Source organism: Hirundo rustica, chromosome Z, assembly GCF_015227805.2.
Source record: "Hirundo rustica isolate bHirRus1 chromosome Z, bHirRus1.pri.v3, whole genome shotgun sequence".
NCBI classification, from domain to species: domain Eukaryota; kingdom Metazoa; phylum Chordata; class Aves; order Passeriformes; family Hirundinidae; genus Hirundo; species Hirundo rustica.
The window spans coordinates 74,733,505-74,805,593 of NC_053488.1; the positions used below are offsets into that span (position 1 = coordinate 74,733,505).

The window sequence follows — 72,089 nt, forward strand, 5'->3', positions numbered from 1 at the left end:
CTCCGGCGCTGATGGCTGGAAGCCGGGCGCGGTGGACTGTCCTCCGCAGGCAGGGGGTGTCCTCGGCAGGCAGAGTTGGCAATGCCGGAGAAGCCGCAGTGGCTGGACCCCGTCTCACCCAAAATCCAGCAGGACAGCGAAGAAACTCCGAATTCCTGGGCACTCCAACAGATGGTAGAATTCCCAGGGCCAGACTCCTCCGTTACCCGTGGACTCCAGCAGCCAGCAGTCGCCCGATCCGTGCTCCCCGGAAGACTGAGAGCTGTGAGCCCCCCACCCTCAGCTCTCCCCGGAGCTTTCTCCCTCCCCCAAACTAAGTGATCAGCTTCTTTTGTCCAGGTTAAGCACTTTCTAACTACCAGTATTTAGTATCCTAGCAACTTGTGGGTGGGGGGGGGTGGAATTCTACAGGAAACTTAACCCTTAACAATCCTCCTCATAGGAATTAAAAAGAATTTCCACAAAACTTTTTCCTGAAAGCAACACTGTCATCAAGGTTAGAAAGTCTTCCAAAAGTACTAATTTTTTTCATTTTTTTTCCTTGACCATTATAAAAATAACAATTGCCATATGACGTTTTGGGCCCATTTCATAACAGATACTGATTTTGTCTTTGATATTTTCTGTACCTTGGAGCTCACACATTTCTGCATATGGTGACAGTTGTAACTCTTGAAATAAAAGTGCTGAAGAAATGTAGATTATGTTCTAAAACAATCTCCAGTAGACTACTACTTCCTTTAAGGCACATAATATCCTACAGTCCTGACTTTAAATTAGAAACAGAATTGCAAGGATTTGCAAGCAGAAAACTTTGTACACTGACAAAAACTACTCTTATTTACTTGTACAAAACAGATTATATAAAATTCTCGCTCTGTGTAGAAGCTTATTTTCTATACACTTTTTACTTCCTGTGAGTTGGACAGCTGCATTGCCATGTAGATATGAACAATACATATGCATATTATGTAGATTACAGAAAAGAGAATCCTTATCAAAAAACTTCAGTGCTTTTACCTCTGGACATAAAGAAAAAGAAAGCCAAAACCATAGCATGAATCTACTTATCTGAACAAGAAAATCAGGAAAATAAGAAAATAATAATGAGGAAAACCACCAATATCAATATCCACAAACTAGGAATCTCGCCACATTGAGCCAAAAATTTTAAGTATGGTATATATATATAGTATATATAATTTAAGTAAGTATGGTATAGACAAGGACACAATAAAAATGAACAGTTAAATAATCTTATCACAAGTACCACTTCCATTTCAAAACCCCCTACTCATTTTATGGTTTGCCCTGAAGTCTGAGGTATTTTTCAGATGGAAGAGCAACAACACTATGGTGAAGAGGTTAAGGGCTTTCAGAGACAGATATACACAGCCTTACTGTGGGATTTGTGAGAAACATGTCAGGGATGATTATACGTGGCTTACTCTGCTTCTGAATGTTAGAGACAGTAAATTAACATTTGGAGTCTGAGTGTTGGGAGGAGGAAGGGAAAATAATTTTATTTAGCAATAAGCCTGTATCATCTTCTGCCAGACCTCTTCTACACCCGCAGCAGTATTTAGCAATTTCAACTGACAATACCGTAAAATTATGCTCCATATAGAAAACAGTTCTAAAATGACTGAACTGTTCATTGTGGAACCCTTAGTAGAGAAGAATGTTAAATGGCTTATCCTTTACCTAGATTATATTTAGAGATGTCTTGCATATAATTTTTCTGGTTTTGAAACTTCAAGGAGATGATTCTGGAATTTTTACTAAAATTTCGTATGGAAACCTTCTTCAAAATACTTCACTAGCCACTAGTTTATGAATATGGTATTTGCAAAGTGCACAAATGAAATAGTTTTTGTTTTAAATAAACACAAAGATGGAATAACCAAATTGTGAGTACACTCAAAACTCCTTTAGAAAAGGATTTTTAAAACTTCCAACCACAACTTTTTCACATTCCAAGGCAAGAGCCCAAAATGAATAATAAGGCATTAAAGCCCTCCAGAAAAATTGATGTAAACAAATACTTTATTTCTGAAGTATATAGACATAGTAAAGACTTCTGAACTTTAATTTCAGGCAAAAAAGTAATCAGTATGGAAGCTGGAATAACTCTCAGGCTGTATGATGTAACCATGGCCTATTGTCCTTGCCACCATTGCCCTTGCCACCACTGCCCTTCCTTGAGTTTTCACAATGCAAAGAGCCTATACCTAACCTTTGGAAAGCAATGTAATGGTGAGGGGAAGACCACAGGAAAGGAGACAGGATGTGCAGTGCATCATCAGCCTCTCTGTCCTTCCTCCTGCACCTTTGCCCTTTATCTTCCTTCTTTCTTGCTCCTATTGTCAGAAGATGTCTAAAAAAGAAAAAAAGAAAAAAATAAAAAAAAAAAAAAGGAAGAAAAATAAGAAGGAAAAAAGAAAAAAGAAAAACAAAAAAAAGAGAAAAAGGAAAAAAGAAAAAAGAAAAGAAAAAGAAAAAAAGAGAACAGAGAAAAAAAGGGGAAAAAAAGTTAACCTCCCTCCAGTTTTTGCTGTTTTAACAGGCGAGAGGTCTTCACTGAGCTACTTACAGAAAAGAGTGCATAACAGAAGAGACATATTGCCACACCTGAGGCTGTGCTGTCTAGGCAGAATGCTGTCATCACTGCCATCACAAAAGTGAAACTCTTCTGCAGTTTGTCTGTTCTCTTGTTCCAGCTAGGCATTTGTCTGCTTTGATTATTACACAAGCTAGTCAGGAAAAAACTTTCCTGCCTTGGCATAATATTGCAATTGCAAAAGTAAATTGTGTGTGAGATGATTTCTCCAGGCTGTTAGTTTTCAGTTATCATGGTTTGCAGACAAATGAAAATGTAGGAAGATACATTCACAGGAAATTATTCCAGTGAGACCATTTTGGCTGGTCATTTTTGTACATAGTTCCATGATCAGCTGACCTTGAGAAATCTTCCAGAATTCCTTTTTTTTTTAAGTGGACAGCTTAACTACCTTAGTTAAAGCCATTTTCAATGCTGTTGACACAGGTATCTTGTCGGGTCTCGTTCCCCGAGATTCAGGTGGTTTTAGAGTCCTTTGCCCCCTTGCACAGCTCTGTGCCAAACCGATGAAAGAGACGGAGTCTTCACGTTTAGATTTTTCAAGGTTGCACACTTTGTTTATTGTTCTTATCTTACAATTTTCTCAGTCCAACAAGATGTTTGCAGCTGCTTGGACTTCTGACGACTCCTTCCACCCAGGGCTGTCCCTTATCTTTTATACTAATTGCTACGTGTTCTTTATTTACTATTAATTGCCAATGCCTATCACTATTACTAAAAAGGTCATCTCTACTCTGACCCAATCCTCACAAATTACCTTGTGCCAACATCACTGCTGAAATTGAGTGAGGGAAGAAGAAAGAAGAAGAAGGAGACAACGCCCCAAATTCTTCATCTTGCCCCCATTCACTTCAATGCTAGAAACCTAAATATACTGTTTTTTCACCCTGTGATAAGCTAAACTACTATTTTTCACACTCTTGTGCCTGTAAACCTTCTCACAGTGAAGGAAGTTTTTCCCATGGACTGAGATAAAAGCCAGTGTCTCTCTGAGCTCTGGGCTGGGGTCCCAGACCCCCCTGTCCAGGTTTCTGACCCTCCAGGGCAACCAAAGGAATGCCCTGGACTCCAACAGTATCTGAGAAAACAGTGATCTAAGTAAAGAGAAGACAAAATTGGATTATCTTGACATTTATTAGTAACTCACTGTCCACTAACGCTCATGCTGCAGGTGGTCTGTTAACACCATTGAGACAAGACTGTGAAGCTGCAAATAACCAATAGGCCAATTGTTATTAGGTGGTTAAGGAACTAGTGTACAACACAGGCTACTAATGCAGATTTCAGCAAGTCATTTATTAAAAAAAAAAAAAAAAAAAATGGCCCTTGCACACAGACATATCCTTAAAATTTTCTTTTTCAACACAATTTCTTTCTCTTGGCACAAAATCATTTTGCAACAAGATAATTCATATAGATCTAAGAAGTTATTCAGCTCCATCCAGATGAAGTCTCTGGCAAGAAAATCCTTTCCAGAAATAAAAGCATAGTTATTTACTCACATAATGCTGACTTTAAAAGTGCCTATACTTGTCTTGTGGTTACCATGTTCTTTTTTCTTTAATTACCAGACTAGTATTTGAAGATACCTACATACTTACCTCCTCATTTTTAAGATAACCACTTAATAACACAGACACACCCCAGGCAGTTAAAAACTAAGAAAATGGCCAATTTGTCTGAAATGTTCATGGCTTGAATCTTACAAACACCATAAAATTACACATACTAAAGATATTTTCTTTGCATGTAGTAGAGACTGTATCACTAAATGTAAAGTTAATGATATTGAATTATGTGATTGAGTCACCTTATTTGTTCCTCATTAACTTTTTTCCTACATTTGTTTCCCATTAGCCTTATGAGGTTTATCAGTCAAGGTGACTGAATATGACGGATTTCATCTGCAGTTCATATGACAAGTTACCTGAATGAACATAAAAGTATGGGTTTGGGGTTTTTTGGGGGTTTTTTTGGTTTGTTTTTTTCAGAAACACTTCTTAGAAAAATGCTAAAGATATGAGGCTCCACCAACTTCTTAGAACCTGCAAGAATCAACAGGTAACGACATAAATTTGCTCTAATGGCCCTTACCAGCAATCACTTGGGATGTTCTCCCCTCTACCCGAAGGCTCCAAAGGATCTAGTTTCAGGTCTGGGCAGCCACACTAACCTGAACAGAGCGGTCCTGCCCTGTGGATGGAAATTGTCATACCATTCTCTCTAGCCCTACCTCTGGCTACATCCCCTACCCTGGACCTGATCCATTACCGTGCCATCCTTGTCTGAGACTGCTGGCAGCTCCTATATTGAAGTAGACCCCAGTGTGTTTAGGTGCAGCCAGACTGCACTCTGGTCAGGAAGGTGCTTTTGCCTATGTTTAGGGGCATCCTCAGCACCTGTTTTGTTCCTCAGGCTGTTGAGTAGCTCTGCAGTTGTTTCTTGGTGACACTGTCTATGTATAATTGAGCCACAGGAATAGGAAAAGGGGGTTTTCTCCATCATGTCTCAAAGCCAGCTGCCTTATGAAGGGGGAAAGGGGAATACCAGGAAAAAAGAAAAGTATAAAGAGCATGTCAAACATTGCTTCAAGCAAGCAAAATTCATATGTGCCTGAAACGGTTATTAGCTGTGTTATTAGCACAACAACATACCAACTCAATCCAGCAAACTTAATATAGGATCACTTTGATTTACAATCACATTGAACAGGATCTACGTAGGAGATGCTTGAGGAATGAGTCTCTCGCACCACAAAATGACTGTGGTTTCAGGATTCAGTAGCGCTGAAACATGCACAGAGAAGTACAAGTACCTTTAACTCTTAGGTACTTTACATTCTTTTTTTCCCCTCTCCTGTTGTAAGTTGCTTCTTGGGAATTCAAGAGAGTAATTTTTCCTCTTCATTTCCATGCCACAGAAAAGGAACGTGTGAGAAGAAAGCTAAGAAAATTAGTGAAGGTTTTTGCTACTGAATTTAAAGAAGCCAGTATTTTAGCATATAGCTCAGTTAGACCAGATGGCAAAGTATTTCTGAAAATGTTCCATATAGAAGACCTAAATTCTTGAGAACTTAGAGACAGTATCAGAAACAGTAGTATGAGTACAGGGAAGTACCTCTAGCAAGAGGAGGTCACAGAAATGAACTGTTATACCAGCTAACATTGATAATACTATTGTCATGGTCATCAGATCAAATTTCAAATGCAATCGAAGCACAAAACAATGAAAGCACTAATTAGGGGCAGATGTTCTCTGGCATACTGTTTAACTGTGTTGCAAACATGAAAGCTCAGAAAGCAGAGGCATGTTGAAAACTATCTTATGCATGCCTGAAGGCACAGAAAGCAAACACTCTGTTCTAATCCTTTGAAAGATGAGTACAGGAGCCCTTTCACCTAGAAATTCAGAATGAACATGAAACCTCTACTACTTCCAACTGGTATTTACTGAAAACATCCCAATCTGAAAGGTGCTTATTTAAAAAAACCTTTTAAATTAAAATTTCTCTCCCTAGCACATACCCACAAAGCAGAAGCAAACAGTGGATGTGGCTCTTAGAGGATTTCTTAGAGACTGTTACATGTTTTTGAAGTTGTGCTCATGATTTTTGTGCCTCATCTGCTCCATGCTGTTTCAACACAGACCAACACACCAGAAAATTTCCCTGACAATCACTGGAAGGTTTCTTCTAGACTCTTAAGTCATCCTATTCCAAGCCAGACAAGATTGTGTAAAAGAATGCTTTTGTTATTTGACATGAAAAGAAAAATTAATCGGGATACTATGCTCTGCAGTGGTAGTCTAGAACAATTTTAAGAATAACAAAAAAAATTAAGATATGGAACTTTCAAAAAAATGTTAAGGTATTTTCAAATCACCCATAACAAGAGTCAAGTTAAACTTGTGGTGAACAAAGTACCTATTTAAAGAATGTGAAAATGATGGCACTTCATACTGGGGAGAAGTCTGTTTCCTTTTCTATTTCAGTTCATATCTTGTCTGTGGTTTCCTGATGTTTTCAAATTTTCTTGTTTACCTTATACCAGAGATGGCACCACAATATCCTTTATAAAGGATTTCTACTCAGATTCTACTTTACATGTGACTCATATTTCATCTTTCTGTATGAATGACCTATTCTTTAGAGCCATGTCAAATAAGCATCCTTTTGACAAGTCAGTGCCATGTTTTATACCTGATAAGCAAGGCAGGAGCTGAAATGAGTAAAATCAATACCATGGGTTTGAGGCTATCATACGACAATGTGAAATCTTTCCAGGACCAAAAGACTCTTTGTTGCGAACTCATTCCATCAGCAGTCCATGAAGCTGTTCTAGGAGTGAGAAAATTTGAATATTTCAGTATGCTTCTTTGGAAGCTCGTGGAAAAAATTTACTATGGTGCTAGTGCGTATGGCTCCTAGTACCAACACATTTTCATGAATTCAGGCAAAACTAGAAATTCACCTGTATTTATTTACCTATTCAAAGTGAAATAAAATTAAATAAAAGGGAGGATGTGAGTTTAAATTATCTAATACATTAATAGTAAAGCTTTCTGATAATAAAATTTCATCTCCCAGGGATGATATATCTCTACATCTTGAAAATGTTGCCACAAGTCTGTAGTGTTGACATGCTGTAGTGAATGACTCTGAGACAAGGCACTTTATATAAGTATTTCAAATAAATGTCCTCACACAACTACAAAATAAACCAGCATTCCAAAATATATTTAAAAAAAAAATTCTTTTCCTATGGATTTAAATCCTAAATACTTTCTGATGGAGAAAAACTTCCATAATGTCTGGTCTGTGCCATGACAACAACTTTATACTTTACCTCCTCAGGTCTCTTTAGTAACTGTAGTATGACTACACCATTCATTACACAGATTCCCAGATGATGCTATTTTATTCCTCTTCCATATTACAGCATTCTGACACTCTGAAATGCCAGGAATCTATCTTTAAGTCATAGGGTTTTGGGGGTTCTTGTGGGAATTTTTATTTAATCTCTTTCTGCTGTAAATTTCAAAACTTCTATTTCAGATGAAAAAAGTCATTACTTTAAAATTATTTTAATAATAATTTAGAAAATAGCTGACACTTCAGAATTTATGCTATTATTTCTCCCAAGGGGACCCAAAACCTCCATAAATCAAAAAAATCTTATTTAAAATAACTTCCCCCGCCCCCCTAAATTGTCATTATGTCATTAAAATAGTGAAACCAAGTTCTCACGGACATATTAGCCAGATTCAAAGTGAATAAAATGTATGTACAGCACCACATTTTGTTATATGGATATTAAAAGGCACAATGTGTAAAAATGGCAACATCAAAACTACAGGTTTGTTACGCTACAGAAGCATTTCTGTAATCAGTGCATATTTTCTTGCAATATTGAGATTTTGGTACAGGGAAATGCTTTATCTAACCACATTTATAAAAAACAAACAAAACCAAAACTTCTCACATATGAGTTCCACCAGTAGAAAATTAAACTCCTTTGTATTTCACTGTTGGGTCATAGCATACTCTCAGGCAGCAAAATGTTTTCTGTTGAAGTGAAATTGAGCGGAATAATTACAGAGAAATAAATAATTCAGGGCTCCGTGGTTTGTCTGTGGTAAAAGCTTACGTGTACCATATAATGTCAAAAGTAAATTAGATTCCAGCTCATGACATTTAACAAGAACCTGATAAACAGGTAATTTCTCACTATACTTTTGGGGTTTTATTTACTTTTAAAAAAATACCACTACATTTAAAATATGAGAACTTTCTAGAGGTTATTTCGAGTTAACTTTTGGAATAATTTTAATTAAAGTTTCTTCACAATATAGATGTACCACTAGCAAGTATGTGCTATGTTAGTAATTTTATTCTTATAATAAGATACATTTTTTCCCAGAGAACTATTTTTCCAACAACTTACTCAATGCATATCACCACGCATGTTCTCTTATTTGTTTGTATGTTACACTCAACAATCCATGCATGCAGATAATTGCATCTTCACTGTTGATATGAATTAGTTAACAAGAAAAAAATTAATTTGAACATTCAAATTCTATGCTGTTTACTTAAAAAAAAAAAAAATACAAATGTGCATGTATTTCCATTGGATTAAGAACCAAAACTATATAGAGAAAAAATACTGAAGGTGAATTTAACTAATTCCTAACCCACCTCTTAACTTTAGGTGCTAGAGCAGCTGCCATTTCACCTAGCATAGAATAGAAACGGCAGATCCTTATGTCTTAATCTAGGTGTAACCATCAAACTGAGGGACTAAGAGGGCTTCAAGGTGTAAGGTTAGGCATGTGGCCTGGCTAAATAACCCAGTTTGGGGACATTATAAGAGATTAAGCCAGTGTCCCAAAGGAATTCTGGCATGGGCAGGGTTTGAATCCAATTCTAGCATGGCTCCACCAGAGTTTTATGATTTTCCATTGCCTATGGATATTTCTTAGCTCATCATATCCAGTTTTATAACAGACCAGAAATTTACTGGAAAATAATTCATGCATTAGAGAATTGTCCTGTCTCCTTTCAAGAGGATATATGAAGTAAGTTATTGCTCATATTTACAAGAAACTTGGATACTGAGTAGAGAGGATGGATATAATTTCTATGTAGAATTAACAGGAAAAGGGGCAATCCAGAGACCATAAACCTACAATTTTGCTTTGAAACTGTGTATTTCAGAGTACCAGAGTCTTTATGTTAAGGTCTTTTTCATCATTTTGGTTCTTGAGGGTTAGCAGCACTGATAACATCTAGGCTACAAAATTCTTCCTCTCTGTTCTTGTGATACATGGTGACATACTAGCCATTAGTCACTTTAGTAAACACAATGTTGCCTGGCTGATTTTTAGCTCCCAGTGCAGAATATTTAAAATATGTCTCTCTTATCCACAGTCCATTCTGTATTTATCTTACTTTTGTGCTCTATCGATTACCTATTGCTTTTCCTCTCACTCTCATCCATATGCCCAGAGCTTTTCATTGACCTTATCTGCCTTGCCTTCCGCTTTCTTTCTGCCTTCTTCAAAGGAATCTCTGCGAACAGGAGTATCTGTCAACATCTACCTTCCTTCAAATCAACACATAAGTTTGCATCTTCCTTATGAGTCACCCCCTTTCCCTTTATACATTATTTATGCACATTTCTGTAGCAGTTAACAACAGCCAAACTCCAGTCAGTCAAATAACTACAGTGAGGGTTTTTTTAATATTTAGCACAGGTTAATGCAGCATTTAATCTACCTATTAGTTACTTCTAATAAATTTTAAATACTGGCCCTTCAAGTTATCTCCACCTAAGAAAAGTAAGCTAGAACTCTTGTATTCTCACAGAACATCTTTCTGGAAGAGGTGATTCTCATCAGCTGAAAACTTAAATATTTCTTTCTTCCTGTAAGTGTACACCTAGCTAGGATAGACATACACATCCATTGAACTTTCCAAGTATGAAACAGTACAGTATCAATAAAAACCTGTCAGTCTACAGAGAGTATTGCCTTTAAAGAGGAATGAAATCTACTCATAATCTAGTTTTGAGGTATTTAATTTGTCCGTCCACTCAGCGTTCACATACCAGACATGCGCCTAAACATTCTTAATCTAATCAGGCCTCGATCTTAGTGGTAAAAAAACAAAAACAAAAACAAAAACAAAAACAAAAACAAAAACAAACAAAACAAAAACAAACAAAACCCAACCAAACAAAAAGCCCCATAAAACAAAAAAACCCCCACCAACCAACCAAACAAACAAAAAACAAACAAAAAACCCCAACAGTACCAAGGAGAGTTGGGAATACACCTCAACTCTTCAAGTGTCTGCTCTCCCCCCCTCCTTTGGGGCCCAGCCTGAGGGCGGGGCGGGGCGGGGCGGGGCGGCCGGAGCCACCGGAGCCACCTGCTCCCAGCGCCTCCCACCGCCCTCGCTGGGACCGCACCCGGAGCTCGCTGAGCCGCTGCCCCGGCCCGGGGCGAGGCTTCCTGCGCTCGGCCGCCGCCGCCTTCCCCGGGAGCCAACGCCGGGCTGCGGCCGCCGGGCGGGGGTGAGCGGGAGATCGCGCCTTATGCAACCGGCTCAGGGAGCGGCCGCCGCCGCCTCGCTGGTAGCAGCAGCCCGGCGCTGTCCGTGAGTCCCGGGGCCGAGGGGGGAGAAGGTGTCCGGCCTCAGCCGACAGCGCAGGCACTCCCGACCCGCTCCCGCCGGGGCGTCCCGCAGGTGCGGCGAGGCTGAGGCGGGCGGGGGCTCCGTGCCGTGCCGTGCCGTGCTGAGACGGACGCCGTCGGAGCTCCCTGTCTCCCTTCCTCCTGAGCGGTGCTGTCCCGGGCGTCCCGGTGTGGAGGAGGAGAGGGCGGGAAAAGCCTCAGCCGGTGCTGGCCTTCTCCTTCGCTCCCTGCCCGGCCCTGTGCCCGGCTGCCTGGCTGCGGGGAGATGCGTGGCTTGGACCCCCTTTACCCGCTCCCAGTGCCGCCCTCTTGGGTACCGGGGGCTGCTGTCGGGATGCTTTCCTTGCACTTCATCCAGAAACTCCTCTTCCCCTACTTCTGGGCCGACCTGAGATACCTGCTCAAAGTGTTGACCTATGGGTTGAGAATGGAGATGTACCGGCTGCAAGGGAGGGTTGTCACCGTCCTGGACAAGTTTGTGAAGCTGGCGGAGAAGCAGCCCCAGAAACCATTCCTCATCTATGAAGGGACCGTTCACACCTACAGGGACGTGGACCGGAGGAGTAACAGGATAGCACAGGTCTTCCTGCAGTACGAGGCTCTGAAGAAGGGAGACACGGTGGCCTTGCTGATGGGGAACGAGCCAGACTTCATCCATGTGTGGTTCGGACTGGCCAAGTTGGGCTGTGTGGTGGCGTTCCTCAACTTCAATGTCCGCTACAGATCTCTCCTGCACTGTGTCTGTAGCTGTGAGCCCAAGATACTTGTTGTGGGAGCAGGTAGGGTATACTCCTCATTCCTACATCCAAAGCTTTTAATGTCACATCTCCCACATATCTGGCCCTCCAGATCGTTTATTGGAAACATGATTTACAGATGTTAAGAGAATGAAAGAAACACAGGGCTGGAGGGGGGCTTCAAGATGTTATAAAGCTTCAGCCTCTCAGGCAGAATCAATTATATCCATGCTTTGTGAACATCCATTTAATCTTTTCTTTAAAAATATGTACTGCAGAAGAGTTTTCAGCATCTAAGTACAGCCTGTTCCGAGTGTTTAATTGCTTCAATAGAAGCTTAAAATGTTTCTGAAAGCATTAAAATTACCTATTAAGAATGATTTTCAATTACTTCTCAAACAGTCAAATTCAGTAATTTAAGTCATGTGCTTTATTCTCTTGTACTATCTCCCCATATTTCTACTGATCAAACACACTGCAAAACTGGAAGGTCTAAGCTTGGACTATAAATCCTCTGCTGTTCAACTGTTTGCAGAGGTACGACAGCTCTCCAAGAATAAAGTTTCAGGAGCTGAGTACGTAGGAGGTTGATTCATAATAACAAACTTACTGTTGGTGTTGGATTGTAGAAGAAATTTCTGTGTTTGAATAAGGATGGTAGTGTGTGGTACAACTTTCTAGAGTATTGCATTTTTATTAAATGCTTCAAAAGAATTTAAAGTCTTGTTATAGACATCCTGAGCATTGTATATTCAAATTTGGCTTAATTAGGTAGATATATAAACTGAAAACAGATCCAAAACATAAACTTGCCATAGCATTTATGAACAAGTGAAAATGAACCTGCAAGGCTTGAAGACCCCACAGAACCTTGACACTTGATTGGAAGAAAATATATCAAAATATTGCATATTAAAATTATCCCACTTCTCTCCAGTATTGTTTCAAGTCTCCTTTGTCTTTTTTCTGTTGCACACCTTCCTACTTTACTCCTGTTACACAAGTTGTGGGGCTTTACACCCATCATACCTAAATATTAGAATTTTCTTCCATCTGTTCTCTGCTGCTACAACATTGTGGTTTCAGACATGCATTTAAGATTTTTCCCTTGCACATTTTTAAATTATAAATCTAGTAATTCTCATTCTACATGGTTTACTGGTTTAAGACTTTGGTAGTTAAAACAAGGCAATGAAACAAAAGCCCATTTCAATATAATCCAAATACGTGATAACCAGGCTTCTGAACTGACAACTTTTCATTTTGCCTTCTTACTTAAATTTAAAAACTTGTTTAGCTCCTTCTTATGAACCTGTACTTTTGAGTGTATGGATTGAGGAAGGGAATTATTGTTCAGGAATTTCCTGTTCACTCACTGTGGTGAGGGAGAAACTTTGGATTAAAACTTGTATCTGAGAGATGTTTTTATTTAAATTAGAGGTAACTAATGGATTAAAAAAGCATTTGAAGAGCAGGGCCAGTAATTGTGTTTCTCCACTCTTAATTAGCTACCAGCGGCTTGGTAGTAAGAGCATCTGGGAGTTTGCCCTGCTCACGAGGGAAGAGCTGTGTGCGGACAGCTGCTATGACAGAAATACCAACAAATTAGTCTCTCAGCTAATTTTACATTTTGGGGTCCTTAATTTATTAACGGTTCTTAGTCTCTGCTGTTAAGTCTGTCAGTCCTATGAGCCTTCTCAGTATTTTTCTTCAGGACTTAGAGGCTCTTTTTTATTTTTATCTGTGAAAGAAGTTAAAGTTGCTGTGTCCTCAGCTATTGACCACATCCTACAGGAGTTTCTCCAAAGGAGTCCAGATTTAGTAGGCAAAAGTTTATACACAGACCAGTGATTGTGAGGCCTAACTTACACCAGTCTTGAAAGGAATATATTGTACCTAATTATTATAAATAATAATTTCCCCTGAATGTTTATAAAAATTGCAGAGCAATGTTTAACACTGGGGTTACACAGTCAGTTACCTAATTCTTAAAGGTCTATTAAACATATTTTTATCCAGTGTAAGTGTGAGGATCAAGGGATTCTTCCTCATCAATAGACATGAGTTGTTCCTTTTCGTCTTGTGGCACCATTTTCACAGAAGTGTGGATAGTTTGAACACATTTGGGGTTTGTTGTTGTTGTTTGGTTGGGTTTTGTTTTGTTTTGTTTTCCCCCAAAGTATTTACACTAAAACCAATCAACCTGTGGTCTAATATCTATCATTGCCATGGACAGGCATCATGTCTGGCAATCAAGACTGGTTGGTGGTGTGGTGGGTTTTTTTGTTTTGTTTTGGTTTTTTGTGTGTTTGTTGTTGTTGTTGTTTTGTGTGTGTGTGTTTGTGTTTCTGTTTTTTTGTTGTTTTGTTTGTTTGTTTGTTTGTTTTATTAATCAGAATAGTATGTAATACCAGTATTTCTGGATAGTGAATTTCTTTTTTAAAAATATGTAGGTTTTTCACCCTCCACAACTCCACAAAGAAATGCTGGTTAACTCAACAATTCTATTTCTTGCAATAGTTACAAAACATATCTTCAGTGTTTTGGATGACCTTTGGTGGTGTTCATGGAGTGCAGCACAGCAGCAATTATCACCTTAACAGTCTAACTGCCTGTGCTCATCAAGACCAAATTCTCTCTTGAAATTCTTTTCTGTAATAGTGCATTAGAACGGGAACATGTATGCAGGTTCTACTTTTATATCTTACTGTATATCTAGTTAATATAAAGGTTTCATTTATCCTGAATGGAACCTTCCACCTCCGTCTGCTATCTGAAATAAATGCCAGTGATGATTGTTTATGGCTAAATCTTCCCTGCTCAGAATGTAGACTCTGTGTGAGATGATTGCATCTTGAAGATTTTTTGTACTTCATTTTCAAAGGCACTTTTATTTTTTACAAATGTGATACCTCCATACAATTAAGCTTGATACTATTTATTGTTGCATTTTCTTCCATACCTTGTTCCATTTTTCATAGTAGCCTCTTGTAAGATCATTCTCATGTGCCCTTTTTTACTCCTTGTTTTTGTTGTGTGCTTGCATATGTTTCAGGCACTGTGGTTTGGTAACCCCATCCAGTTAGTATTATATTGTCTTTGCTTCAGCACTTGGAATCAGACTTTATTCTGATCTGACAATTTTCTCATACTTGGATTGCTTTTTCTAACTTTAGTTCAGAGTAGTATTTAAGTTTTGTGGGTTTGAATTTGCCTTAAGGTATTCAATGAACTCAGCAACTGAATGTTTGATTCTTAAGCCCCACATAGGTTATAAAAACTTTAAGGTTTCTTACTCTTGTTGGGTTCTTATATGTAATGGCTATCTCTAAAAGTCTGATTTTTTTTTTTTTTTTTTTTTTTTTCTCTGAAACCAGTGCTCTTTTAATTAGTTTGATGCAATCAAGTAATTTTTTTTGTCTTCTCATCCAGGCTCTGGTTAAAAAGCAAATACAGATTCTATTACTTGCCAATATTTAGTCTTTCTGTTCCTTTTCAGTAATTCCATTTGCCTTTGTGTGTGTGAGAGAGTTTTTTACTTTAACTACTCTCATTTGTTTGCTGTGTTCCCAGAGTATTTAGCTCTCGCTTTACTTTGTTACTTAACCTTCTCACACTTCCATTCCCAGAAACATTTTCTCCCACCACTCCCACTCTGGGGAATGTTACGTGAAAGAGATTCAAAAGCTATAGTTTCAAACTGAATATTTAATAAAACAGTAGTTAACTAACTTTTAAGTCAATGAGGGGCTTGTAAGAGAGAGAGAAAGAAAGAAATTGTATCCTCTTCCCTTTCGAAAGTTGTTCATTCTTACTACATTTGTTAGCAGACTGTGCCACTCTTAACTGTTTAAAAGCTGCTGATTAAACAGAAGAGGTAAGGCATTGCTTAAAATGTAGATGTCTAAAGGCATTATGTCCTTTTTGGGGAATATTCTATTGATTGAAGTTTTGCTTGAAGAAGTGATTACATTGTTTCTGTTGTATCATTGTATCTCTAGCAGTACAACAGTAGTACTACTAAGCAACATATATAGTTTAGTGACCTACCAGAAATGCACAAATGACATTTATTTGCCAGGGCATCTCTACTCTGTTCCTACTGGGAAGACTTCAGCCCAGAGTAGGACATCCCAGATTGCCATGACTTCTGATGAAAGAATTCAGCTGTCAAAGGATTGCTTTCTAAACTCCTTGAGACTGATTTACATCAGCCCTGATAACAAAGACTATTAAGGGAGTATACATGCTGCACGGACACGTGTGGGCAGCCTGCTCTACATGGCTCTGCTTGAGCAGGGAGATGAGACTGAGATGACTTCCAGACACCCCTTGTATTCACAGCCATCTTGTGATTGTGTAGTTCTGTACAGAGGCACATCTCCCAGCTGTATTGCATTTTTCTGGCCAGTATTCTTTACTTTTGAGGCACTAGCAGTGCTTGCTTCTGCTGCATGTATTCTGAGCTAGGCAGAAGCACATCTGCATCCCAGAGAAAGAGAATAAGCAATGTATTTTTCAGTACTTGTTAATTAAAGTAATTTGATGTTACATACAAGGAGAAGCCTCATCTGTCATGTTAGTTACTGAATGAACGAAGAATGGATTCTATTGAAACAACCATTTCTTACCCATTTGGAATAAAATTAGTACAAGGGAACCAGAGAAAACCTGTGGAAGACATCTCTGTTAGACACCATATCTCTTCGATCGCTTGCTCTTACTCTAGTCTGTGTCTTGTTCCAGATGGTCTTTGAGTGGGAAAAAAGAGCCAACTGTGATTTGCAAGGTGGTTTATATTTTATTACCTTTACTACCTTCAGTGACACTTCAAGATACCAGCACTGATCCTGAGCCACAGCTGACTTTTCTACTATTATTACTTCGTGAGAAGACATACTGAGTCACCTGGGGGATCAAGTACAAGTAACAGTTATTTTCTGAGGCCAGACAGGGTGGGGAAGAGTTTGGACTTGATATAACTTCCTGAGCACATCAGCCAGGGTACACATCAAAGTTATGTAAGAACCATTTAATAGAGTTTTTTTTTTCTGAGTAACTTTCTGTTCAGTACAAACTGATCTCATAATCTAATGTATTCCTTTCATCAGCGTGGGATTGTGTCCTTGCCAACAGCCTGCATGATTTCTCTGCTAGAAAATAACATAAAAACCTTTGTGCAACTAGAAGCCTAGTGGTTCAAAACATATTTTCAAAATGTTCAAAAGCCTAGGACAGTGGTTCAAAATGTATTTTCCTTGCTTTCTCAAAAGACCTGACTGAGTTATATATTCATGTGAATATAAAATAGCAGTTTCACAAACTTTTGTTGAATACTGCTTTAAAAGCAGGATGAGAAGAAAAGCGAATGAAAGTGGAAAACTGTATCCATCTTGATCAATTCCAGATATTTTTTCCCAGTAGGAGCCAAATAATTAGCAAATGGTGAACATTTGTATACAAGCAAAGTAGACAACACAGATGGAACTTGCAAATTTTTTATGAGGAGACATTTCTCCCAAAACAAGTAATCCAAAATCTGAATATACTTTCATAGCATAAAAAGTGAATAAGTACTTAAGTGAAACTTAAGTTTAAATAGTAGTTGCTTTAGTGTAATTTCTTTTCTATATGAAGTACATATACAAGGTACCTCTAGAAAAATACAAACTATAGCTCTTCCAAGAGGGCTGTGCCTTCCTGTCCCAGGGGGAAAAGATGATATGTAAAGACTAGACAGCCCTACACAATGTCTGGCATAGAAATTTTCTGTTTGGGGAACAAAATGTTAGTTGACCATCATTAGAATTATTATTTGGAAATATGTTAGTACAACTGAGAACCAGCTCCAAACACCCCATCTCATGTGTGTTCCAGAAGTAACTTTCAGTTTCTGGCACTTTGAATACACCTATTTTAACTTACCATTTTTTATTCAGGAAATAATTTGTATTTTCTGCTGTTCTCTGCTATCTACTGAGAAGTTTCTTTCATGAGAACTTTTAATTACAGGCTGTTCATGTATTGTTCCAAGTACTAGAATCCTGAGCACAGAAGAAAAATTATGCTTTGTAATAATTTAATTTTTCAATAGTAGTAGAGAACTTCTGAGCCACTAGTATTAAGAGTGACTGTTTAGAGAAAAAATAAAGAGTGTGTATGTTTAATATGATGATTAATCTCAACAATTTTGGGTAAATATGTTTCAGTCTACTAAAAGGGAACTATGTCCTCATGTCACTCTTGAACCTTACATGAGTGTGTCTGCAGGGCTGAAATAAATAGTCGCCATCTTTCTTCCTTTGATGCACAAAAAGGGGAAAAAAGAAAGAGAAGAGGCAAGTCCTCTTCTTTTTGACAAACCTGAATTGTAGGTGGAGTCAGTGGATTAATAAAGAATAGCAGAGAATGCTAAATTCTCCTACTACTTTTGAAAACAGAAATAGAATTCCAGCTACTTCCAACACCTATGTTTCTTTTGCTAGATTCTCAGACTAACTTGCCCCTAACAATCTATCCTTAGTATATTTGAGAGACATATATGCGTAATAGGAAGACAAAAATCAGTATAAGAAGGTAATATGTAAGTAGTTATTCCATCACACTTAGTTTATTACTACTTGTTAGAAATAATACATTTGTATTTTTATATTTATTGCTCAAAAATATACCATAAATATATAATATGACAGCTAGACAGAATTAATATGCCAATGAATCTTGACTTTCATGGTATCAGGTTTCCTGCAGTTAATACTACTGTTCTTAACATTATTTTTTATTCCCTTTTTTTCACTCTCTTGCTGTCTATAATGGGACCATACAGTGTTTCAAATAGGATGTTATGCATCTTTTGGATTTTTAAAATTATTTGGGTGATTGCCTCCTGAAATCACTCTGGAGTACTAGGAAGCTAGAACACAAAATTTGTAATGTTACATTACATCAGATCTATTCACTAAATGTTCATAAAATATATAAAACATGTACTCTGTAGGCTTTAGGTATGTAAAACCTGCTTATTTGATTATAGTAGGCTGTATATCTCTAACAGCAATACGGATTTGTATGTAATTAATTAAAATAATTACATCAGTCTGTCATTAGGAAAGCAGCTTTCTGAAAGGTTAAAAATCTTCAGTTCTTTTGGCATAAAATTTATGCATATGGTATCCATATTTAATATTTGTGATGTGAGTTTGGAGTTGACATCAGGATTTCAAATGCTGGCTCTGGCAAATGCCTCATTATGAGGTTCTGGGTGAATCATGTCAATTTTGTTTATTCATTTATAAAAACTGAGATAATAAAATTAATTTATACCCACAGGAATATTTTAGTCTGAGATGTATAAAATCACTTAGGTGTAAATGAGTTCTATTGAAAGCAGTTCCTGCTCTTGATATGTTTCCTAGATTAGTACTTTAATGACTATGCAAGTCTTCTGAGAAAGCGACATTGTAAAAATGCTTCAAAATATAAATACCAAATGAATTATTTAAGGATTGATTAGCCTCTCTATATATTTTCTTTTTTATTTACTCTGGAAAATTCTCTCCTGATAAGCCAACAGAATAAACCTTAATTAAACTGCTGTTACTTTTTAAAATAGTCACTTCTGTGCTTTTGGGAAAAAAAAAAAAAAAAAAAAAAAAAAAAAGGGTTCTCAATGGGAGATTGCTGTTGAGGGCATCTGAGGAAACTTGTACTATAATTACCAGTTATGTATATATCTGCCTTGCATGGATTTCTTCAAGATTTATTTGAAGTTGAAACTTAACCACACTTCATTCAGGGTTACCAAAAATCATTAGGATTTTTGGGCATTAGGAACTAGTAATCAAGGCTCACAAGTTTGCCTTGAGAGCTAGTTGACCATTCAACTATGTGAGATCAGCAGTGTTTTTAGGATATTATATCCTGTTTTCAGTGGATTTTCATTCCAGTTCATTGTTATTTTATTGAATCCAAATCCATGGAGATGGCTTGTGCGCCTCTTTCTATAATAAAAAGTAAAACTTTAAGAAGAAAAATACTTTATTCTCTAGTTTTGTAAAGACATAATGGAAGTAACATTATTTCATGTTAATTTTTAAGATTTGCTTGGGACTCTGGAAGAAATTCTTCCTAAACTTCAAAAAGATGTTAGTGTTTGGATAATGGCCAAGGACTCCACATTTCCAAGTGTGCATACCCTTTTAGACAAAATAGAAGCTGCATCTGAAGACCCTGTTCCAGTTATTCGATGGTCTGCCAACAGCCTCAAGTCAGCTGTTTTATACATATTTACTTCGGGAACAACAGGTACAGATCTGCTAAAGAGTATGTTTTCCTTCAGCTTTCATCTAGAAACTTGCTTATTCTGAAAATCTAATATCTCAATATCAAAATGTCATGTTTCTCATCCAGAAGCATTACTATAGAAAAACACCCGTATTTCTTGTGTGTGTTTCTATGCAGTGGTTTATGGGTTTCTCTTCTTTATCTTTTCCTGCCACATTTTACAAATACTATCAGAGGCTTTACCTCTTATTACTTCACAGCTAAAAATATCACTTTTTTGGTTGGTTTACAATCATAATATATAGTATTTTTTGACTACATGGCACTCTCTAGCTAAAATTATTATGATTTTACCTAGAACTTTAAAAAGAATATTGAAACATGCAAAGACATTTGTTTTTCTTTCATTATGTCATGTTTTATGCAGGTCACTGTAGAGACAGAAAATAGGATTAAGTTACTAGCCTTTTAGTTTAGAAACAGATGTCTGAATTGTGCTCCAGCAGCTAAGAGGCTAAGACTTAAAAAAACCTGATCACTGACATGAAAGGCAGCATTGTTTTTAAGATTAATGGATTGGCATTCTCATTCATTTGAACACAACAGTTTTAGCCACACAAAGATTGAAAATGAATGTGTGGTTTGAGGCTTTGTTCCTTCATACAAATAATAATTCATTTGCTTCAGGTTCTCAGGAAAAATTAGGACACCAGTCTCCAATAAAAAATTAGGAAGTTATGAATATTGTCAAGAGATGAGGTTTTCATTTGTAGTACTACTAATAGAAATATGGTTAAGCTTGCTTGTTAAGAGTTGGGAGTTCAAATTAACTAAAAAATATTACTGAATTATCCATGTGGTATGATTTTGTTCTTACAATTAGAATCAGAATATCTGTGTGAAGTCTCAGGTTTCAGTTATGTAGAATTTAAAATCTTTTTGAAACCTTGTATGTAATACGTTAATTTACATTGAATTTCTATATGTACTATGCAACTAAAACCATAAGGTTTGTTTAGTCTGGAGAGTATGGAATAACTAATTCTGAGTAACTGAGCATTTTCGCATGTTTTGATACACCAATGCCTGATAATCTTAGTTAAAGGAAAGGAGTATTTTCACACAATCTGTAGTAGTGTCTGTAAAGGCAGAAGTAAAAACTCAAGACTGTAGAAAAAATCCTGATATAAGCAGTTTATTTGTCCACCTAGGCATGTTCCCTTTCCTGTTCAGTGTAGAAAAGTGGAACAGCTTTGAGGTGTAGCTAGACTCTACAGATTATACTTCCAGCTCTAGCTAAGTCTTCAAATGAACAATAGCTTTGCAAGAATAGGTGAGAAAACTTTATGAACCATTATATTTTTTGAAGAATTGAACAGTTCTTGCTGTTCATCATCAGCCTGACTCAAACTGAAATTTTTGTATGTGATTATAAATTATATATGTTTGAGAACATATATATTATGCAAGATCACATCCCCTACTCAGATTAATAGGTACCAGAGTAGTAGTCCAAGAAGCCCTGCCCTGTGAGTCTGCATGTTGCTGAAGAGAAATGCTGTGCTGTACTTGAGGAAACTCATTCAGAAGAACCTGACTGGTGTGGTCTTTAATTCGTCATAGACTTTGTAGAATTCTAAAACAAATAGAAAGATGTATGATTCTTAGATAAGCATCCGCTGTGTGATCTACTCCATGTAGATCATACACCTTTCTTTACCTTACAGTCACTATGACTCTTGCCTTAACAAGATTTGGTGTGATGCCTCTTTATGTTAAAAGAAGTCCGTATCTAGAGTAAATTTTTTGTCCCTTCTTGCTCTATGTAATTTGCTAGCAGGCAAACCAATTAATTTCTTCATGTTTCCACTTACTTGAATGAATGTGACATCAGACTAAATAGCAAAGAGACGAGGTTACAAACTGGCTAATCTTTACATGTACAGAAACATGCAATATTGTATTGAACAACCAATTGTCTATTTATGGCCATCTAAAAAGATGGTTACAATTTGGTTGCAGAAGAAAGAATTGATTCTTTTATGATTTTAGAGACTTTATATACTATTTAAGAAATGCTTTAATGTATTATTTTGACTTTATTACAGGTCTTCCAAAGGCAGCAGTCATTAGTCATTTACAGATTCTTAAAGGAGCTGCTGGACTGTGGGCATTTGGTGCGACTTCAGAAGATATCATTTATATTACTCTGCCTCTTTATCACAGTGCAGCTTCTCTTCTTGGCATTGGTGGATGCATTGAGCTGGGTAAATCTTGATTGCTTTTGTTGTTAGTAGAGAGTTAATTATTATAAAAATGAATAAAACACGCTTAGGTTCACTACCCCTAGGGAAACTAATGCTGGGCTCAAATTCAGTGAGTAGTCCTTTTTTTGGAATAGTTATGTATTTTGAGGAGAGGCGATTTTTTTAGGATCTCCACAAGCTGTCTTTGTTTAGAAGGATTAATTATCATAGTTTGCATCATAAACACTTTAACTTCTTTATATTTAGGTAAAAAGGGAGTTAAGGACAGATGCAGTATTTTGACAATGTGTACGGTGCGTTAGTAGATGTACAGACTAAGCATTGTGCAGTAGAATAGAACTAAAATGTATTTGGTGAACTTAAAATATTGACAATTACATTGACTACCACAAATTGTACAAACACTCAGCTTTTTCTTACATTTTAAAATTCCATTTGAATTTTTATCCATTTAATTTATGTACTGTTTTGACACTGGCAATAAATCACATGTATTGCTGGTACAATGTTGGTGTCCTCAAGGACTCTTTTATAAATTATTTATTTGGAACTCCATGGCAAATATTTTCTGTTTCCTTATGCATCAAGTACCTGTCAGAGCAAGGGAAAGATCATTGTGTTATGGGTTAATTCTGTCTGAATCTGCATTGATGAATACTTTCTTGAGAAATAAGGCTTCTGTGATAACCCAATGATTTACTAATCTGCCTGAAACTTCTGGATATTTTTGGTTAAATGCTTGAACACAAGAGTTCAGTCTAAACTCTTAAAATATGTTACAACACCAACAGTGTTGTAAGAAGAGAAGATGACTTATTTTTAATCTCTGATCTATTGCATTATTGTCTCAGCCAGGAGGCTGATTTCCTCTCAATTCTTTGTCTACCAGGTTTTAACACACATCTTCAAATAAAACAGTTTAAATACCACACAGTTCTCTGAGTGAGGCCATTTTAGTGCCTCAGATGATCTGTTTTATAGCTAAGCTGCCATACAGAGCAATCACTTTCATTTTTCCTTACTTCTTCCATAAAGGTGCAACATGTGTGTTAAAAAAGAAGTTCTCAGCTAGTCAGTTTTGGAGTGACTGCAGAAGGTACAATGTGACTGTCATCCAGTACATTGGAGAGCTTTGCCGTTACCTTTGCAATCAGCCAGTGGTAAGTGGAATCAAAGCGATGCCCGTTTGTCTGTCAGTACTTTTATTGTTCTCCATATGGGTATGCTAAAATGGAAATTAAACTGTATTGGGCATGTCCTTCTTCCCTTTCTTTTATGTGAGGTTCTGCCAGTATTTGGTGATGTCTAGATGCTTAATAAAAATAATGGCTTGAATCATGGAGATATACTAAAAGTACTATAAGGAATGATTTTAAGACTAAAAACTGTTTCAGTACCATTTAGTGAAAAAGTACTATTTCACAGAATCTCACAAGGTAAGTTCAAAAAACAGTATTACTTTTCAACGCCTTTTCTGAATTTTCAGGAATTTTTTTCTTGGTGTCTGAGTGTGTCAGCGGTCTCATGTTTTGTATGCTATGTTTTAACTATGTTGTGTTTTGTGGAATGTGCATATTCTGAGAACACCTAAATTGTACTTCTAAACTTGGAAGGTGCTTGGTCTGGATTAGCAGCTTTTTGTTCAGGGTGAAACATTTGTCTTTTTCCAGTGATAAAACTATTGTAGACAAAATATATTTAGGAGAACAGAAAGAATTTTCTGAAAATGTACAGATATTTGATGCAATGCAACTGTTCTCGCTTTGAAAACCCTCCCTTTGCCACTGTAATAATTTCATTTTTCTGTTTAAAATAAAAATCATCAGTGGTTTATTTCCTTTTCAGTGATTTTTATTAAAACTATTCATCTCTTAGGAAAAGGTACCAGTAACTCAAAGTATATAACCTGAAAATTATTATCATCATCCTTAAGCAGTATTCTAAAATAAGAGAATGCAAATCAGTCTTGTTTTCCAACAGAATAATAATTCACATTAATATCTCTAGTTGCTGACCAAAGAATGGAAAAGGTCGTTGGATTGCTTTTCCGGTAGGAAAATTTTCAAAAGTATGTTTAAGCAATGTAGTTGTGGGTTATAGATCCTACTGCTCTATCCATGTGTGCCTAAGCAGGAGCTCTTGAGTTAAAGGGAGCATGGGTGATGGCCCAGTGAAGACCACTGGCACTGATGAGGAAAACCAGTATAGTGATATCCTCTCTGGGTTGTTTGTTTGCCTGTTTGCATTTGGTTTTTTGTTATGTTTTTGGATTTTGTTAGTTTTTAATTTTTATTTGTTTGGGGCTTTTAACTTTATACTAAAATAAATAAAAAATTGCTGGATAACAAAAAATTAAGTTATAGATCATAAGAAAAATCAAGGCATCAGGGAGGTGTAGTTTTTATAAATTGTGATCTTTTTTTCCCCTTCACTGTAGGCTAACTTGATTTCCACAAAGTCATTTCCCTTCTCTCCAAAGCTTCAAAACTTTTGCCATGTTTGCAGTCAGTGGTATTAATTGTTCCCCTTTTCTGTTCTCTTACTGTACAGGGAGAGCATGGCTTCTTTTACCACCCCTTTTTATCTTAAAGCACAAATTACAGATTAATATACTTAATTTCTGAAACAAACTCTTCCATTTTTAAGTCCTTGCCAAGCCACCATGAAGTTAAAGCAATGTTAAATTGTGCAGCTAAAGTAATTTGTACCATCCTTAACAATTTTTGTACTGCATACAACAGCTATACAAACATGAAATATTCATTAACTGTATATCTATTCTATTTGTTCATTTATGTGCATACTTTCTAGGAGCTAGCATATCTAAATTTTCCTTCTTCTGTGAGGCTACCCTTTCTTTTTTCTTTGTTTTGTTTTTGCTTGCTTGTTAAGTCTTCTCAAGAAAAACTAAAATTATAAAACAAATCAGTTTGACAGCTAGGTATTTGAAGAAAAATAATAAGTATCTGTCATGTTAAAACTGGAAGAGAAACATGTTCATACAAATAAGTGGAAGGTTTTAAAATATCTTATGCAATTTACTCCTGATTTTCAAGTAAGTAAAATAATTTCCTAGGCTGGATTCTCTATTTAAGTTTCATTAATGTTGAAGTACTACATATGCTAGCCGCATGAGAAAGATACGGCAAGTTTTAATGTTCTGTCAGGATATTTTGTGGGCAGTGTTCGTGAGATTAGGGTGCTACAAAGCCCTTCAAATCAACCCAGATTAAATCCATAGCAATTAGCTTATTTTCTTTTTTCTTTGGCACTAAACTAGAAATAAATGGTATATTGCTTACAGTTGGAGTCCACAGTGTGGCCTCATATTTCATAAATTCTGAATTGAACTTTGGACAAGTCTCTGTGGTAGCATATAGGCTCTTGGCTGAGCTTTCCTTATTGACTTTGTCTTGTTTGATCCTTCTGCCTCCCACTCACATCTGCAACAGCTCTTGAAGACTCTCGCAGCAGATTTTTCTGAGGTTTTTCTGCATGCAATTCGGTTTAGTAATCTGTTGTCTAGAAAGAACATTTGTTAGCAAAAGAAGTTGTCTTTCTTCCTTAGGTACAAGTACAAAGAGATCTGGCATTATGTGACATTCACAGATTTTTCTAGCTTTCCAAGTGAGTAATCCTCATGCCTGCCCTGTTTCAAACACTTTTTCTGCAGCATTTTGATTGTAGTGAAAATACAATGATCAGCATGGCTAATAGCCATGAGTAGATACAAAATGGATCCTTCTCTAAGATACTAGCATGACTACTCCACTGAAGAAGAATAAACAGAAAATCAATAAATTGGTCTTGCTGGCTGAAATTGCTCAAAGTCTCTATTAACAGTGATCTGAAAAGCCACTACAGTACAGCATAGCAGAGCTTCCTGTATTGCCTCTTAGCAAAAGCCTTGGAAATACTTCTCTACTGTGCATATATTTTCTTTAGAGGCTTGGGACTAATTTAAATTTTAACATCTGAACTGTAAACTAAACCTTCCAAATGCAGTTGCAGATTTATTTCAAATTTGACGTAATGATATATTTAATAATACATGGCATCCTGAAGCTTTTGGAAAGATGGGAATGGTAATGCAGCATCTCTTTCCTGCTTTTCTGTAAAGAGGACCTGAATCCTGTTACAAACAGAGGGTAGAAATCAGTGTCCTCAATCATTATGTCCTGTTTTCTACTTTTGTAAGCTGTGATGCAGTGTGACAGTACGTGTATGATTTATTGCATGAAATAGGTAAGCTCTCTATTAAAACCAGAGTTCACTTCTGTTTCTATTTGAAGTCTGTATAATACTATATTGTATTAAAATATAATAATTGTATCATTGCTTAGAATTTCACATTTAATATGTGAAAATGTTCTGTTTTATGTCCACTTGGTATTAGGCCAGTGTTATCCTCTGGCACAGGTAACATTTCTTATTTCCTTGGGGTTACCTAAGTGTATAAGACCCTGCTTATCAGCTTTAAGGCTTTGTTTTGTTAAGCTGAGGCAAGACAGTCTCTCTACTAGATACAGTTTGGCCAATGGTTCTTGGGATGGCATTAAGCTCCCTGAAGTGACTTCAGAGAAGGTGCTTAGGGATTTATTGTGTTAAAAGTCTTCTATGTTAGATGAATAGTTATTTAGAAGGAGAAAACAAGGAATGCAGTGCTACTGGGATAAGAAAACAGAATGAATATTTATTTCCCTGCAGTTAATTCAAGTGTTGTAGAAAGCGATGTAAGAATGTGGTTTATATATCTGGATAGTCTCTCACCGAGAAGCAGTTTTCCTTAAAGGAAGGGAATTTGATGGTCACATAAGCAAGGAAAAATTAGTCAGCAGGCACTTTTCTATAATTCAGGTTTACTTGTAATCATATTTTATTTCCCATTAAAATTTAGCTCAGTTTATATTCAGAACTGGAATTTTTTTTCTTTCTGATATCCTTAAAATGGGGAGGGGAAATTCGTCAAGATACTTGCAAGCTTTTGGCATGAATATTTTATTGAATACCCTAAACCAGGAATGTGACACAGTTACAAGCAACCACATCTGTACCTTCCATGGGAAAGCTCCTAAGAATCTCTACATATCATTAAAATTTAATTTACATAGGGAAGTTTTGCAATATATTTATTCTTCCAGTGACCTATCCTTTTAAAAAAAATCCTGAAACCATTTGCAGGTTTCATAAGAAGACATCATTCTTAATCCAAGGCATTGCTGATTTACTGCAGTTATCAATAGTGCTTAAAATCAAATTGAACACTGTTTATACATACTGCTAGAGAAAACAGAACTTTTAGACTAAGAACATATCCAGGACATCTGAAATTAAAGCTTAGAAAAAGCCATGAGATTTGGAAGCTTGTATTTTTTCCCTCTAGACTCTATCATTTGACCTTGTAAAAACAGACTGTATATTGCAGCAAACATTTTGCTTTCAGCTGCCATAACTACGACAACAGTTATTATTTTTGAAAAGTGACTTTAAAGCTGATTATAAACCCACCCAGTTTTTCTTACTGCATTTTCATACTTATACATACTGGCATACTTCTCTTGGTACCCACAGATGATCCTGCATCTGTTTTCTCCTTCTCCCCACCAATAATGGTAAAGCTTTTCAGATGTTCTTTGTGGAAAATGTCTTTCATAATGTCTTAGGAAGCATTAGTTTTTCATATCCAAAAGAGCCCTGAAGGCTAGTTAAAATGTCAACTGCTGGTTCTAGCATGGTGGATCATGACTGAAGAGCAACTTGACCAATTTCTCTCCTTACAGCTTTCAGTTTTTCCTAGATTCTAGGTTAAACAATTGGGGTCATGCAGAAAATGTTCATATTTTAAAGCCTGGAAATCACAATCAAATTTTGACAAAGGGAAGCTTCAGAATACTGTGTGTAATATACACCACAAGAAGTAATCTGTATGCACTTTAATTCTCTGAACTGTCCTTTGAAAAGTTTTGTGTGATTTATTTTGTCTAGTGCGCTCCTGGGACAATCACAAAAAAAAAAAAAAGAAATTATCTACTTCATATTACTGGGTGGAACACAGACAAAATTGACCTCTTTTTTTGTTGGTAGATATTTTCTGAGGAGATGGGAGCACAACTAAACAAAACATTTCCTATTAGAAGAGCTAAACGAAGAAAGCTTCTTTTAGAAGATAATTCTAATATATTATCAGGAGATAAAAATGGGGTGAGAGTGAGCTATATTAAATAGCAACCAACCAACTAGAAAGATATGTCCTTTTCCTACTTTTCCTGTACTTTCTTGTGGTGCATCTCGTCACACCTTTCCTGTTATCTTTTATTTGTGTTTTTAAATTTGGGTATGTGTTTTGCTCAAAAAAAAATCTAGCTGCAGTTTATAATTAGGCATTACTAGATAATGAACATGGATGTGCATCTTGAAAAATGTTTTATAATAGTAGGATATCTCCGATCTTATAGTCTAATAAACTATGTGATGCCCCTTTTTCAGGGCTTATGCATCAATAGAGGAACTAATGAATGTGTTGTTACATATACACCCTGTAAATACTTGAATGCAAATCCTGTGTCATCTGTTTAACAAATATATTTAACAGATACTTGCATTCTCAGGCCCTGAGATTGCTTTCTGTTTCATCAAGCCATGAACAGAGAACAATTCATGCCTTCTTTCCATGAATTATCTTTGCTTCTCTCCATTTGGATTTTCCTTATGCAGAAATAATAAAGGGAGGGCAATGAACTTGTTTTCTTGTGTTTGTTTAAAGTGGCTGCTCAGCACATTTTTATGTGGCTGCAATCATGAAACCTTCCTGCACCAGTTAGTACACTGTTGATAGCACTCCAAGAGGCATTTATCAACAGCTTAATCACGTAGATAGTTCAAGTAGTTTATTGAGAACACTTAAGGAGAAAAGACTGCCAGATGAAAAATCTCAGGTATGTGGTATTTAATGTAGTAAGGCAGATCTTGACTTGTCAATTAATTAATATACAAAAGAAACAAGCACGCAAGATGGAGACAGAGTGTGTCAAACTGATTTATGATGTGTGCAGGTGTTTGGTACACAGTTCAAAGATCTTGGCAGAATGAAAGGAAAAAAAATTCCAGGTGTACGGTAAGAACTGTTCTTGCTTATTAATGCATTGATGTCAATGAAAAAGGTGTTGGAAAAGTGCTTCACCTTTACTGTTAGAAATAAGTGGATGTAAACTAAACCCCATTTTGTTTAAGAATCACTCTGAATTAAGAAAATAAAATCAAAGTACGGGAAAGTAAATAGACAATTTTAGAAACCCTGGAAAGATGTTACAACATTCTGCTATTCAAAAATCTCTTGTCCTAAATAACTATGGAGAGCTATTAGTAAATTCAGAAGCCCAAATCATAATTGAATTATCAGAGGACATGGAATTGGAATTTATGTGTTGTCTTGGATTATGTAACCTAAAAATGTGTATTCTATTTCATCTGTTGAAAGCTGGTTTTTGGGAGGTGTTTTATCCTTCTTACTCCACCAGGGGAAGGAGGAGGATGCCTTCTGATAATGGCCCAGCCATTCAAATCAGCTGGGGCAGTGTTTCTTATCTCTTTCACCTCCCCTCCATCCTCCAGGGGGACATCTTCTGATAATGGGCCATTAGGGCCCACCAATGACATGACACATTCCATCATCCCATTGTGAGATGCTCCACCCAGTGGGTGAGGAGCCAACTGTTCCCAGCTAGGTAAAAACTGGAACTGAAGGACACAAGGTGTCCATTTTTTTCCCCACTGGATTCCTGGAGGAAGACCGGACCCATCTCATCACCACTGGACTTTCTACAGGATCATCTCTACTCCACAGAACCACGTCTGTTACTCCAGGAGGACTTATTTGGACTGCTTCCAACACCCTGACCAACAGGGTGCCAGGTCGTATCCCTGACTCTGTCAGGGTTTTTTCCTGGATTTTTGTTTGCTTCCTTGCTTGTTTTTTTATACTACTACTCTTTTTCTTTTTTTTTTTTTTTAATATTCCTAGTAAAGAACTGTTACTCTTATTCCCATATCTTTGCCTGAAAGCTCCTAATTGCAAAATTATAATAATTTGGAGGGAAGGGGGTTTACGTTCTCTAGCTTTCCCTAGCAGACAGCTATCTTTCGAAACCAAGACATTTGTGCCAGGTAACATGGGGAAGGCACTGCCTCCTTTATAATTGAGATATTGTGTGGAAATACAGCATTTATTGTAGGAAATGTTAATTTGGTAGAGTGTTTTTGCAGTGGGCTAAGAATACACATGCATGCAATTGCTGCATGCCAGCTGTTGCAGGGCAGCTGGCTGCATGCCAGAGCTTGATCAGGTGTCAAGAATGGCACAGGGATAGCAGAGCCTTTCTGGAAGAGAGATGTACTTTGGAATACTTTGGAATTCCTTCTACTCCTTTAATTTTTTTAATTGTACCAAAGGTAAGCTAGTTGATGAAATGCCATCTGAAAATGGCAGACATTCAAAGTCTATTTGGTCTAGTCCATTTAAAGCGTAAGTTTCTGCATATTTATTTTATTTATTTTTTCATTAGAACACCCTAAATGTTCATCACTCAAACATGTTTTTGTAATTTGGTTAAATTATCATCTTTTTTCCTTCCCTTCTCTTGCTTAGCATTTTATTTACTGCACAACTATTCAGCCGAAGTGCTCATGGATACCAACATGCCTCTCCTAAGAGCTGGACTTCAGCAGTGATCTGGGCAATAATATATGTGATGATGTTTGATGTTAAAAAGCGATGACAAATGTTAGAATGGCTAACTGTTTTATTTACTGTGGGTCTCTTTACACTGAAAGTTAGTTGACATGAACTAATGTCATATATTAGTTATAAAAAGATAAAAATAGATAAAATATAGCTATATTAATTTACTCACATGTAAAACTAATGTGAGTTAAACTCACTGCTTGAAGTTTCCCTATTTTAATATTTTTCTTCATAGTTATTAAGCCTGCTGAGAGATGAAATTACATATAATTTTCATCCTTGCAGTTGAAAGATTGCTAAATGCATGACAGTTTTAATGTCTTCACCAGAAAACACTGCAGTACCCTTCTGGGAATCTTGTACTGGCAGACAGGTACAACTATGGTGGGGCTGACTAAATCACAAATAAGGCATTTGCTGCAGCAGTACAATCTAACAGTGGATCTACCTTGGTAGTGAAGAAGTGAATTACTCTGCCTTTTAAGAAATCTGCTTTCTGTGATCAGTTCTTAAGAATATCATACACCTTCCTTGTATTTTTGAAAAAAAGCCTGAATGCTGTGTGCATCCTTTCCTAAAATGAGGTGGCTCAACATTATGTTGTTGATGTTGATGACAGATGTTAACATTGCAAACAAAGTGGGATGATGACCTGTCAGGACTACTCTGCATCTTTTCCACTAGAGAAACCACTTTGTGCTGTATTAGTATAAACCATCCAAAGTGACATGAGGAGCTGAATTTACTGCCTTTTTAAATGATATGGTATTTCTTCTTTTGAGAAATAAACTCAAACACCACAATCCATATAGGCCACCGTCTTCTAGTTCATCCTAGAAGACAGACTAGACTAGAAAAAAACCTATCTTTTCAGCAAACACCTATCAATGCTTTTATTTTTCTTACAGTGAAAATAGTAGAAGCAAAGATTTTTTTATTAGATTGGTCTCTAGAGGTTTTGAATGTTCTTAGCCTGATGAAAAACTCAATTACTGTGTGTATATATATGCATATGTTTGTCTCTTCTGTTCATTGTGGAACAAAGAATTTCCTTGAAAGTATCTCTTGAGTTATTTTTTGTATCTTAGGAGAGGGAGTATATTTGAATAATTCAGTGGCATCAGCAAGAGATAACTGCTGTTCAGCTGGACACGTTCATTTCAGTTTCGCATTGAAATTGCAAAGAAAATAACCCACTCTGAAAAGTTTTATGTTGGGCTGACAGGAATATTCTAAAAATGGCAAACAATTTTCTGGGGTGGGGGGAAGCATTAAAAGCTTTCCTAGTTAAGGTCAAAGTAATACTAAAACATTTTAGTCTAAAAAGTAAGAATAGTATTGTTGTTCATTAACAATATAATGAATTTGAATATGTAATATAGCAGATGTTATTATTTCAAGTATGTAAAAACCTACCACTGCTGCATTGTGATACTGTGTCTGAAGCTGGAAAAACCACTGTAAAAATGACATCTCTGGGTAATTTCTAGATACTTTCTTCCAGGCTATGTCCTCCATGTCAGATTGGTAGTGCTATGTAATGCAGCACTTGTTAATAATGATTTAGCATTAATTCAGTGATGTATGTGCTTATGTGTTTAGAAATTACTTTCACATCTAAAGATAGAAGATAAAAAGCAAGAATTGGGTTCTTGTAAAAACAGAGTTGTTAGCACCAGGGGAGGCTGCTGAGTGATGTAGTTTTGAGGTAAAATTGTGGGATAATGCCTCAGATTGTAATCTGCCGAGACCTATCTGTATCTAGTGAAATAAGTGCTGTCCTTGCTCAATCATTTCAGCAAGAGAAGTTACTTTGCAGAAGGAAGACTCTAAAGATGAATTAATATATTTTTATCTTTCTGTGAGTTACTGGTCTTGAAGAGTGAAGAAAAAAAACATAGTGGTCTTTGTGATTTAGAGGAGCTCAGAATTCCATTGTGTTTGCAACTTTTCATTATAGTAGGAAGAATTCACTTCCTCATTACGGACGATTGAGAGAGAGCGATGGGAAGACTGATTTGCTGATTAGAAATCGTTTTTATTGAGATTTCTAAATGCTTATATGCTATTCTAGGAAGGCTAGTAATTTTTTACTATAATGATTAGGTTAAACATCATACAGACAAATTAATGCATTTTACAACATATCCTGCTTGCAGGAGTTGGTTAAATCTTCTTTCCCCTCACCAGTATTGATCCTATCTCTTGTAATTTTCAAAGATCTGTCTGTTCTTGCCCAGGCATCCTGGTTATCAAACTGACTATGCTAATGGAATCTACAGTACCCTCTGTCCCATGTCCACACCTCATGAAATATTTAATTTGCCTAAGACATATGTCTCGGAGGGACACTGCTGCCTATGTACTCAGTTGATGCTTTGCTCTTTTTAATATCCAAATTATTCAAAAGATTCCTGTTTCACTCAGCTGACCAGATCTCTTCACAAAAATAATTTGCTGCGATTTTATGTGAGACTAATATGTTCAAATGCATTTTTACTATAAAGCTATAACTAATTCATACTGGTTTAGTGGTGGGGAGGGGCATAATAGAAAAGTACAAGATAGGGACTCTCTGTTTTCTACAGCATATGTATATGAATGTGTATATATAGGTGTATGAAAAGAATGTGAATGTGTGCAGATGTGTGCATTTGTATACAGGGAGGTGTTTGCATACAATATAGGAGGGTAAGTAGATAGAGGTGTATAGAGACAGTTGAAGTGGTAGAGTGCTATGCAATTCTGAGGGTGTGGGGTAACAAATTGTACCTATGTTTATTTTGAGCTCTCTCACTTCTAGAGCATTCTGTATTGCAATTTGAAAGGACTGAAAAGGGAGTCATATTAGAAGAGAAGAGAAGAGAAGAGAAGAGAAGAGAAGAGAAGAGAAGAGAAGAGAAGAGAAGAGAAGAGAAGAGAAGAGAAGAGAAGAGAAGAGAAGAGAAGAGAAGAGAAGAGAAGAGAAGAGAAGAGAAGAGAAGAGAAGAGAAGAGAAGAGAAGAGAAGAGAAGAGAAGAACCCAAACAAATCCAGAGAGTACAGATGTTCTGCCTTCTGGTACTTCAACTTAAATATGACTGTATTTTAAAGGTGGTCCATGCAATCTCAATGTTTGGGAATGTATAAATAAAATTAGAACATCTTACTGAACTGGGTACATACTATCATCTTCATTATGGCAAACATGGAACCTGACAACAGTGAAGACTCAAGATCACTAAGAAATAGTGTATTCCAGTAACATTGAACAAAACCTTGGTAGTCTTAATATTGAAAAAAGTATGGAAGATGATAGATACATAATATGTGGGAAGGAAAATATTTTACAAATGTGTGAAATCTGATTGTTTCCTCATAATCAGACTGAAGACAGAAGAAAGTAACATCATATTTTCTGATTTTAATCCCATGACAGAAAAAATTCCTGTCTTTCTCTGTTCTTCTCAATTTTTTAATTCCTCTGGAGAGAAATAGACTGAGACAATACAACTTCTAAGTTATGGAAGTGTTTATATAAATCATTGTAGTAATTTTTCAGGAAATAATTTGTTTGTTCAAAAAGATAATAGGTTTTAGATTGCAGCTTACTTCTTTGCAGCTGTCCACCAGCTATGCCAGCTTTCTTTAACTTCTTGAGTATTATTTTTTCTTCTTTTTATTTTTTTTACTGGATGTATTCTGAAGAATGTATGTTTTTCCTGGAATATATGCAAGAATCAAATGCAGTTATAGGTGTACTATATTTAATTTTTTTTCTTTTTTTTTTTTTTAACAGAAGGAAGGAGAAAAAAATCACAAAGTCCGACTAGCAGTTGGAAATGGAGTAAGAAATGATGTATGGAGGGATTTTTTAGACAGATTTGGTGCTGTTAAGATCTGTGAGTTCTATGGCGCTACTGAAGGAAACATTTGTTTCATGAACCACACAGGAAAAATTGGATCTGTTGGACGCACCAATTTCTTCTATAAGGTGACTATTTATTTACATTCATCTTAATAGTAGTGCTGAAATTTTTTTTCTTAGTTTGAGTACAGTCATAGGCCCAAGACAAATTGTCTAATTTGGTTATTGCAAGTTAATTGACCTTCTGTAAAATCCTGGCACCCAACCCAGTTGTACTCTCAGCAGTAACATTGACATTTTTCATAGAGTTCACAGGAGTCAAAAAGGTTTTAGCTTTCTTATGACAGTTTTGAGTAAACTGACAGTTGCCAAGTATAGTTTCAGGTCTCTACTACATCAGAGGACAAAAGAAAAGTTGGATTTATTTTAATACCCAAGAACTCATCATTGCTGAAGTAAGGCTACAAATATCTATTCTGATTTACTGTTCTACAGATTATAGTTAGAGATGGGTTTATATGCTATATTTATATTACATATTGCTATATAAATGCTTGGCATAAATGGGAATTAATAATAACAATTATATACAGTCACATATAGACAGATACAAAATTTAATATATATTTCATACCTAGGTGCAAATAAACATAATTAACTCAAACTACATCTAGCCTGTATCAGTATTTAGAAATGCCAAAGATAACACAATATACATGTAATCACTGTTGAGTTATTGTGACAAAGAATACCTGGTGAGATTATTCATTTTAAAATGCTGTACAAATTTATCTACAGTCTACTGTAGGTGTTGCTGCATTCTAGGTTACTGAAACTAGAGAAAAACCTGTTCTGTATTTCATCAGCTTTGAAAATATGGCAGTCGTATCTTGGGGAAGAGGATTACATGTTATTTATATCACACACTATGACTTTCCTCCACCTTTCTGAGTAAATGAAGAATTTATTTCTGATTGAAATTCACAGATAGACTTTTTCTTTTTGATCCTGTAAGGACAAGCTTTTAAATTATTTGAAAATCCTGTACAAAATAACACGTCCCAAGCTTTAGCTAATAATATGAAAGATGTCCTGCATTTTTGCAAGGAGACTACGTATTTATAATTGTTGTTGTTTATGCCAGTTTTTACTCTTCTTGAAATAAATAGTGCATTATGCATTGCCTATAATGTTAAATTGTGTGATAACTGTCTCTATACAACTCCTGTTGACTTAAATGACATTTGTGCTCCTTAGGATACTGATAGCAAAATGTCCCAACAAAACTTTCTAGGGAATGATGTAAAACCGTTGTTCAGATATACAACAGAGGTCTCTTCTGTTGCCATGTAAATAGGTTTCTAGGCAGCATATGTTCTAGGGTCCTCAGCTTCAATACTCTTATCACCACAGTACAATCACTACACAGACTGCTCTACACATTGGGGCCAGAGGAATTCTTCACTCCTTGTACAGGAAGACAGACTGCAGCACAAGAGCTAGTGTGTTACTCAGAAACCACTAGGAGCACAGGAATCTAAGCAGATGACTCCACTGATGCTCTGTCCTACTTCTGATGCTCTGTAGCAGGCAGTGACCATCTGATGCTGTTGGATATCTCCAGAAGGGTCCAGAACTTTTACAGGAAATCAGAGATCTGGAATTTAGGGAAAGTAGGTGAACAAGGAAGCTTACAGCTGATGTTAATTTTTGTTTCAGTCTTTTCTGGGCCAGATGCTTTATAATCTTACAAGATTTTGTATGTGTTCCAAACTTGAGTATACTTGTCTTCAGTTATTGCAGAACTTTGGGCCGAATTTTCTCATAAGTCATTAACCTCTTGGAAATACCATGTAAAGTCTCCAGCAGATAAAGATTCAACTTGAAACTACCTGCATGTTTATTTAATCATCTGTATTTTTAATCAAGTAGTGTAGGGATTTTGCATGCAGCGCTAAATACATATTTTAATGCTCTGGAAAAGTTCATTTTTACTTATTTCAGGCATTTGTTCTGGGGACTTTTTAATACATTTTGTGGTTTGCAGGTTACTAAACAATGCCTTCTGAAGTGTAGCTGTTTTTTGTTTTACTTCAGTCTAAATGACATCCACTAGACAACTAGTGATATGTAAAGGAGAGCAGCATTATTTCTGATTTGTTGACTTGTGAAAGATCTGAGATTGGAAAGAAAATCTGTCTCCTACTGTAAAGCAGACAATGGCACAAACAAGGCCCAGCCACGGCCCAGCCACCCAACTCCTAATGTTTGTTATTTGTTATTTCTTCAAAGACAGGCTACAACAGCTTTTGAAACATTCTCTTGACGCGCAGGACAACATGACATACCCTTTAATGTGCTTTCAAGGGATTTTCTAAACGCCTATTTCTTAAACCGTGAATAGAAAGAAAGAGACCTGAGAAAGTGGGGAAAAGAGGTTTGTGTGTTCATATATGTGATACGTTAAAGGGGAAGGAAGAAACTTGCTCTCTTCATACAGCACAATTGCACAGATGGCAGCAAAGTAAATGCAGTACAAAGCCCTGTAGATATAGGTATTGAGAGTATAGAGGGAAAAATAGCAGAAAATTTTCAAGTATAACATTTTTAGTAGGGGGGAAGGGGGAGAGAGAAAAAAAAGTGTAGGACTGCGTTCTTTTGTAGGTAGTGGCAATGGCAGTTTGTAAAGGTGAAATATAGATAAAAATTACAGCTTTAAGAGACAAACTGAGGTCTCAGAATGAGCAAAGTAACTTTTCTGTCAGTAACTGCTAATGACAGAGGATAAATGCTAAAAATACTAAATATTAGTAATAATTAAATATTAAATACTAAATATTAAGGTTCTACAGAACACATTTAATTTAATAAAAATTCTGAAAGACATAAGGTAATAGGAAGAAGCAGATGAATGTTACAGCAGTTGGCAGAAGTCACTGTATTTAAGACATTAACTAAAAGCCGTGCACTTGTTTGCACTTGTTTCATTTCACACTGTGTTCTTTATATGAGGGATTGGTTCACGTGCTTGAAAGCCTCCATGTAGAATATGAATAAATCTTGCAATAAAGATGTTTACATAGGGTCAATGAACAGAAAAGTAGAAGCCTCTGAATAGCTTTTCAGCTGGTAGAAATTAAAATGGTTTACAAAAAATGCAGTGTCCAGATTAACACTGATTAACACAGCAGTATAATAAATTACGCTTTAATCTTTACATCTGACATACCTATATCTCTAGCTAATGTTAATAATCAATTATGTTATATATGACATACATTATGTATTTATTTATATAAATGTGATATGGGAAAAATCTTGAACACCCTCAATTTTGTCTATCAAATATATATATATATAAATCTCTTATACTGAAATAAATTCTGAGTGGTGGCAGACAACAAGGGAGCTTGGGATTAATGAGATCCAAGAAAGCTTATAAGAAGGGCTAAAAATAACCCATGGCATGTTTACCTGGAATGCATTACGTTAAAAAAAAAAAATAAAAAAAAAAATCCAAATTTTATCTGTAAATGTAATTTTTTATTATTTTAAGCAAAGATACTCAAACTATCACAGGAATTCAAATCTCTTATGCAAAAATGTCTTGATAAAAATCACTTTTGAGCCAAGAAACATTTAGATCTTATAATAAATCTTAAATAATTTCAATAGATGAAACGGCTTCCATGCAGCCATTCAGAATTCATACTATGTACTTCATGCAGTCATAGAACATGCAGAAGGCAATATTTTTAGTTTTAAAATAAACAAAGTTCATTTTAAGCAAATTTTAAAATCCCAGAAAAGTAGGCTCAAAGAAACAATACTGATGTATACATCCAAGTAATGGAAGCAATGGAAGCTCCCAAGTTCATTGACCAGTGAAAATTAATGTTTCTTCTCCTTTGACTAATTTTGAGCTAAAATAATCTGAAGTACTACAAGTGTTTTCTAAGTTATTGTATTCTTACATGTCATTATTCAGTTAATATCAAACACAGCTTAAAATATTTGTTTCTTGGTTTTGTTTACTTTGGCTAAAAAAGTTGTGTGGAGGACCTTTGCATCTGCTCTTTACAGCATGAATAAGGCATTTCAAGTATATTTTTAAAACTGTCTCTAAGATGTGATGACACTATGCTCCAAGTTTTTATTTTCTGACACTTCAGTTTTTAAAGATGCTTGAAACTAAATCTAGTATATATAATGCTTTGTTTTATAAACTGATAATCTTGAAGAAAATTCAAAATATTTAATCTCTAAAACTAGTAATAAAAAGCTTGTGATCTCTATTTTCTGATAAATGTTCTCCGAGCATTCACTGAAAGTTAAAATTTTAGGCATGTCACAACTGCTTTCAAATATTTAAACTCACGTATTTCCAATCAATTCAATAAAAAAAAAAAAAAAATTTTTTAAAAAAAGTGAGGGAAGCTACTAGATAACATCTAGGCAGCAATGTAGTAGACAATGTTGCACATTAATGCACTTTTATTTTCTGCTCGCTAGATGATACTCTTTCTTTGCTACGTTTGTGTGGTGCTTCAGAGAATATGATGTAGATTAAATTGATGAATGTTGCATGCAGCACTCTATGAAAATAATATGCTAATGATTCAACAGCTCAGGTCCTCATCCCATTAAAATTTAAATAAGGTGGTGAACCAAATGTTAGTTTGTGCCCAGTCTAAATACTTCACTCTGGAGCTTTAATTTTCTAGTATTTAATATGAAAAGCAAGCATCTTAGAATTGCAGAACGATTTAGCTTGGAAAAGACTTCTGTGCAGACACAGCTGTTTGCACAGACTCTGTATAGTTTCATTATGCATGAAACTATATTTTCTTTTAATTATGTATTTTCATCATTATTATTTCAAAACCCTAATTGGAATACATCTCATTAATAGTCTAAAGTTGTAGGCAAAAAAATGATGTATATATCAATGTATAGTTATGTATATTGATAGTCTCAACAGTTTTTAGATGCTCTCAGATACTGAATTACAATTTCTGAGGGTTCATAGCAACTTAACATAACTGTCCAAACTTTCAGAGCTCACAAATTGTATCTTGTCAAAATAGTTCTCTGTATGATGCATTATTTTAAGCCATTCTAATGGGACACAAAACCAGAATAACACTGAATTTTATACCATTTCATTCTTATTATTTTTATTACTCATTGTATTTGGTCATGTGAAACCTATTAAAGTAATAAATATCAATGTAAAAAGAAAGAAAGTGAAAAAGAGTGGCATTTAAATGTAGACAGCCAAAACCAAACCAAAACAAACAAAAATACGCCCACTCTCCCACTCAGTTTCTCAAAAATAATCAATTATTTTCTAATTGAGGCAATAATTTTGCCTCTCAAATCCTTGACTTCGGTAAATGGTTTAATTTTAGGTTAATAAAAAATAATTAAAATAGTGTCCCATTCTTGAATCATTACTTTATTTTGCAGGCTATGACCTTTCTCATTTGATCAACTGTTAAAAATATCTTTTAGTTTCATACTTAGGGTAGAAGAAAAACACAGTGCTGAACACTGAAAGGATGTAATGAATCAGTTTTGTCCATATGAGATTGAAATTGTGGGGTTCCTATTGCTCTTTATTCAAATTTCTTTGAGAAAAAAATTATTTGATATATGTACAACACTTCAAATTAGGATAAAGATGCAACTCTTCATCCAAGTTAGTGGCAGAAAAGGAAACAGGTTTATGTTTTAACATCCTGGCCTTTACTTCTGTCACTTTCACATAACCCTCCTTAAGTTATATTGCATTTCTTTATTGTGAAGAGTGCAAGGGTACATTGCTGTTTTATAAAATTGTTCCCCTATTGCCAAGAATTCTCAGGAGAAGATAATTACCTTGGTTTCATTAGCTGTTAAAGATTCCTGATACATTTCTTTTTGAGAAGGCAACATGGAATCCCAAGCTGGACAAATTGTCTCTTTTGAATAACAAAGAGACAAGTTGGACCACCACAAACACTGTTGTCCAAATAGCATAAGGCAGTGTCACTTAGAGGCCCAGTTTGGATTCATATCACAGCAGAAAAAATTAGCAAAACAATAGCCAAGTGCTGTATATTGAAGGTAAAAAAAAAAAAAAAAAAAAAAAAAAAAAAAGTATTGCAGTTGCTATTTTTGATAAGAGTATCTTGTCCTCTGCTTTGGTTTGCTTGGAGCCATGGGAGTATGTACCCTTCTGCTGGTGCTCACTTCCCACCACCATACTGTAGCTTTCTCACCAGCCTGAGAAAGCAAGAGGGAAGAACTGAGGCTAGTTAAGCAACAATAAAGCCCAACAGGAAGCAGATTTTCCTTTGTGAGGCTTTTACCTTGCCAGCTGTTTTCAGTGCCAGAAGACCCCGAGAACATGTTGTACCAGCCACCACCATTAAATGTCTCTAGAGATAGTGCTTCTATTACAGAATCACACAGGATCACAGAATCATTAGATTGGAAGAGACTTTCAAGATCATTGAGCCCAACCCAGCCCTGACACCTCAATTAAACCATGGAACCAAGTGCTACATCCAGGGATGGTGACTCCACCACCTCCCTGGGCAGACCATTCCAGCACTTTATCACTCTTTCCATGAAAAACTTTTTCCTAATATCCAACCTGTATTTCCCCTGGCTCATCTTAAGACTGTGTCCGCTTGATCTGTCAGTTGCTGCCTGGAGAAAGAGACCAAACCTAGGCGTCTACAGCCACCTTTCAGGAAGCTGTAGAAAGTGATAAGGTCACCTCTGAGTCTCCTTTTCTCCACGCTAAACAACCCCAGCTCCCTCAGCTGTTCCTCAGAGGGTTGGGTTCCAAGCCCCTCACCAGCCTTGTTGCCCTCCTCTGGATGCGCTCAGGTGTCTCAACGTCCTTCCTAAACTGAGGGGCCCATATTATGCTCATCTACATTGCTCTTTCGCTGATGATGTGGATCCTATAAATTACTTGTAAGAAAATGAACAAAAAGACAGTTCTGTGTCGTCATTTATAAAACTGTTCTGACGTTGCTTACCTCCAGGAAATGGCATAAATTTACATAAAGTATTTTCAGTTTTAAATGAAACTGCATTCTCCTTTCAGATGAGCAAGACTGGAGCGCAGGTTTCCTTATGTATGATTGCTGCCACCAGATGTCACTGTGTAGATGAGTAACTGATTACTTCTTCCCTTTTTTAGCTTTTTTTCCCATTTGATTTAATCAAGTATGATTTCCAAAGAGATGAACCAATTAGAAATAAACATGGTTGGTGTGAAAAAGTTAAGAAAGGTAAGTATTTATTTTAATAGGATATTGCAGCCTATTGAATTTGAAAAAAAATACCTCAGAGAGTTGTTTTAAGAAGCCTTGCTATTATGTTACTGTAGTTTACTAAATTAACTATTACTCTTTACTCTGAATAAAAGCAATATTATTTTTTCATCTCAGACAAAACAGCATTAAACATACCAGTGCTGATATCAGAAGCACACAGGAGATCCTTGGTTATATTCCCAGAAGAGTAGTGTTCAAAAGTGATGCTATGGTATTATCTTTGAATTTATACATAGTGACATCTGTGTTTTTTAAAGGAGGTTAACATAAGGAAATGGTTGTCTAAGAGATCTACAGGAAGGACTGGTGGATTAGAGCAAATGCTTTTTGATGAGGGATTAAGCGTTTCTGACTAAGTGATGTGATTCAGCTTAATAATTAAAAAAAAAAATCCAAAAAACCAATAAAAACAAAAATCACTTGATTATTATTGTCCTAAAAATATTTATCAAAAATCATGATTACACAATTTTTCAAAGTGTTATCAGATACTGGAGCATACATTGAACTGTGGGAAAGTAACAGCTGAAACTGAAGCAAGAAAATCTCATATTAAAGGTCAGGCTGACGGCTTTAATAGGAAGCTGAAACAGATTTTCCAAATGAGTTATGAGATTCTCTAATAGTTGATAATCAAACATGGGCACTTTGAAGAAAATATGTCCCAAAAGCTGAAATTTTATAGGAATTTATCTCTAGGGATGCAAGACTGACCTGTGAAGGGACCACATGCTCTAATCAGATGCTTGGTCTAATTTTTTCTCAACTACACCACTCAGTCTAATGAAAAGTATTATCTCTGTCTATAATCTTTGTCTTACCCATGTCTTATTTCTTCAGAGCATTATGGCTGCAGTGATACTACTAGTGAACTAAATACTTTTAATTTAAACACTACCAGTTTATGGGGGGGGGGGGGGGGGGAAGGCACAGCTTTTTTTTAAGGAGGCAATCTTAAATTAAAAATTTTGCCTACTTTTGGAAGCATTTTGATATATTTTCATATTTGTAATTCTTGTCTCTGCTACAAAGAAATGGAACTCTTAAGCAATATTGTTCAGAACTTGCTCCCAGAAAGGTTATTTCATACAAATATTCCATATTCTGCAAGCAAACACAGTGGTACCTACCATGGTACCCTACATGCATAAGAGGATAATATTTTCCCCTAATCTCCCTACATTTTGAGGGAAAAAAGTGGTATTAAACTTTTATATTTTACACCAAAAAGTAAATTGATGATGCTATATCACTCTAATGAATATTAAGAAGTTACAGTATCACAGAATATTCTGAGTTGGAAGGGACCCACAAGGATGAAGTCAAACTCCTTAAGTGAATGGTCTCCACAGGGATTAAACCCAAAAACTTGGTGTTATTAACACCAGGCTCCAACCAAATCAGGTAATTTCAGTGTGCTCGGAACTTCTGAAAAGAGACTAAATAGGGACATAGTGCCTGGGCTGAGCACCTACTTTTTATTGACACTAGTTTTTCATTAGGAAGCTGATAAATCTGTCACTCATGGAAATTCAGTAACATGTGGGGAGTCAATTCAATATTAACTTGAATCGTGCACTTTCAGAGGGTAATAAATTACTAGTAAGCTTACAATAGATAGATGATCATTCTGGGAAAAAAACTGGTGGGTCACCAGGAAGAGATACAAGTGACTCTGAATTTGTGTTGACAATGTTGTAAGTAATATTAATGTCAGGTACAGAAATGTCCAGTGATGTTTTAGGTTTATATTCTTTCAACTTCTCTCAACTTCTCTCTATAGGCGAGGCTGGTCTTCTGATTTCCAAAGTCAATGCAAAAAACCCCTTCTTTGGTTATGCTGGCAATAAAAGACACACAGAAAAGAAATTACTCTGTGAAGTATTTAAGAAGGGAGATCTTTATTTTAATACTGGAGACCTAATGGTTCAAGACCATGACAATTTTCTGTATTTTTGGGACAGGATTGGCGATACCTTCAGGTACAGCTATTGTTTCTTTTTATAGTTGTTCATTAAAGATATATAGACTAGAATAATGTGGTTATATTTGTTTTCAGCTGGAATTTTTGAAATTATTGCGGCTGTGATGTAGTTTATAATTATTCTGAAGTAGATGATACAGGCTTGATTTTGTTACAAGTGTTCCATGTGTAATAATCCTGTGGAATTGACAGGTATTCCCGCTCTTTGAACATGCGTTGCAATAAACATAGAACTAGCGACCGATTTGCTAGGAGCAAGGGAGTCTGATACTGATGTGGAAAAAAATGTATCAAATATCAGAGATTAGTCATATTTGATACATTTATATACACGTAAAAAACATAGCAACTGTCCAACTTCAATGAACCATACAGTGTTGCTGTTTAATTGCAACATTGTGTTCTGGTGATCAACTTCCAATGTGACAAGTGTGAAAGAATGCGAAGAGGTAGCGTTAGCCTGAAATGGATGGAGTTTCTACTAAAGCTTTTTAAAAGGGCAGATGTTACAGGATAAAATTATTTTTTCACACATTTTAGATGGAAAGGGGAGAACGTTGCCACTACAGAAGTTTCTGATGTCATTGTGATGTTGGACTTTATACAAGAAGCAAATGTGTATGGTGTGTCTGTGCCAGGTAAAAGCTTGAAAAGCATTTTGCTTCTCCACGTTCATTGTTAGCCCTCATAACTCTATTTTGTGTTTTAAATCATGTTTGATTGTGTCATCTGTTTAATACTCAGCTAAAATGTAGATGCAGATAATGAAAATACCACTCAATTGTGAATGAGCTAGTGAATCATGCTTTTTTTTTTTCTGTATGCAATGATGAGTATTTTTGAAAATCTACTGTGCACGCATTTGTGGTAGCTACATAACCTAAATTAAAATATAAAGATTTAGTAAATCTGTGTAAAATCCAGGCAGGTGTCAAAATAAAATGTCAACAAGCTAATTCTAAAGTAACTCTAAAGGAAAATATGTGAAGACATTTTTCTGTCTTATTTCACTTAGCCTCATAAAATAACTGTAAACAGTAAAGTTACCAAAACTAAGGTGAAAATGAAAAAGAATACAAAGAGAAAAAAATTTTAAGGAAGAATATACATTAATTTCTTTTTAATAGGGTTTTTGTTACTTTTCATGAGATCATATGGACTTGATTCTCATTCATTTTTATTATTTTTTAAAATATATGCTTGCTCTCGGTGGGATAAAAATAAGTTTCTCTATGAGATTATTCTGTGCTGTCCTTTGCATTGGTGGCTAAAACAATGTTGATAACTTAACAGTGCTTGGCTACTGACCAGAGCTTGCCCCGTATCAAGGCTTTCTCCATGCATGACAATGCTGAGGACAGCAAGAGCTTGGGAGCAGATGTAGATGGTATAGTGGTCTGAAACTGACCAAAGCAATATTCAGTATCCTATGGTAGCCATGCTTTGTTATTAAAGCTAGAGGAAAGGAAGCAGATGAGAGGTTTGTGATTGTGCTACTTGTCTCCTCCCAAAAAGTGCTGCATGCTCTGAGTGAGGTCCTGCCCACAGGAAGTAGCTGGACATCTACCAGATGATGGGAAATATTGAATGATGTCCTGGTTTTGCTTTGCTTGTATGTGTATCTTTTGCCTTCCCTATGAATCTGCCATTACCTTACCACTTGAGCCTTGCTTTCCTTCACTTTTCATCCCATGGCAGAAGGGATTGAGCACAAAGCTGGGTGGATGTTTGGTTGTTGGCAAGGATAAACCCACCACAAAAAGACAAAGGAGATTAAAAGGAGGACAAGTGTCACTTGCCTGTATTTTAAAGCCATGAAACAAGAAACATCATAGAAGACTGTCTGAAAATCAGATTCAAAAGTATGAGAGATGCTAGTTTCCTATACAACACTTACCTGTTTACGTACTCATTTTATGTTACTGTCTTGATAATTGCACTTAACAAAAAACAAATCAAATTCCTTAGAGTTTTTATAGCATGAGTAAAAAATTAAACTGAAACAAAGGTTGGCAGAACATCTCCGCTGTTACTACTAGCTGATGGTTAAAATGTTTAGTTACTTTTGATAGCTGAAGTTCATTGCTATTTTGTTCATTACCTATTTTGCTCTTTCCCAAAGATCCACAGTGCTCTTCTTTTTCAGACAAACAGTAAGAACTGCTCTCTCTGTTAATTCAGATCCACAGATTTGAGAAAAGATACTGCCAAGAGAAAGAGACTAAACCAGAAATGAAGACATAATTGGCTATTCCAGGAAATAGGCTCTTCACTCTTGTTTTCAAGAGAGGAATGTTGATGGTTATCCATATTTATCAATTATATCAAGCATAGGACTCCATTTAGTCTTACCCACCACACTCATTTATGGCATTATTGCTCAATTGACCACTTGAGTGATCTCCAAGTACATGTAATACCACATGAAATATGAATGAGATCTTGCCGTTTTACTGAAACTCAGAATATATGATTGTTGATTTGTTAATCCACTACAGTATATTTTGTAAGGTTTATCATTACAATGTCAACTTTATCCATGCTACAAAATTCTTATCTCACTTCCTTTCATGCAGATCATGAAGGAAAAGCAGGGATGGCTTCTCTTACTTTAAAGCACAATGCATCATTAGACTTGGAGCAAATGTATAAACAAGTAGTGACCTTCCTACCAAGTTATGCTTGTCCCCTTTTCTTAAGAGTCCAGGTAAGCTGCATTATTATACTATGTATACAAACATCTACATAATTTAAATACAAGATAGCTAAGGGAATAACAAAAAGTGCTCATATCACTAGATTAGTTTTAGACCTGGTCCTATTTGCTGTTTTCATTAATGGAATCCTGGAAAAGGGATTACACAAAAAGTCAATGTATTTGCAGATTATGTTTAAATGAGAGAAATTGTACAAATGAGCAAGGATGGAGATCATACAAAAGGATTTGGGGAGATTAGAAACGTAAGCATGGTGAAAGAAAAAGATCAGATTTAAAACCATGAACTATTATATCTGGAGAAAAGAATCTAAAATCCATGTTATTCAGTGAAATGAGAGAGAAATAGAGCTAAAGCAGAAGACAGTGGCTGTGCACAAAAAAAGAAGAATGTTATTTTCTGTGTAACAATGACAAATAATAAAGCATTTGAAAAGATACTAGGTAAATTGAAAAGGTGAATGAATAATGTGTGCTATTCTTGTCACCACACTAATCACCAAGTCATCCTTATTTGTGCACTGCTTTATTCTAGTACCTGTCCAGTTTGGAGGGTGTGTGTGGGGGGGTGGTGTGGAAATAATCCCTCCAGTAGTGTGTAGAAATGTAAAAATAATACAGTGGACTACATAGAGCTAGGAAAAAATATGAGTATCAAAAGCACACAATATTGATAATCATGATAAATGAAGTCTGATGAGCACTTTAATTTCTGGTAAGAGTTTTGCAAACATGATAAAAACAAACAGAAAATGTTTCTGAAGATATTTGTGAAGGAGTCTTCTAAGTTTGAGGAGCAGATGAAAAAATATTCATTGTATAAAAAGAGAAGTTAAGTTATGGAAGTTGGTATCTTAGGTCACCCAGAGATTGAATACTGGTTCAGAATAAAGAGGGGAAACAACAACAAAAAAATCTGTGAAAGACCTTGAAAGTGAAATATATGTGTATGTACATATCAATCTATCTCATTAAGTCCACGAAGATATCTTCCAGCAGCATTCTGATCTGAGCAAACAAGATTAGACTTTAGAATGTTGCAGTAGTCAGTTTATGAAATTATGAGAACCTAGTCTAGATTAACTCCTGTACAGCTGTACAAAAAATCCTTTACACTGGACAGAAGGCATTTGAATCTTGGGTATTGCATGGATATCAAGTATCTGAAATTTAAATTAAAATTTAAGTGCCTTCATTACAAATACATTGTTGTTTATTCAGCTGTAATTGACCAAGAAAGAAGGTAGTAGGTGGAACTTCAAGGAAAAAAAATTAAAAACATATTACACTTGTTCTAACATATAATCATATTTTAGAAGATGTCAGAACATTTCTTCAACCAACCAGAGCAGGTAGATAAAATCTGTAGGTATGCCTAGAGTAGACAAAAGGGCTCTTTGACATTTTTGTTGAATGTAATAGTTATTTTTTTTATATTCAGGGATTGTTTGTATATATAAAAAATATAAAGGCAGAAGAGAAGATGATGGAGAGAGGTCATAAAGTTGGGCTGAGTAGAGGTAGTTAGAATAGAGAAGACAGTCTTATTACAGATGCCTTGCACCACTTTTCCAAGGGATATCAGAGCACTGGAGCAGTCCGAAAACAAAATGTATGGTCAAGATCCATTTTCCTATGGACCTGGCTTTGGAATATGAGTATGGTTGATTTAGTATGTGATTCTTTCAACCCCTTTTAGGAGGTGACAATAGTCATAGATAGAGTAAATTTCCTGAGTTTTATCATTAAAGGAGTTCTTGGTAATAACAAGTGTTCCTCTCAGAAGATTCATGTGTAGCTTCCTTTTATAGTGTGCACAGTGAAGAAGATCAATTGTCTTGGGCTTGCTGGGGTTACATACACCACATGTGACACTAAAGAGACACTGCAATAAAGAGGGATGCAGAGAGAAATAGGTTTTTGTCAGCCACGTGTCTGGTGTGGCTCGGTAGCAGCACACAAGCTCCAATTTTTCAGCGCAAATGAGAATATGAGAATAAACTGAATTACAACAAGTAAGACTTTGAAAAACAAATGTGAACATGAGCAAAAGAAAAGTAGCTTCTTTTTGAATAAGGTATCTTTCTCTCTACTGCAGGAAAAAATGGAAATGACGGGAACATTCAAACAACAAAAATTTCGACTTGTGGATGAAGGTTTTAATCCATCTACAATTACTGATCCTCTCTATTTTTTAGATAATTCTAAGAAAGCATATGTCTTGTTAACCAAAGAATTACATGAGATGATCTTATCTGGGAAAATGAAACTTTAATTAATTGACCATATAATAGGTTATTAAGAGAAAGTCTATACAAGCAATTGTATGAGAAAACAATGCAATTAATTACCAGTTTTCATGCATAGTTATCCAGAATAATGTGGTTTTTATATTTGATATTTACATTCACATATGTCTTATATCTTTATGAACTTGATCATTATTTTTCACTAATCACTTTTTACCTCTTCAGACAAATTTCTAAGCAAATAATCCGTAAAACACAACTGAAATCTATTTTATATTAACTTTGATTACTGATACTTTTTCTTAGTACTAAATGAACATAAATTATACATAGTATGACACATGGTAAAAAAAAGGATCAGCATATAAAGATATTGTGTCGTAAGAGGAATATGTGGCAGTAACATTTTTTTTCCCCTGTAGTTTACATACTTCTGAATATGTATTGTAAGCAGGAAAGGCTTGACACTGGCTGGAGGAAAAAAACTTTTCTGCAGAGGACTTTTCTGATGAAATATAACATAAAAGAAACTGAAACTGAAGAAAGCCTTCCAAACAAACCCAAATAATAACATCACAGCTGAGATTTTTTTCTGTCATAATCTGTGCTCTTTCATTTGTTAAACTGGCTATTTGGAGAGAAAGCAAACTTTCTTGAAATGTGTAGCAGCAGATCAACAACAGGCAGAGAAAATCAGCACGCTTTATGGGGAAAATAATTTATATAGCATAAAAAGAATTATTGCAGCACTTTATGTCATGCGTATTGAGTAACAAATAGCTTCCATACTCTTAGTAACAACTGCTAGAGATCATTATTTTAGGAGTATAGAATACAGCTAAATTTATAAAACACAAGATTTTATGTTCTAATAATTGCCTTTTCTAGGTTTTAAAATAAAGTATAAGATTATTTAAATCAAATACCATTCTGTCTCAGTTTGATTTAAGTCTCATTGCACAAAGTCTGTTTTCCTGCCTCTTTTGATTCTTGATTTGCACAGTGCCCTCTTCAAATGCAGCATGATGCCGACTTTGATCAGCCAGAGGCAGTATCAGAGAATATGGAAAGGGTGGCTCTCTCCAACACTGGGCATCATAAGTCTATCTTCCATAATAACAGTGGTAGGAAACTAGGTTTCCATGAATGTAGGATGTAACACACTTTAAAAATAATATTCTTGTGTCTTTCTATCTTTTTCATCTAACAAGACATTACAACCTGTGTCAATTTTTGAATCTTTGATTATTGCTTTAACTGATTTTCTTTAAAAACCCAAACCAAGGGTGAAGTGAAAAATATGTAAAGATCATAACTTACTTTTATTTTTGAACACAATATTCCTTACGAGGCTGCCAGTATAAACAAGGAAGTTTACAATTTTGCAATTTACAAACCAGCGAGAGCTAACAAACACTAACACCAACATCATGCCTTATGATAGATGTTGATATAAAGTACATAATGGGGAATGAAGAGAACAGTTACATAACAATGGAAGGGTGTCAATGATCTAGCATTTCCTGAGCAGTCACACTTTTCTGTTTCTTTAGGCAGGGCCCCAATGGTTGTAGCTGAAAGGGGGGATATCTGCCACTCACTGAGACAGATGGAAGTGCCATTACCTAGTCAAGAACTGCAAATTTAAGAATGAGGTATTTATTATAAAATGAAACCCAACTTTGCATATTCGGCTGAAATTTTGAGGAAAGGATTGGTTGTTGAAATTAGAACTACTTTTTGACATAGGTATATGCTGAATTACTTACAAAAGGACCCCTTTTGTTACAACTGTAAAAAATTATCTCCTTTCTGTGGAAAATAATTATTTTCAGGTGTTTTTTTTTTTTTTTTTAATATGGCACCCTGATATCCACAGTATCAATCTTGTAGTAGAATGTAGTAGAATATCTATCTTGTAGTAGAATACTAAAGAATTTAGTGAGATCAATTGCTTAGCTTTAGTAACGTATTTAACACTTCTAAAAGTTATTTAGCTTTATAATACTTGATCCTATATACAACTAATGAAAAGGTTCTACCGCTTAAATGCAACAAGTGCAAGATATGAGAGAGGAAAAAAAGACACACACAAAAAAGAGAAGAAAACATGTCTTCCTTATTAAAAAAAAAAAAAAAAAAAAAAAATGTTCATGAGTGTCAGCATTTGGTCTGTTCTTTTGTAAAATATCTGAGATTAAGCAAATTATTTCTGGGAACAGTGGCTGGGTCAGAGAAAACACCAGAGGAAGAACAATGTCTGCGTGCCATATTTCATGCTCTGTCAAGATCAGCCAACTGGTGTTTCCAAGCTCTTGGGTACATTTTTAGCAGCAATGTGACTCTTCTAATACAGCTGCCTTGGGAGCCTACAAGCATTTGTTTCCCATCTGTGAGTACTAGTGAACAACAGAGTTCCAGCTTCTCCCATGTTTTCTGTAGCGTAACCAAGACAGCCTGTGCAATCTGCCTGTTTTCAAAGGCAAGTTCTGTTCCATGCACTACCCCAAGAAATAGGATGTCCATGACATCAAGAGAATAATACACAGACTCTGTATTCCCAAAGGGGAAAACAGTCTATTACTCTCAATCCAGTAGTTTTCCTTCTTTTAGCCAGTAGGTTGGGTGTCAGCAGATGCACTGAAGCATGTCCCAGCAGAATGTCACATTCCTCTTGGATACCTAAGTTCTCAAAGAAGCCCTGCAGTTAGGCTGAATATTGATGGTGCTCTTGTCAGACACCACAATGGGTTCAGAATGAGAAAATACTGGTACTAACCTGGTCATTTCCTGCCTTTATACAGATCTACATTTGGACTGGCTGAGGAATGAGGGTTTGAGTGTTGCTGCAAAATGATGTCTCAATATTGTCTGGGAAAATTAATTTCATGTAATAGGTGGTAAAGAAGCAGATGAGAGGTAGCTGGGGTGTGGATGGCGAGTTGCACTACTAACCTCACATATTAAAAATAGAAGGGAGATAAAGATCTAAATAAATTAAGGAAATTATTTTTGAGATTTAATGTATATGTTTTTTTCCTCTACATTTAAGGAAGGTTGATGAAAGAAATGTTTATTAGTAAAAAAGATGTTGGAGTTACTATTTAGGCATGAAATTCTGGAAGGGTAAACACATAACCACTCCCCTGTCTTGGTGAATCTGGTACAGTTACTTGTGGCTTGTCTCTCTCTCAGAGCTCCGGCTCCGTTTTTGCTCCAGCTAGCTCGAGAGACAAACCACAGTTGGAAGGATTTTTCCTCAGGGCCCTAAAACCCCAGGAGTGGCCAGGAACCTTTCTCTTTGGAGAGAGAGTAAATCCCTGTAGATGGCAAAGGAAGGTCTGTACTTGATCCGGGGGGAAATCAGGGCTTTATTCGGTCTTTCGTCTGTGGTCCGGCCCCAGCTTGGGCCAGGAGCCCTTTCCCTGTCCCCAAGCCAAGAGACTTTGCCACGTGTTCCTTTGGCTTATATCTAGGGAAGGGGCTAAAGGTGGGGACAAAGCCACTACCCAATCAGGGATAAAATGGGAGTGGAATAGAGTTGGATTACATTCCAGGAAGGGGACAATGTGGGAGATGGACAAGGACAAACCTCGGGATGATACATTTTCCAGAGGAACGGGGGGGTAGAGAAGAAACCATTAGAAAACCCAATATAAAAATGTAATACAATATAGAACCAAATAATACACAGCAACAGTTAGTACAAGTTCTAGTATTAATTTTCATAAAACTTTGTCAGGATCTCCAGAAAACAGTACAAAACCACAAACAGATCATGGCCTGAATTTTATTTTCCTCATCCAAAGCAGATATATAGAGCTTTTAAAGGGAATTCTCATACCTATAAGAGACACCATAAAGAACGTATTTCAATTGACATACAAATTTCCTGCAGATAACAAACAGAAAACACCTTCTACGGTTGACTTTGCACCTTTTTTTTTTTTTTTTTTTTTTTTTTTTTTTTTTTTTTTTTTTGCCTTCCCCTAGGGGGAAAAGAGGTAAAGGCCAGATGAGCACTTTTCCTGCATTTTTAATATCTAAAAATACTGGATGACTGTGGGAGAAAAGACAAAAAAGTCACTCTTCTTAAAAAAACTAAAAAAGTTCATTTTCAGTTGCCTGTCTCCAGATAACAATGTAACGAGTAATTTGATGCGCATTATCACAGCAGAGATAATGACACATATATGCATGTATGAAACTTTATTTAGTCAAGACTAATTTCAAGCAAATAATGTCTTTCTGTTTAATATCTGCTATCATAAAAATCAGATGCAAAGACAGCCAAAGAAAAGTTGCATGTGCATAGCAGCAATTTTAGAAATAATTTTAGTGTGATATGTATTATTAGCAGTATTGTCAATAACTGACAGCATAATGTGGCAATTAACTTGGCCATAAAGGCAACATCAGAAGATCATCTGATTGTGTCCTGATACGCAGGAGTCACATTATACCCTTAATTAGACAAATAGATTATCTGATTTATGCCATGATAATTTTAAATAAACTGGGTCATTAGCAGAGTGAAATGCAATTCCTATGCCACAAACAAGTCCACAAGTCTGGGAATCTTTTACCAAGGTAAACTTAATTGAGTTTCTCCAAAGCCTGCAATAAGCACAGCCCAAATCAAATGGTGAGGAAATAAATGCTTTTAGAATACAACAAAGTAGACCTTGTTGCTGTCTTGCAGGAGGAACACTGACCTATTCACATTTGGAACTGTTCCGGCACCATGAGGTTTGCATACTTCTGGTTATTCCATAGTCCTTCATGTCAAGTGGGAGCTTTTGCATTATGTCATCTGGACCACACACACATATTTAAAACTTTAAAAAAAGGGCACTTAAACTGGCAGAAAACTTCTTGTTAATGTGTCTCCTTTTCTTCATGTAACTGATACTGCTATGTTGACAAAAATAATGTTACTTACAAGTCAGTATGGACAGTGGTACCCATATAGAATGGTCCAAGTCTGGTAAGATGTTTTCTGTGGTGGTTCTGCATTTGGAACTCCACTAAATATCTCGGTTCATTTAAAAACCAACAAATCAACCAACCAGCCAAATAAAACCCCCAACCCCAAAATCCACATAATAGCAAATAAAGAGTATTCAATTATTTGAACTATAGCTTGCAAGAAGGAAGGCAATGCTTTGATGGGAATTCTAATATGAAAAGAGTCCTGCTCATTCAGTGTAAACTGTTAAGATGAACAGATTTGTCAATCTCTTACAGTGCTTATGCTATGGAAGGGCATATATTTGGTTTTAAAATTCTTCATAGAGGTGGAATTGATCCAAAACCACACAACTTATTTCAGTATATATTTTTTTGCTTGATAGAGTCCATTACTAATCTGTTTTTGCCAGGCTTTCATGCATCATTGTCAACTATATGTGGCCAACATATGTAGCAATGGGTGCACCTATGGAATGGTAGATGACAGGAAAATTAATTGACAGCTTTGGGAGTAATGACAACAAGAGTGTTATCTGTGATTCAAGAACAAACATGGTATAGTGATTGCCACAATTTCCAATAATTTTTCTATTTATTCTTCCATTCTTGTTTATTTTTTTTTCTCTTTGCTAATAACAAAACATACTTGCATTCCTAATTTTTTTAAATTGGTAATAGTTAGTGGGGAAGCCACTGAAACTAGTCATGTCACATTAGAATTCTGTTGAATCAACAATGTGTACTGACTTTCTCAGCACCATTTTATACTTTGTATGTGAAATGTTACTCAGGGGGATTTAAAATAACATTGGACTTGTTATGTTCTTGCTGTCTTTGAAAGCCTAGAAACTAAGTGTGCGAGATTTACCAGGCAGCAACCTTTGAAAATCTGGAAAATTACTTAAATTTTTCTCCAAACAGAGGCTATAATCATAGTAATTTTAAAATCTAGCCAACTATGAGATTATTAAACATTAACCTAGCTATCCAATAATTTCCAAACTTTTTTCCCAAAGTAATTTCTACTAAGCAGCTGACAGTACTTTTCTAAATAAATGTGTGTTCTACTAAATACTAATAATTTTCTCCACTTGGTGGGCTGCACTTTAATAGTAATACACTTGATTAACAGTATTCCTTTTATTTTATTTTATTTTATTTTATTTTATTTTATTTTATTTTATTTTATTTTATTTTATTTTATTTTATTTTATTTTATTTTATTTTATTTTATTTTTAATCCAGACATGCTTTTTTCACAGCTTTTGCAGTTTAGGCATAAATACCTGTGCTATAGCAGTCCTAGGTCATAAGAAAGTGTGAAGACAGAATAATTTGTGCCAGACTTTACTCCCCATGTATAAGGAATCAATTTTCTGGTATGGAAAAGCACAAAGATGGATCTCGGGGGATGCAAGCCTGAGCATTAGCTCACTCTAGCAGCTTCTTGTCCTGAAGGTATGTGGGAATAGAATGCTACCTCAGGTCTTGCTCCAGTTACATTTCAATGATAAGACTTCTCAGTAACTTAAGAAAATTCATAGGCAGAAAAATGGACATGAACATCAAAATTGTCTTCTGATATTCAACTATTTTTATCAAGGAAAACTATCAGCTATCAACTTTAGTGGGTGCATAAAGAGCTAATGATGTCATTCATTCAAATGTCAAAATTAAAATGTATTTATTTATTTGTCAGCTTCTAAAACCAGCATGTAGTTTGGCTTTCACTTCATTAACATTACAATGAAGTTCAATACTTCTAGAGTACAATTCTGTTGTGGTATTAAATCAATACCGTGTGTGTGGTTGAAAACGATATCTCTTAAATATCTCTGTCACCTGCATTTCATGGTCCAAACTTTGGAAAATTTTTCCTGAGTTTTTAAAAATAAAGGCTTTAAAGAAATCCCTAACTGGCAGTATGTCACTAGAGGACACGAAAAGAAGTGATACTCATGCTCCAGCTCCAAAGTAAAAGAAGGCATCTTTATTCAGATTACCTCATTTATATAGATTCTGGACAATGACCAGTGATTGGAGAACAAGGTTACCACTTCTCTATCCCACTGGCCAGGGTAGAATTCAATCAGTTGTCCCTCATCAGAGAGGAATGTGAAAACCAACTCTTGTTTATGTTACAAGCGTGAGAAGACTCCATTAGGAATGTAAACATTCACAGAAAGCTAATAGAATATGGCAACAGCAGTAAACACTGTATATCCCAAATGAGACACTGCAATTTAGGGACTTGGAATGGCTTAAATCAAGCAGATAGAGTGAGATACAGGGAGAAAATATTAGGTTTCAAACACCTTACAATCTTCTTCTGGTAGACTTGTAATTTTCCCTGGTTATGTAAATTTTCATAATAAAGTGGGATTAAGTCCTGAGAAATTAGGTTTGTTTGTTTGTTTGTTTGTTTGTTTGTTGGGGTTTTTTTAAGCGAGAAACAACAATAGCTATGTGTCATAGTTTTAATTTCAAACCAGGCAGAAACACTAATTAATGTAGTGGTTTCACGTTCACTAAATTTTGGTCTTGGTACTTACTCTTTTTGTGGGAGAGAGACTAGGAGAAAAACAAAGCAGGCTCAACCTTAAAATTACCAAATAGTTTATTAACATACACTAAAAGAATAGGAAAAAAAAAGTTGGGAAAAAACCCTAAAATGGAATGAAACTTCAAAAACACTCTTCCCTCTCCTTACAAACGGTTCACTTTCTTACAAAACAACATAAAGAGACAAAACTTGTAATTTTCAGTCAGTTTCACTATCTGACAATAGACTTTCATCAATTCATTAGGGGAAGAGTATCCTTTAGAGTCATGGATCCCACTGACAACTTAGAACAGTTCTCTTGTGGGTTTTAAAATTTCACAAAAACAACCGCCCGGAGAAACCTGCCTTTGTGACCCTCCCAGGAGCAGTTTCCCAAGCTGCTTATGGGTCATGGGTCTTAGACTTTTGCATACTGGGGTGTCACCTTTTAAAGATGAATAACTCTAAAGCAAAGGATTCTTCACCTCAAGGTACAGAGATATCTTCTCACTTCTTCACTGGCACAGGGGGCTTCTCATCTCTATCTCTGTTCAAGCGTCTTATAGGATTAGTAATATTTAGTCCATCACAAACACCTTTGCTTAAATCCACACACAAATCAAAACAATCATCTCCCCAAATGCATATTTTTCCCATGATTTAAAGGAATGACTTAAATATAGAGTTCATTTCCATGGCTCAAATAAGAATAGAACAACCAACTCTTCAACCCTCTGTCTTAATAGTCTTTTTACTCTTGCTACTGACTTCATTCTGTTGTTCTTTATGTTCACTCTGTCCTTTCTTTCTCTCTCAGAGAAGGGCCAAGCTCTGGAAGCTTCATGTTGCTAAGAAAGAGTTAAATCTGCTCAGAGTCTTTGTCTCTCTCTCTGTAGCTCCTGGTGTTAGATGTTCAAGGCCGAGCTGATGAGGGAGGAAAAACTCATGCAGAAACATCAGAGATTGGAGCGCTCAGGCAGCCCAGAGTCACAAAAAACCCAGGCAGGATCATAAATGCCTTCTCAGCCACCCCTTAATGTGAACTGTGGTGGCCTAGGCCCAAACGGTGCCCATAGCTCTTATCAGGGCCCAGCAGAGATCTCTCCCTGCTCCAGGGAAGTCCGAAGAAAGTAGCTGTTATAAAACAGCAACCTCTCCTTCCCCCCACTTCACCCGGGAGCCGATGGAATCCGGCCAGGCCTCAGGCCAGCTCCCATTCCCCAAAAGGGGGGAGCAGCAGGCCCAGCTCAATGTTACCTGTCTTTCTCTGGCCAAAGGAAGAAGGAAAAGGACCCACCTACAGGAAATCACAAGGTTTTATATGGTACTTCCCAAAGTCTCAGCTAGTAATTCTCAGTGGTTAAAACAGATGCCAGTATTCTAACTAACTCTCTGATAGGTCCCTGTCCTTTCTAAAGCAATTCCCAGGTCCTGACCTGGAGAATTATTCTACATTCTTTTATAACAAAAGAACCCAAACTGTACTAACCTATAACACTATGAAATTGTGGACTGTACTCCAGATTTGTGAGTAGATCTTAATTTCTATAATGGTCTAATTGAAAATCTTGCATACAAAGAGACTAAGAGACTATAATTTTGGAAAAGTTTGGATTAAAATTCCAAAGGTATGGCACATTTTGAAGCCCTAATACTCAGAGCTCTTACACTTGTAACCTTGTAACCTTCAACTTTTACCATATTTTTCATTGTTTAAAGCATACATATATATATATATATATACACACACACACACACACACACACACACACACATATATATGTATATGCACATATGTATAAGTCTGGAGAAGAACAGCCTCTAGGAAGATGTTATAGAAGCCTTCCAGCCACCTGAATGAGGCTACAAGAAAGTGTGGAGAGGGACCTTCTACAGGGACATGGAGTGATAGGACAGGTAAGAATGGGTCTAAACTGGAGGAACATAGACTTAAATTGGATATTAGGAAGAAATTTTTTACTGTGAGGGTGGTGAGGTACTGGAACAAGTTGCCCAGAGAAACTGGGGCTGTCCCATGCCTGGAAGTGTTTATGGCCAGACTGGATGGTGCTCTGAGCAACCTGGTCTAGTGGGAGCTCTCTCTGCCCATGGCAGGGGCTTGAAGGAGATGGTCTTTAAGGTTCCTTCCAATGCAAACCATTCTGTGATTCTGTGACACTAAACAAGAGAGATCTAAGTTCCTGCTTCATTTGCAGCTATCATGCTTCAGGAGCAGAGTTGCTCATTTCACAGCTGAGTAGCTGAAGGAAATAGAGTTGCTGCAGGCATTGTTTCAGTGCCTAGCTCAAGAGCTCAAATGCTGAGTGAAATTCACAGGACACCATGACAGAGCCTTAAAAAATGTGAGGGAAGGGTTATATGCCTGCCAGTAAGACCCACAGAAGTCAACTCAAAGAGCAAGAAATGCCTAAACTGACTAGTAGAAGATAGTGAGAAGATTGTCATGAAAAGTGTAGCCATATAAGTTCAGCTCAGTTTCTATCAAAGTATTTAATTAGAATATTACATTAAAGGGAGAAAGTTATTTCTTGATAGCATGTGAAAACCCTGCAATCAGTTTTATATTTCTGCAGTAACAAAGCCATATTCTGTCACAAGTTAAGGAGAACCTCTTTTGTAGTATAAAAAATATAACTCCATTTCCATTTTGCTAGTCATAAAAATCCAATTTTCATGAAGAGAAGCTTACATCTACCCAAATGCCTGTAATTTGCCTTTAACAAAGAGGTTTGGTTGGGAAATTCGCAGATCAAAACAATATGAAGTATGATCCACCATTGCCTCAGTCTGGTTTTGGTGGATATCTGCGACAATGAGTAGTCCCTATGCCACTTTTCAGGTATATTCTGAACCAGCTTGAGGTAGTAAATTTTCTCCAGTGGTACCGGTTATTTTTAAAGACAGTCCTCTTTTGCTATATTAAGAGTACGTTTCTTTAGAGAAATGTGGCATGCAGAAAGCAAATTTTTGTGAAATATGTTTGAGATCACTCACTTTGTCTAGCTAGCTCATAATATTAAACACTACCTAACTAAAATATTGATCTTATAGTCTGTATTTTTCTCAAAACTCTCTGTGTGATGTCCAGTACAAGTTCCTCCTAGACAACTTTTGACCTAGTTAAGATAATCTCTGCTTTGCTTTAGTACAAAAAAATTTATGTCAGAAAAGGACTTTCTAAAACAGTTTCCAGGACTGATTGAGGACAGTCAAGGAATTACCAATAGCTTTTTATTTACACAGCCAGTGGATGACTGTTGCAGTGTGCTCTCTGTTATTTATTTTCATATTATATTTGTTTTGTTTTTAAATTATTATTATAATGGTTTGTTCTGTACTCCCCTGTTCTCCTAAGACATGTTATGTTCCAAGGTTTGTCCCTGCCCCCCTTCCCTGTCAATCCTCCCATATTCCTCCCAGTCCCCTCCTATGGGCCCTGTCTGTCATTCAATTGTTCCTCCTGGCTTCTAGAGAGGTCGGGTAAGGACATTAAGAGATAGGGCAAGAGCCAAGGAGATTCCTCCCTTTATGTTCTCATTGGTTTCTTTGAATGTCCCTCCAACCCTGTTCCACTCCCACCTTGTCTGTCATTGGATGTTAGTTTGTCTCCTCCCTTAGTCCCTCCCCTGTATTTAAGCTTGGAGCTCATCGCCCTGGGCGCTCAGCTGGAGTGGTTCCCCTGAGGTTCGAATGTTCTATCTAGGACTGAATAAACATCTTGGACTTTGCCCTCCAGCTGAGTCAGACTCCTTCCTCTGCCATCAGCAAGGTCTCTCCCATGACAAGGAGAAAACCCCCTTAGCTGCTCCTCTGGTTCCCAGGATCCAGAGGAGTGTTCCCCCCTGATCACCGTCAGAGCTTGCTTGAGTGGAAGGAGCAGCTGCTCCAAGAAAGACACTACAACAGGCTTGGCGCACCAACATGGAGGCCCGTCAGGTTTGGCACTCACCGTGGAGGCCCTGTGGCACTGGACTCCATGGAGAGAGACTTCAGTTTTCCTTTGGACTTAGAAAATTCCGTTGCACTGCTGCATCAAGTCTCCTGACCGTCAAGCTTCTCCCAGCGTGAGCAGACCCCTTTCTGGTGGGTGGTGTTCCTGAGAGGTGGAGATGATAGCTCTTTTCACACCAGAAGTGTCACCTTCAGGCAGAGGACAGCGACTAGGAAGCTTTTTGTTACTATGCTGGATTTGGTGAGTATTCCCTACTAGGGAATCTCTGTAGAAAACCTTTCACAGGCTATAGGCCTTTGGGGTTAGTTTTTCTACCTTGGGGGAAGGTTTTAGCTTTCAGGGCTCCTTAGGAGCAACAGTTGGCTGTGCAGCCCCCAGGGGGCGGGGGGAGGTGGGGCAGGGGGGAAAAGGGTGTTCCCTCCCAGTTTAGACTCTGGTTGTAGTTTTTTGTTTTCTTTTCTCTTTTTTTTTTTTTTCCAGTTGCTGGCAGTTGGTGACACAGAATCTTAATATCTAAGCCACAATGGGTGCACGGCTTTCTGTGTTCCAAAAAGGAGTTTATTATCAAGTTGTGAGAATCCTTGAGGGTAGGGGGCTTCGTTATTCAAAGGGACAGTTAAAAAGATTAATTACGTGATTGTTTCATCACTTCCCCCACGTGTCTCCAGAAGAGGTCCACGGTGCTCAATTTTGGGATGCTGTTGGAAGCAAATTAGCTCATCTGGGCAGGTCTGGAGACACATCCACCACAAAATTCATTTTTGGGAGCTTGCAGGTTTGATCTGCCTTGCAAATGCAAAATGAAGTGAAGAAACAGCCAGCTCCTGGTGAATCTGCCATAGTTTCCCCAGTTTATAAGCATCACAACCCCAAGACACCTTCCCCAAGCTTGGGAGTTCTGAGGAGAGCAACCTGTGAACAAGCGTAGATAGCCGTCGTATCCCTGGCTCCCTCCGAATTCCCGATTCCCCCCACCCAAGCAGTCCCGGCCAAACTGCCTGGGGATCTCCTTCACCCCCAAACCTCCCAACTCCTCCAGTTAATAAATCCCATGTTCATTTTAGTTTTGTGGAGGATTCAAATGCCCAAAGTCCCCAGTTTAGTGATCCCCGAGTTCATTTTAGTTTGGCGGGGGATCCACAAGATGGCTGACTCCATGTGGCTCCATCCTATGGTGGAGGCCACGTGGCATCCTTCTTCCCAGAATCCCTTTCCTAATCCGACCAACCCCTTCCTCTTCCCAAACTCCTCTTTCCCTTTGGTGCTGCCTCCGGCACTGCCTCCTCCTCCGACTCCACCCTCTATCCTCAAAGCTCCACCCTCCAACACTGCCCCTTGTTGATCATGTCTCCAGTCACTCTCTGCTTTTGGTTCCCATGGTTTCCCTGCCTCCACCGCTGGTTCCCATGCTCCAGAACTGGGGCAGGGGGGAAACCTGAAACCCGGAACCAGGATCTGATCCCTATTCTTTCCACTGCACTGGTCACTTTTCAATGGTCAAAAAGAGGAGGTGTTGTCCGTGGTAATTGGGATCCCTTCTCCCAACAAACAATTCGGGATCTATGTAAAGCTCACAAGGAGTTTGGATGCAAAAGTGAATACTTTCATGGCCTTTTAAAAGCAAATCTTGTCGGAAGCATGGCAGTTCCTTTTGACCTTCAGTAGCTTTCCTCATGCCTCATGTCCTCAACAGCGTTTCGGTTCTGGGAGGTGGCATGGAAGAAGCAGCTAAGAGATTTACTCCCTAAGCTTTGGCAAGATCCTGAAACAGCAGTTGATAACAACAACCTGCTGATCCATATAGACCTTTTGTGCAGTGAGGGAGAATCCGCTTCGATGCCCAAGCAGGCTCAGGATACTCCCTTGGTGGTTTTGGAGTGCATCAAAAATGCTGCTTCAAAAACATTTTTCTCACTACAGCCTGACAGTCCTCTTGAACCCTACAGCAAAATAAGGCAGTTACCAACAGAACCTTTCTTAAAATTTGTAGAAAGATTGACAAGAGCTATGGAATTGCAGGTGAAAATGGAGGGAGCCCGGGAGGAGGTGATGGAAGAGATGGCTTTGGTGAACAAGAATGAGCAGTGCAAGGCAGCCATCCTTAGCATTCCCATGAAACCTCCTCCAGCCCTGCAAGATATGCTCCAGTGTGTGTGCCAGGAAGGTTCCCTTTATGACTGCCCACTAAAGCCAAGGTTCAAAAAATGCACACAAGCCACTGCAAAGGGCCACTGCTGCAGATGCCATACCTGTGCCGCTGCTACCACCTCAGGGGAATCCTCAGAGACCACCACCCAAGAGAAGATCAACGTGCCTCCTCTGTGATTGGGTTGGACATTGGGCATTTAATGCCCATCAAAAAGACAATTTAAAGACTTCAGGGACCATGGGGGCAGAGGGCCTCAAAGGCCCAAAGGGAATCCATCAAAAAACTGAGGGGGGAGCACTGGCCTGCCCAGTGTGCCAACACAAAAGGGGCAGGTCCGAGGGAGGGGTAGAAAAACCTGAAAGGTGTGAAAGTTGACCAAACTAAACATGCTTTAACCAGTTCTGCTTTTCAGCAGAAATCACTGGATGTGACCTTTTCAAACTATTACATAAGTAGACCCAATCTAATTACAGAATGTCTCCGGGAGCGTTTCAGGTTGCAGTGGACAGAGCCCTTGTACCTGAGTACCTGGGTGATGCTGATTGGCATTTGGGTTCAATGGATCCACAGAAATCAGGCTCTTGGCAACAGATTGGCAGTACGTATGTAGTCCTTGGGGACACCAAGCACACCCTGCAAGAGATCTAGATCCTTCCAGGTCTTGTCTCGTCAGACCCTGAACAACTCGTTCTCTGGCTGCGTTGTGTCTGCCCACACTTGCTTCTGCCTGAGGGGCAAATAATAGCTCAGGCAATTCCAGCACCTGACCCGTTCCTTGAGAGGGGCATCATGAGGAACAGACACCCTGAGGTTTGCACCACACAAGTCATTGGGAGGGACAAACCTAAAATATGGTGTGAGGTCTGTCAGGGTGGGGAAGTGAAATCCATAAAAGAACTTTTGGACACGGGTACAGATGTGACCATCATACCCGAATGGATGTGGCTGTCCCATTGAGAACTGCAAAATGTGGCTGCGCATGTACAAGGTATAGGGGGAATGCAATTGGCTAAACAAAGAGTGTCGTATAAACTGAGGGGCCAAACAGACAATTGGCTACATTGCATCCATTTGTTTTGGATTATTTGGAGCCCCTGTGGGGGAGAGACCTGATGGCCCAGTGGGGGGGTCACGATTGGCATTCCAAATGCCCCCCCAGTTTTCTGGGCTGCGGCCATTGAAGAGCGACCTACCCAGAAGCTCAATTGGAAAACTGATTCACCAGTCCGGGTAGAGCAGTGGCCGCTCAGTAAAGAAAAATTGAAGGTGCTTCAGGAGCTAGTGGATGAGCAGCTAGCTAAAGGCCACATTGTGGAAACCGCGTCTCCATGGAATTCCCCAGTCTTTGTTATAGAAAAGGCAAACAAAGGCAAGTGGCGGCTCCTCCACGATCTCTGTCAAATTAATAATGTCTTTGAGGACATGGGTTCTCTCCAGCCAGGGATGCCATCCCCAGCGATGCTCCCTCAAAATTGGAATCTGGCAATTATTGATATCCAAGATTGTTTTTTCCAGATTCCTCTGCACCCTGACGATGCCCCACATTTCGCCTTCTCAGTCCCTTCCCTCAGCTGAGAAGCCCCGAGGAAGAGATACCACTGGAAATTTCTTCCCCAGGGGATAAAGAACTTGCCATCTATTTGTCAGTGGTACCTCTCTTCCCTGCTGTCCCCAATGTGCGCAGCTGCAGGAGAAGCCATCATCCTGCACTACATGGATGATGTGCTCGTGTGTGCCCCTAATGATGACTTACTGTCCCATGCACTTGACCTGACAGTTGATTCTTTGGTTGCTGCAGGGTTCGAGCTCCAGGAGGAAAAGATTCAAAGGTTGCCACCTTGGAAGTTCCTGGGTCTGGAGATTCATAAGCGGACCATTGTGCCGCAAAAATTAGCTGTTAAAAATAACATCAAGACCTTGGCAGATGTTCCAGCAGTTGTGTGGGTCTTTGAATTAGGTAAGGCCTTGGCTAGGTCAGACCACCAAGGACCTAGACCCCCTCTTCATGCTGTTGAAGGGGGAGAGGAGCTAAGTTCTCCTAGGACCCTTATTCAAGAGGCACAAGCAGCCCTAGAAAAGTTACAGGACTGTATGGCCACCAGACAGGCCAAAAGATGTAGATTAGACCTGCCTTTTAAATTCATAATTTTAGGCAGACTGCTACACATCCATGGGGTGATCTTCCAGTGCAAGACAGTGGATAAATAACAAAAGGACAAAGACTGTAGGGATCCCCTCTTAATCATACAGTGGGTTTTCCTCAGTCACCACCAGTCCAAAAGAATGACCAGGCCACAGGAACTGGTAGTAGAATTGATCCAGAAGGCCAGAACCCAGATCAGGCAGTTGGCAGGATGTGATTTTGAGTGCATTCACATCCCAATTGAATTAAAATTGGGCCAAATTACTAAGAGAATGTTGGAGCACCTTCTTCAAGAGAATGAAGCTCTGCAGTTTGCTCTGGATAGCTACACAGGTCAAATTTCAATTCATTGGCCTGCTCACAAATTATTTGGAGGGAAGATTCAATTTAAATTGTCATTAAAAAGTATTCAGAGCTGGAGGCCCTTAAAGGCTCTAACCGTTTTTACAGATGCATCCAGAGCATCCCACAAGTCAGTAATGACGTAGAAGGATCCTCAGACTCAGAGGTGGGATGCAGATATTGCTGAGGTGGAAGGATCACCTCAGGTAGCTGAGTTGGCTGCAGTTGTTAGAGCTTCTGAAAAGTTTCCTGAACCGTTCAATTTGGTTACTGATTCAGCATATGTAGCAGGTGGTGTATCCAGAGCTGAGCAAGGTGAAAGAAGTCTCCAACACTGCACTTTTCAACTTGCTCTCTAAACTAGTAAATTTAGTCTCCCACTGAGAGCAACAATTTTATGTGATGCACATCAGATCACACACTGATTTACCAGGGTTCATAGTCAAGGGCAACAGAAGGGCTGATGCTCTTGCTGCGCCTGTGGAGATGGCCCCACTCCCAGACATCTTTGGACAAGCCAAAATCAGCCATCAGCTTTTTCACCAGAATGCGCCAGGCCTTGTCCGCCAGTTCCACCTAACTCGGGAGCAGGCTCGGGCAATTGTGTCAATGTGTCCCTCGTGCCAGCAACACACACTCCCAGCCCTGAGTGCAGGAGCAAACCCCAGGGGACTGAACAGCTGTGAGGTATGGCAGACAGACGTGACACACATCATGTCCTTTGGTAGGCAAAGGTATGTCCATGTATCTGTGGACACCTTTTCTGGAGCTGTCTATGCCTCTTCCCACTCAGGAGAGAAGTCCAGTGATGCCATGAAACACCTAATACAGGCTTTCTCCTTCCTGGGCATCCCCAAATCAATAAAAACTGATAATGGACCCACATACACATCCAAGGAGTTCAGAAGCTTCCTGCAGCAATGGGGAGTAGAGCATAAAGCAGGCATCCCCTACTCCCTGACAGGTCAGGCCATCGTGGAAAGGACCCACCAAAATCTCAAAAGGGTCCTCAGCCAGCAACAACAGGCTGTAAAAATAGAAAAACTCTCATTCCGGTTGTCCAAAGCCTTGTTCACAGTAAATTCTTAAACTGCACATTCAAAAATCTTAACCCACCAATCATGCATCATTTCACAGAGAACTGCAAACTGCAGCTGAAAGCAAAACCACAAGCGATGTTTAAAAATCTGGCAACCTGGGAGACAAAGGGTCCTTATGATCTGGTCATGTGGGGTCGTGGATAGGCCTGCATGTCTACTCCCTCAAATCTCAAGTGGGTGCCATCCAAGTGGGTGAAACAATTTATCACTAAAAGTGCAGAACCACCAGCAGAGGCCCCACAAGTGGTCAATGCTGCCTGAAGAGGGAGAAAGCGCTGTACCCCCTCCCTCTAAATATCCCCTTGTTTCCCTAACAGTTTTTTTTTTTTTTTCTGGACATTTTGTTTGCATTGTTTATCACCCTTTTTATTTTGTCAGCTTTAGGGGTATCTCCCATGGACTGAGCTTTTGTCCTCCTAATTTGATAAAAAGGGAGGAAAGGTTGTAGTGTGCTCTCTGTTATTTATTTTCGTATTATATTTTATGTTTCTTTTTTTATTGTAGTGTGCTCTCTGTTATTTATTTTTGTATTATATTTTATGTTTCTTTTTTTATTATAATGGTTTGTTCTGTACTCCCCTGTTCTCCTAAGACATGTTATGTTCCAAGGTTTGTCCCTGCCCCCCTTCCCTGTCAATCCTCCCATATTCCTCCCAGTCCCCTCCTATCGGCCCTGTCTGTCATTCGATTGTTCCTCCTGACTTCTAGAGAGGTCGGGTAAGGACATCGAGAGATAGGGCAAGAGCCGAGGAGATTCCTCCCTTTATGTTCTCATTGGTTTCTTTGAATGTCCCTCCAACCCTGTTCCACTCCCACCTTGTCTGTCATTGGATGTTAGTTTGTCTCCTCCCTTCGTCCCTCCCCTGTATTTAAGCTTGGAGCTCATCACCCCGGGTATCTTGGCTGGAGCAGCTTCCCTGAGGTTTGGATGTTCCATCTGGGACTGAATAAACACCTTGGACTTTGCCCTCCAGCTGAGTCCAACTCCTTCCTCCACCACTGGCGAGGTCTCTCCTGTGACAAGGGGAAAACCCCCTTAGTCACTCCTCTGGTTCCCCAGATCCAGAGGAGTGTTTCTCGTCCCATCTGATCACAGTGTCAGGCTAGCTTGGGTGGACAGAGTCACTGCTCCATAAGGAACACTGCAACAGATGACAAATATCCTCATGTTAGCTGCACTCTGTTTTGCAGCAACTTTTGTTGGCAATTTCCACAGTTATGTTCAGAACCTGTATATTCAGGCATATTCAGAATTTAAGTGGAAATCATTCTTTCTGCAACCCACAAATCACCCAACCCAAAGTATCTTGCTTTCTGTCACCACCATCCCGTCACCGTTAAAAAAAAAAAAAAAAAAAAAAACAAAATTCCAAGCATAGGAGCCAGTAGTACCATGAAACTGCACAGTGAAATCAACTGAAGCAATATACTAGATAGCGTTTATGCATTTAATAAAAGGGCTGTTACATTCAATAATATATTAAAAATGTATGACTCATTTTGATGATAATCTTTTGTAAAAATATTTCTACATTTATTTTTCCTAATCTGCAAGAGAACTAGGTATTTGGTGTGACAAAAAGATTAGAGTCACTAATAAGCAATTTTTGGAAAACACTATGTCTTCTCCAAACCTGCAAGTTTTAGAAACCTTACTACAAGTTTTTTTTAACAAATAGGATTTGTGTTATAACTGCTAATTCACGTATCTGGTAGGTGGTGGTCATTGCAGAAGTTGTCACTGCAAATTCTCACATTACACCAAGCAACACAGACAGGTCAAAGCCATAATCTTGCATTTGGCACTAGAGTTCTGCTTTCTTTTCCTTTTCTGAACCCCAAACCACCCACATAGTTGTTCCATTTTGACATAAACCCCAAAAGATTATTAAGAAAAATAGAAAGGATTTCAGCTATTGAAACTCTAAGTAACACTGAAGATGCTGTCCAGTGGAACCCACTGAAACGCACAAAGTAAATAATATTTTCCCTTCATATCCCATTGCATCATTCTTTGTTAACAAGCCCCTGTCCAAATTAATATGGTTTTTAGTCTTATCTTTCAACAAATGCTCATTTTACAGCCCATCACTGAACAAATTGTCACAGAAACCCTATTCCCAGGGGTAGAAATCTCTGCAAAGACAAAGAGCTTTAAGAAAAACAAAAAGCTTTTTTTTTTTTTTTTTTTTTTTTTTTTTTTAATTCTTGCTTCAGCTTTTATTTGGTGCTGCAGCAATAAAGCCTGACTCCAGAAACAGTGTTGCAACTACTAAAGGTCTCATACACATTTATGTATGTGTTTGCAAAATGGGTCAACTGTCAGGCAGCTTCGCTCATATGAATACGAACTATTAATTGTGCAGGTGGCAGCAGACCTGGAGTGATGATGAGGATATTCATCCTGATCTCTCAGAGATACTTACAATAGATGCTAGCTAAAAATATCTGTGCTCCTGAGCTCTTCTTTCTCCTATGTTCTGTTATTCCATTTTTTAAAAAAAGTTAATTCTAAGGAAACAGGAGGCAAAGCATAATTTTTTGTGCAAAATCACTCATGGATTAAGGAGTCCTGGAATTATACCTATGAATCTCCTGAGAAATGAAAACCACATTCTGCTAATGAAAAAGTTCGTTAGGCAGATGTTGTCAACAACAGTAATCAAGTTAGAAAGCTTTTCAAAGAGCTCTTGAGCTAGTAAATTACATCCTCAAAATAAAATATTTAGAACTGGGAAAGTGAGATCTGGAGTGACTAATTTAAAAATAGATTAAATGGAGATAAATGCCGACAGGAAAAGAACAGAGAGAAAATATTTATTTTCTCCTTAAAAATCTCTGACAATTTCCTCTGTCTTACGATTGGCTGATATACCTCATATCAGTGGAACTACACTTTCTAATGTAGGTCAAAGCCTGCCAAAGAGAAAAGCATGTCAGAAGAAAATGCAAAGGCACAATGTGGTAGAAGTACCTTGTTGGTTTGGGTAGCTATTCATTCAGGAGCAGAAGGCAAGAATTTTGTTGTATACAACTTCATATTACAGAGTTTAGCTGCAAGTAATTGTGCTGATTTTGGCTGGGATGTAATTCATTGTCCTCACAGTGTCAAGGATGGGGCTGTGTTTTTGATTTGTGCTGAGCACAGGGTTGATAATACAGAGATAGTTTTGTTATTGTTAAGCAGGGCTTGCACAGAGCTAAGGCTTTTTTGCCTTCCCTACTGCCACGATGGCAAGGAATTTGGGGGTGCATGGGAGGCTGGGAGGAGACACAATCCAGAGAGGTGACCCAAACTGAATCAAAAGGGTATTTCATATCATATCCCATGTATATATACCATACCACATCATGCTCAGTATATAAAGTGGGGAGTAGGAGGAGGAAGTGAAGGTTTGGAGTGATGGCATTTGTCTTCCCAAGCAACCATCACAAGTAATGCAGCTGTGTTCTCTTGGAGACAGCTGAACTTCTGTCGGTCCATGTAAAGCACTGAATTAATTTCTTGGTTTGTTTTGCTTGATTGTATTCCTTTTGCTTTCCCAATTTAATTGTTTTTACCTCAACCCATTGGTTTTATCTCAAGCCATAGGTTTTCCAGCTTTTATACTTACAATCCTTTCCCCAGTCCTGCTGGTGTGGGAGTGAGCAAGCAGCTGTGCAGGGCCAGATTGCTGGCTGGGGTGAAGTCACAACAGTAATCTGTTTGTATTTTAAAATTCTGATTTGTTCAACTAATGATGTATCTGCCAAATTTACCTTCATACTTCATGCTATACAATTACAGACCTCATGTCAAAACCTTGTGTGCACCAACAGGCCCTTCAGGCTGCTTCCACAGGGGTCTGGCACCCAGCTGTGCAAGAAGAGAGGCAAGCTGCCTAAGGTCCTTCCTGCCTTTGATAGGGAGCTGCTTTCATCCTCAGACATTTGAGTGACCTTTGATGGATGTTATGGGTATTACTAAGCCCAGACAGGTACCTTGTTGATGCTAAGCATGAAACTAGGCAAGGAAGGCAAGAGATCAGCATGGCTTAGTAGGGAACTGCTGGTCAAAATAAAGAGAAGGAAGCAAATGCATAGGCAATAGAAACAAGGACAGGTAACCCAGGAAAAGTATAGGCATGAAATTTGGTTGTGTAAGGATTGGGTAAGGAAGGTGGGGAGACCAAGGCAAAGCTGGAACTGAACCTAGCAAGGAATGCAAAAAATACCAGGAGGGGCTTCTACAGGTATGTTAATCAGAAAAGGAAGTTCAAAGAACCTTCACATCACCTGATAAACAAAACTGATAACAATGGATGAGGGGAAGAATTAGGTACTCAACAATTTTTTGCCTCCGTTTTCAATGTCCATCCACATCTCTCGAGTGGATGGACAGCAGGATGGGGACTGGGGAGCAAAGTTCCTCCTACAGTAAGTAAAGATCTGGTTCATGACCACTGAGGAATCTGAATGCACATAAGTCTGTGAGACCCAATGAGGTGATTCCCAGAGTCCTGAGGGACCGTCAAATTCTGATCATCAGTTCCTGAGGAAATTGGCTGATTTAGTTGCCAAACCACCATGGTATTTGTAAAGTCCTGGCAGTCAGGGGAAGTCCCAGCTGACTGGAAAACATTCTACCCATCTTTTAAAGGGGTAGAAGGGAAAACCCTGGCAACCAGGGACCTCCCAGCCTGACCACGTGTCTGGGAATATCATGGTACAGATCCTCCTAGAAGCTGTGCTAAGGCACATGGAGAACAGGGAGGTAATTCAAGACAACCAGCACAGCTTCACTAAGGGCAAGCCCTGCCTGACCAACCCAGTGGCCTTGAATGATGGAGTGACCACGTTAGTGGACAAGGAAGGGTTGAGAAATCATTTATCTGAACTTCTGACCTTTGACATGGTCAGAAGTTCAGATAAATGGTCTCCCACCACTTCCCTATCTCTAAATTGCAGAGATGGATTTGACTGGTGGACTGTTCAGCAGATAAGTAATTGGTTGGACGATCACATCCAGAGGGTGGTGGTCAACAGCAAAGAGTCCTGACAAACACTGGTGACAAGTCCCTCAGCGGTCTGTACAGGGACCAGTATTATTTAATGTCTTCATTAATGACACAGAGGAAAGGATCGAGTACACCCTAAGCAAACTGGTAGATGACACTAAGTTGAGTGATACAGCTGAGACACCTGAAGGACGGAATGTCATCCAGAGGAACCTGGACAAGACAGAATTCCCACTGCCCATGGGAATCTCATGAATTTTTAACAAGACCAAGTTCAAGGCGCTGCACCTGGCATACAGCAAGCCCCGGCATTGTCAAAGGCTGGGGATGACCAGATCAAAAGCAGCCCTGGGGAGAAGGAGTTGGAGGTGCTGGTGGATGAGAGGCTGGACATGACCCAGCCTTTGGCACTCCCAGTCCAGAAAGCGAAACGTGTCCTGGGCTACATCAAAAGCAGCATGGGCAGCAGGGGAGGGAGGGGATTCTGCCCCTCTGCTCTGGTAGGAGAGACCCCACCTGGAACCCTGCATCCAGCACAGGAAGGACACGGCACTGTTGGAGTGAGTCCAGAGGAGGGACACCAAGGTGATTCGAGGGATGGAGCATTTCTCTTATGAGGAAAGGCTGAGAGAATGGTGATCAGCTTGAAAAAAGAGAAGGCTTCAGGGTGACCTAATTGTAGCCCTCCAAGACAAAATAGGGGCCTACAAAAATTCTGGAGAGGAACTTTTTACAAGGTTATGTAGTGACAGAACAAGGGCTTTAAACTGAAAGAGAGTAGGTTTAGATTAAATATTAGGAAGAAATTCTTTGCTTTGAGGGTTGTAAGGCACTGGAACAGGTTGTCCAGGAAGCTGTGGGTGCTCCACCCCGGCAGTGTTCAAGGCCTGGTCTAGTGA

General features: G+C 37.7%; 1 protein-coding gene across 1 annotated transcript; it reads left to right on the top strand.

Annotated features, from left to right (window-relative positions):
• Positions 1-10,944: 10,944 nt before the first annotated feature.
• SLC27A6 (solute carrier family 27 member 6) lies at positions 10,945-49,045 on the top strand. Its single transcript, XM_040090284.1, has 10 exons — positions 10,945-11,595; positions 19,651-19,857; positions 21,945-22,103; positions 23,139-23,263; positions 34,622-34,816; positions 41,889-41,979; positions 43,808-44,006; positions 44,549-44,646; positions 46,585-46,715; positions 48,823-49,045. The coding sequence occupies exons 1-10, from the start codon at positions 11,082-11,084 to the stop codon at positions 48,997-48,999; spliced, it is 1,896 nt and encodes a 631-aa protein (XP_039946218.1). The 5' UTR covers positions 10,945-11,081; the 3' UTR covers positions 49,000-49,045.
• The last annotated feature ends 23,044 nt before the right edge of the window (positions 49,046-72,089 follow it).

Bases quoted from the DNA above. Each gene is read 5' to 3' on its own strand.
- SLC27A6 (XM_040090284.1), top strand. From the start codon at position 11,082: ATGCGTGGCTTGGACCCCCTTTACCCGCTCCCAGTGCCGCCCTCTTGG. The intron at 11,596-19,650 runs GTAGGGTATACT...TTAATTTTTAAG, and splicing joins GATACTTGTTGTGGGAGCAG to ATTTGCTTGGGACTCTGGAA. The intron at 23,264-34,621 runs GTAAGTGGAATC...TTTTTTTAACAG, and splicing joins ACCTTTGCAATCAGCCAGTG to AAGGAAGGAGAAAAAAATCA.